This window comes from Jaculus jaculus, chromosome 6 (assembly GCF_020740685.1).
Source record: "Jaculus jaculus isolate mJacJac1 chromosome 6, mJacJac1.mat.Y.cur, whole genome shotgun sequence".
Taxonomy (NCBI): Eukaryota; Metazoa; Chordata; class Mammalia; order Rodentia; family Dipodidae; genus Jaculus; species Jaculus jaculus.
In genome coordinates this window covers 36800641-36871820 of record NC_059107.1, presented here as the reverse complement: position 1 = coordinate 36871820, position 71180 = coordinate 36800641, and the positions used below count along the sequence as shown (strand labels likewise).

General features: G+C 49.1%; 1 protein-coding gene and 1 long non-coding RNA gene across 2 annotated transcripts in view; one reads left to right on the top strand and one right to left on the bottom strand.

The window, feature by feature from the left end:
• Nucleotides 1–5031, bottom strand: part of Gata2 (GATA binding protein 2) — a 7622-nt gene extending 2591 nt beyond the window's left edge. Inside the window, exons 1-4 of the mRNA XM_004665111.2 lie at nt 4850–5031; nt 3954–4227; nt 2933–3574; nt 1224–1369 (exon numbers count right to left, since the gene is read on the bottom strand). Coding sequence (XP_004665168.1) covers nt 1224–1369; nt 2933–3574; nt 3954–4182 — 1017 coding nt within the window. The 5' untranslated portion in view covers nt 4183–4227; nt 4850–5031. The remainder of the gene's footprint in view (nt 1–1223; nt 1370–2932; nt 3575–3953; nt 4228–4849) is intronic.
• Nucleotides 5032–12967: 7936 nt separating this feature from the next.
• LOC123461404 lies at nt 12968–44929 on the top strand. Its single transcript, XR_006637674.1, has 2 exons — nt 12968–13057; nt 44283–44929. It is a non-coding gene; the product is annotated as an uncharacterized LOC123461404 (long non-coding RNA).
• Nucleotides 44930–71180: the final 26251 nt, after the last annotated feature.

The following is a 71180-nucleotide window of genomic DNA, read 5'->3' as shown; positions in this document are numbered from 1 at the left end:
GTTCCCTGTGCCCCAGAGTTCTCACCCATCACCTTTGCCAGCCCAAAGTCCCAGCCCTTGAGGAAATGCCAGGCAGAGGTGGGGTCTGGGGGTCTGGGCTGGTCCCACTGTGTAGAATCCCTTGGGCTATCCCTGCCAGCACCCCAGGGAAAACAGATATAGGGTCTCCCAGCACTTTCTTAAGCCAGAGCTGTGGAGACTAAGCCAGCCTAGGTCCCAAGTGGCCCCAGGCCCAAGCCCGCTCACCGAGGGGACGAGGGACATGCCGCGGGGGCAGGGAGGGGTGAGGGTGAATAAGCCGCCTGAAGCTGGAATTCTGACTCAGGGGCCAGGGCTGTATCCTCCTCCCCCCCCCCACTGGCCTGCACCCGCCCTCACCCCGCTCCAGGGGAAAAAAAAAAAAAAAAAAGAAAAGGGGCCCCAAAGCGGGTGAACGATTTAAGCTCATAAATCACTTCGCCCTGAAAAAATATATTTATTATTCTTAGCATTTTACACATTATTTGCAGAGTGGAGGGTATTAGAAATTTCAAAACAGCCCAGCGAGAGGCAGGCCTGAGCCGAGGTGGCTCTGAAAACTGGCCGGGTCCGGAAACAGATACGCGAAGTTTCCTTATCTACCGGCTGCAGATGTCCGGATAGGAAACTCCGGCAGGAGATCCGAAAGGGCATTTTTTTAAAAAATCACTCAAATGAAAATACACAGTATAGGTGACTCCATGGAAAAATAATAAAGGGCAGGTTTTTTTGGTGGCTGGTGTGTTATTTAAATAAGCCGAGGAGACTGTGAGCTGGGAGGCTAGGGAGGGCAGCGGGAGCCACCACAGGGAAAAGTACTTCATGGCCCTATTTTTAAAGAGTGAAGCAGAGGCCAGAGCATAAGGGTGGGTTGCTGGACACAGGGCTTTGGAGATCCCTAAGCGAGGGGCCTGAGAATGCCTGGTGGCTGTCGAACAGGAAATTTGGCAGGAAAGAATCCATCTAGAAAGAAGAGCAACCCGGACTGACCCCCAAGAGATTTTCCCGATAAGAGAATTTCAGGTGGTGAAGTGTCTGCGTTTGAAGATTTTGTTGCTGAGTTGTGTTTCTGGTTGGTTGGTTGGTTGGTTGGTTTTCTCCCTTAACTAGCAGCCAGCTCTGTCCACGCTGGCAGTCCCCTGTGGCCCAGAGGTCCCCTCCCTACCACTTGCACCCCCAGTCCCACGGAGCACCCAGCCTCCTACCAGCCTCCGCTTTGGCTTGATGAGTGGCCGGTTCTGCCCGTTCATCTTGTGGTAGAGCCCACAGGCATTGCACAGGTAGTGGCCGGTGCCATCCCGTCGCCAGAGAGGAGTGGCTGTAGCCCCACAGTTGACACACTCCCGACCTTCTAGAGGGGGACGGGGAGAGACATGAGGCCTGCTCAGCTGACAGAGGCAAATGGCTGGGGATGAGGTCCCACCCAGTCCACTGGCTGCATCATTTTAGTCCCAGGTCCCATGGAAAAGGGTCCCTGACTTCAAGTTCTGCAGCTAGCCCAGGATCCCAGGGGTCTTCCCAACCAGTAACAAGCAACTGGGGCAAAGAACTGAGGACCAGGAAAGGATGGTGGTGACCGTAGTTGCTCAGCTTCAGCCAGCTGGATCTGGGGTGCCTCTCACCTTCCCGATGTGGTCCCCTTTTCTCTTCCCCTCTCCTATTTCCTCTCGCTCCTGTCTCCTCCACAAAGCCTGCCATCTAGGCATCTATTCCCATCTATGGTCTCAGCACTCCCCCACCCCTCCGCAATTGACAAGTCTTTCTCCTCAGTCCTGGACCAGAGAGAAAACTTTTCCCTCCTGGCAACCTTTCTTTCTGTCAAAACCCTCCAATTCAGTGCTGAACACTGGTCATTGTTATTTTATTATTTTATTTAAAAAATTTAAAATAAAGTAATCAGCTCTTTCACTTTAGGCTAAATGGCCTTGTTTTTTGTTGTTGTTCAGTTTTTGTTGCTGTTGTTAAAAGACCATCTGGCATTTAAATGAAATGCAAAACAAACTCAGAAGGGCTACAAAGAAATCAAGCTGGTTGAGCACAGCTATGGACCCCAAGTTGAGCTGGGAGCTTGAGTCCAGCAGAGTTGGGTGTCTCAGTGACATGTTACCCAGGAAAAGCTTCCAGATTTAGCTGGAACTAAATTGTAAAAGTATCGCAACAAGAAAAGGTGTTTCCTGGACTTGGGAGTAAATGGTAAAGAAAAACTTCACTCTTCCTGGCTCAAAGCTAAGAGAAGGAGGCCCAGATACTGGCCACTGGTAATTGCCCTTTGCCCACAGTGCTGGACAAACCCAGCCCAGTCCAGCTACCCCTGGCAAAAGGATGTGGTGCAAGCACACGTGGTTCTAGCTACCACCTTCGGGGAGAGAGGGAGCCAAGTGAGGGACACCAGGACACAAACAGGCCCAGGGAATTTTGCTGGAGGGAAACCTCCTGAGGAGATCTGGAGTCACTGCAATCCCCAGACCAGACTGGCTGAGTTGGAGAACCAGATTCCTTAAGGGCCTGGACCTCTGGAGTGCCCGCAGCATGCACACACGCTCACAGACACACGTACACACATGTGTACGCTGACTCCTTCCTTCACCTACACCCTGCATTCTCTCCCACGCCCAGTCATGAGGCTGCTCTGGCTCCTCGGAAGATTCTGTGTGTGCTGGCCAGGCACTGGACAACTTTGGAGAAGGGTATGGGTGAGGAGCGAGAAGGAAACTGAACTTTGGGGGCTACAGAAACCCTCAAGTAGATGGTGGAAGTTTGAGAGTCTCTGTTCCCCACTCAGGTCCCAAACTCATGTGGGCTACCAGGTAGGATTGTCAGCTATCCTCAAACCTGGAGCACTAACAAAACCCCATCCCAGATAGAAGCTTCTCCCATGGAAGCACCCCTTCCCCCACACAGCACCCGCCTTTACCTGAACAGGAGCGAGCCTTGCTGCGTTGCTTAGGGGTGAAGCTGGAGGCCGGTCCACCCAGGAAGCCTCCCGGGTGGAAGAGTCCACTGCCGTAGTCGTGAGCAGCAGCGGGCACATAGGAGGGGTAGGTGGGGATGGGATGATGTGTGGCAGGCTGTGTGCCCATGGTGGCCAGGCCTGGACGCAGGGGACTGCCACCTTCCATCTTCATGCTCTCGGACAGTGACACTTGGTACTTGACACCATCCTTGTCCTCTCCTCGGGCCACGCTACCCCCTGCAGAAGATGAAGCAGGGGAGGGAGCCCCCGTGGTGCTGGGGTCTGGAGACACTTCTTTGGGTGGGGTAGGTGGGAAGCCGAAGAGGTGGGAGCCCGAGTGAGCTGCAGTGGGGGTGAGGGAGGCCACCGAGCTCCCGCTGCCTCCTCCGCTCCCACCTGCAGGCCCCGGGTACACCGAGAGTGGGCCTCCAGGTCCTCCAGCAGCCGACGGGTGCAGCGGCGTCTTGGAGAAGGGGCTCACAGTCCAGGGACTGTGGTGGTGGGCGGCAGCTGCAGAGAGCGCTGCTTTGCCCCCGTCCAGCCAGGGCAAGCCGGGGCTGTGCAACAAGTGCGGACGGCACATCTGGCCTCCAGTGAGTCGGGCTGTAGAAGGAGAGGGCATCAGGATCAGAGCTCAAAACAAACAAACAACAAATAAAACTGGAAGAAAAAAAAAAACACCCTACTTACAAAAAAAAACAAAAACAAAAAAAAACACCCAAACGGTATTAATCAGGAATGCCAATGCGAGGCTGAAGGACAAGCGACATAGACGGAACCTCTTGGGACAGGGCCCAGAGGAATCCCTCCCAAGCCGCTGGAACCTACCGGTCCTAGACCCTACCCAAGAGGTGGCTGCCTCTACCTTCCCCTGCGCAATTTCTCAGCTGCTTGGATTCCTGCGGATCCCACATCCGGGAAGCAGCAGCCGGCCATACTCCCCTCCCTCGCCTGGCCCAAGCGCCCTCCAACCGGGGCTCACCGTGCGCCGGGCTGTAGGAGACGCGCGCCCGTGCGTGGGCCGGGTTGGCGTAGTAGGGGTTGCCCTGCGAGTCTAGGTGATTGAAGAAGACGTCCACCTCGTCCGGAGGCAGCAGCTGCGTCGGCTCCATGTAGTTGTGCGCCAGGCCCGGGTGGTGCGAGTCGGGGTGCTGCGCATTCAGCACGGCGGGGTGCGCCATCCAGCGAGGCTGCTCCGGCGCCACCTCCATGGCCCGCGGCGGCGGCTCGGGATCTGGGCGGAGGCACGGGTGGCCCTGGGTGACAGAGGGAGATGTGAGGGGCGCTACTGGCCTCTTGACACCCATGAAGACCCACTACTCAGCGTTCTGCGAGCCAGGAAGCTCCAGCAGGGCACCACCGAAGGGGACATCACCGAGGACCAGTCCCGGATGGGAGGAAGGCGCAAGGCTCAAAACGAAAGGAAGGAGGGGGACGAAGGGGTTCGGCCACTCACACTCACATATAGACCCGCGGCCCCAGAGCCGCACAGCATGCACACGAGGTCACACAGAGGGATGGACCCTGACACCGTCGACCCCGACAAACGCACCAGAAACGCTCTTAAGTTGGGCGCTCACACCGAGCCCCCGCCCTCTGGGCACAGAAACATGAACTCGGACTAAAAGTTTAGACAGGAGCCGAAATTCCACTCGGGGGTTCACGACCCCAGCGACAGGCGTACACCGGCATTTGGCAGTAGATCCGCACATTGATCTTGTCTGCCCAAACACACGCGCGGCCCCCAAGCACCAGTGGCCATCGGGACTGTTCCTCAAGGCACACGAACGCGAACGCCCGCAGGAGGCCTGGGCCCTGAGCCCCACAGAAATCCTTCCAACCTAGGACGCCCCAGGCCCCTTGCACCCCAAAACTTACACTCGCACCACTGCAGGGACGGTAGGACGACGCAATTGTGGGGAAGCACCAGGACAGCCCTGGGGGACAACCGGGCCCAGCGACAGCGCGTCCCGAGGCTGGCTGGCTCAGGGGATAGGGGCGGGGGACAGCGCGCGCCTCGGCCTAGGGCCCGCCCGGGTCCGGCCCCTCGGCATCCTCTGGCCGCCCTGGCGCCAGCTGCCGACTCCTGCACAGACATGAAGCGGGGGCCGCGCACGCCTAAGAAGCCGACGCCAGCCAATCAGCGCAGCGCGCCGCCCAGCCTCCACCCCCCATTGGCTGCACCCTCCAGCTCCGGCCGCTGGACTCCGGGACTGACCCGCGGGTCGGGCCCCCTAGGCCGCCCGGCCCCCTCCCAGCTCCCTCCCGGCGGCCCCTGCAACCCATGCCCCCCTCGGGAGACCCTTGCTGGGGGGCCGAGCCCCTACACCCCTCCAGCGGATGCTCGGATCCTCCAACCTCTGGGCCCCTCCCCAGCACCTAGCCACTAACGGGCGGCGGGGGGCTGTCTTCCCAGAAGCCTAGGCACACACGCTCTGAGTATGTCTCCTCGGGACCCCAGCCCTCCACTCTCTTGGACGAAACCCCACCTCCTCTACCACTGACCGTGTGTCAGCCCAGGTCCAAATACCCCCCCAGGCCCGCCCTTCCCCGCTTGGAGCTGACTGATCCAGGGGCAAGGAGGGCAGCGGTGGGACAGCTCGAGTCCAGACACTGCAGGGACCCTCGAGAGTTTCCTGCTTGGGGCACGCGGAAACTCAGGGCTGTACTAGACCCATGGAGGTGTCCCCAGGGAGGGGAGGGGTTGTCCCCTGTCCAGGCGTGGCCTTCGCAGACCACCGGGCCAAACTGCCTGGGGCGAGGCCGTGGAGGCTGAGACTGGCGCCAGTACCGGCTTCAGAGAGACGCCCCCAGGCATTTAGGCATTTTTTTCCTTCGTAGGGGTCCCCAAGCGGCCCCTGAGGAGGGGCAGGCAGTGGTCTGAATACTCAACCCTAAGTCACCTGGAGTTGCTGTCCCCAATACCTCCGACCCGGACTGGCAAAGCTAGCTCCCTTCCAAGATACAGACTGGAGATCAAGGCTCCCAGGCCGAGAAGGGGGCTGTGACCCTAAGGCGTTTTGGGCAACGTAAACAGGTGCGGGAGAAGTGGGGGGGATTTCGATGTACCCCATCCAGCCCCTCTCCCCTCGCTGGGACCACGGTCGGGGGGGGGCACAAGCTCAGAGGGGTTCCAGGTGGTCCCGGGCAGAAGGAGGTCTGGGGTCCCGGCCGACCCCCGAGGTGGGGGAGGGGCGGCAGGATTGACAGTCGGTAATTGGGTAACTGGAGGCGGCTTCTCCGGCCGGGCGGCCCCGCCACCGCGACGCCGGGCCCCTGACGTCACTCGATTCTCCAGGAAATGAACTTTTTAATAATCCAAGGAGGGAGGAAAGCCCTCGGTCCCCTCGGCTCGGGGGGCGCCCAACCAGGCTTCTCTACACGGGCGCGCCCCCATTGCCCCCTCCCAAGCCCGCTGGGGTAGCGCCAAGGGGGCGCGCGCTCGGGCCCGAGGCCTCCTACGGCCTCTCTGGCTGACGTCCGTCCGTCCGTCCGTTTGTCCGTCCGAGGCTCTGGTACAGGTAAAAGCATGGGTCCGACGGATGCTGAGCTCTATCCACCGGGCCGGAAACCCGAGCGTCTCCCGCCCTGGGGGTCCCGCCGGGCTCCGCCGCCCGCGGCGTCCCCGGCGACTGTGCACTCCGGAGCAAGCCGGGTCTGGGCGGCTCCGGAGTCCGCTCCGCGCCGAGGCGGCGGCCAGGCCGGACGGCCACAGGGGCGCGAGGCCGCGGAGTCTCGGGGCCGGCGGGGCAGGTGGGTGGCCGTGCGCTCCCGCTGGGCGGTCGGGCCGGGACCTATTTCCTCTCCAGACGCGTCTCTGGACCTCTCCCTGCATTCAGCTCCCAACTCTTCGTCAACGGGCCAAGTGAGATCGCGGCCACGGAGCTTCCAGCCTGTTTGGAGTCCCTGGAGCCTAGCGGGAGCATTCTAAAGACCTCCGTGGCCCGCTCCAGGAGACAACCCTACGTTCGGCAAGGGCACCCCAAGGAGCTGGAGCCCAGGCCTTGGAAAGGGAGTAGTTGTCCGCCGCCGAGTGAAGGAGTCCCGCCGAGCGCAGCGGAAGCATCCTCGGCCGAGCCCGCGCCGGCGCCTCGGCTTGCAAAGCCGAGGGCCTCCCAGGACCCGCGGGAAAACAGGTAATTCGCACTCTTCTCTCAAAGGCACACTTTAAATTATCCCTACGTTGGGAGGAGGTAGGGAGCTGCACTATCCGCACAGTAGCACGGACGGAGCAGCTTCCTGTCTCTGGCGGGAGTGGAGGTGGTCAGCCAGGTTGGCTTGTCCCCCCCCCTCCAAACACACACCCCTCCAAACGCGAGCCCCAGTGCTGCCCACCCGCCTGGCCTTAAGCGGAGTACAGGCAGGGATTTAATTTCCCCGCCCGGCAGCTCAGAAAAATCGCTGCGCAGAGAGGTTTAGTGGGACAATTAAGCAATGCTCGTACGCGGGCCTCGGGAGACCCCCACGGACCTGTCTGCCCACTGTCTGGACATGGAGGGAGAGGGGGTCCTGCCAGGTCTCTTGAGGCCCTGGGCTTGCTTTTTGGAAACTGCAAGCAAGCCGCAGGCTAGAGACCAAAGGTCCTGCGTTGCATGCGGGACTGCAGGGCTCTCCAGCAGGAACGAACCCGCCTGGGAGAGAAAATCACCAGCCAGGTAGCAGGCGCTGAGTTGGCCCATCAAAGAGGGGGACTCCGCTAGTGAACATATGTAAACCAAACTGACCCAAGGACAACAGCCAGGAGCCCACCGCGAAGACCAAGAATGTCCTGACACTTCAGCGGGAACAAAACACCAGTTAGGGCAGCCCTCAGGATGTCTTGGGTTATGCCCCCACAATTGAGAGTCGATTTTTTTTTTCCAGTTTACAGCCTTGGATTATGGGATCCCCAGAACACCATCCGGTGTCCGGTGGATACATTTCCTTTTTTACAGTTTTCTGTTCATTCCTGTGCAAGGCTGGAAGTGCGGAAGCTGCCTTTGATCACAGTAAGACGCTATCGCTTTCCTTAGTGGGAAGAAGACGGAGGACTTCTAAAACCCCTTTTCCAAAAAAGCAGCGTAACTAACTAGAGTGCTTCTGCCTGGGTGCTGGAGGACTCAGGCCCTGTTCTAGATGTGCCCGGCTCCTGCAAAGCTGCTCTAAGGCCAAGACTGGGAGCCACTTACAGCCCTTCCCACAAGGCCTTTGTTTAAACTTTACTCATCTGAGGTGGGCCCTCTGGGACCCCAAGTTTGCCCTTTTCTTACAACCTAATTCTTCTTCCTACCCCCACCTTGCCCCCCTCCCTGTGGGCAGCTGACTGCCCCTCAGTGGTGAAGGGGACAGTTAAAGAAAACCCTTTAGTTTCCACGCAAACATCTAATTCACATGGAGTGACCTCACACCGGCGCTAAGGCTAGGAGGACACTGGGGATGAAGTGCAGGAGCTGCGGCCAGTAGGGCTTGGAGTCCCCTCTAGACATACCCAGGCCTGTAGCCATCCCTCCCGAGGGCCCTACAGCCCTGCTCCCACAGGCTCATTTCCATCAGCCCCTCCCTTCACCGATGCCCCAGCGGCTCTGCTATCCAATTCTGGGTATACAGAGACTGGAACCCAATGCCCTAGGTGCCTGGCCCTCTCCGCCCGGACGTCTGGGACTCTTTGCATCTCTTGAGCAGGTTCGGGGGCCGGAGGAGGCCCGAAGACAATCCAGCATGTGTATAACCTCTCTTGTCCGCCACCAGCTTTGGTCAGAGGCCTGGTGGCCGATGGCATGACAACTGCTAAATGCGATTCGTTAGAAGCAATTTGTTCGCAATTTGTCAACCCCGCTGCGTAACCGCTCTCCAGATTCCTGGCAGTCGCTTCGGCCCTACCTGGTTCTCAAATCCTGCCTGCTCACAGACGAATCCCAGTGCGGGGCGCCTGCGTAGACCCGGAGCTCAGCGCCAGATGTTCCTGACTTTGGGACGCGAGGCCTTTTCCAAAACAAACGAATTTCTTTCCCAGTTTTCCCGTAAAGGAGCGGACGCCGCACCCGGAAGCTCTGAACGTAAGGCCTTCCCCTTCGCGGCTGGGGCAAACTCGAGTTCAAGCCTGGCTGTCACCGAAAAGGTTCACCCCGCGCGGGGACAGGCCCAGAGCGCCGTCAACGCCTGCTCAGCCGCAGACACCCCCCTCCCCCCAAACTCTCTGCCCGCGGCGGCAAATCGTTCTTATAGAAACCCCACTGGAAAGGATTCTGGCTCCGGCTTGGGGCCCGGGGGAGACGTCAGACCCTGCGCTCTCCCACCTGCACGCCGGCCGCACCGGATAAAGGGCCGCGGGGCGCTGCGCTCGGGGGCGCAGGCTGGAGCGAGCCGGGTTAAGCCGCGCAAAGCCGGCGCACGGGACCAGCCGGCAGGTGCAGCCGGCGCTCTGCGGCCCGTGTCCCGCGCACCCGCCGCGGCGGCCCCGGGGTGGGGGACCGGGAGACAAAGGCTCCAGCTCGGGGGCTGGGCTGGGCGGGGGGGGGGGCGCATCGCGAAGCTCTGGGAACAGGGGCTCTCGAGGCTCAGGGTTGGGGGGGAGGAGGAGGAGGAAAGGGCAGGAGACAGGAAAAGGCCCCTGGAAGGCTATGACCTAGGTTCGAACCGCCGGAGAGGACGACTGGACCGTACGATCCGGGTACCTGGCGGGCCGAGTCGGGGACGGGGAGGCCCGGGACGGGACGAGCGCAGTGCGGGAACTTACCAAGTGCAGAGCGATGGGCGGCGCCCCCGGGCGGCAGAGGCCCGGGCGCAGCTGAGAACGGGGTGCGCGGCGTGGCTCGTCTGCCGGCGGGACCCGGAGCGGCGGCCGCGCTCACCTGCGGCGCGGGGCCGGGTGACCGCGTGGTACGTAGTGGGCCGCTTTGTCCGCCGGGTGGGCGGCGGGACGGCTAGGGTGGGGGTGAAGGCAGCCCTGGGAGACCCGTGCGTGAGTCTGGCGCGGGCCTCGCCGTCTCTCTCTCGTGTTCTCGTAGTGCCTCTCCCTCCCTCTCTCTCTCTCTCTCTCTCTCTCTCTCTCTCTCTCTCTCTCTCTCTCTCTCTCCCTGGCCGCAGCGCTTTTATTTCGACATCACTTCGAGGGGGGCGGGAGCACCGCAGGGGGGCGAAGGGTGCCCGGGCTCTGGGCCTGGTCCTCTGGGGACCGCCGTCTGGCCCGAGCTGCTAGGCACCGGAGACGAACACGCCCTGCTCATCCACACGCCAGGCCACCCCCACCTCTGGGCAACTCCTGCACCTCTCCTGTCAAGGCTGCGTGCTCAGAAAGCCCGGGATGTCTCTCTTCCGAACCCTCCCCAGGGACCACGAGGAACTGTGGGTACACACACTCACACGCAGGTACCTGCTTCTCCTTCCACTTGCACTCACATGTACACACCTGCATATGTGCATGAGCTGGGGCTGCCTGGACATCCCCAGACAGGTGACCTGGGTCACACTGACACACCCATGCACACACAAATGGAGTTCCACACGCGGACACATAGTCACACAATTCCCCCCCACCCCCAACTTCCTTCACCATAGTCAACCCTGATTCCAATTCAGGAACATTTGAAGAATGGAGTTTCTGGCCTCTTCTCTGCCCATTCCAGACAGACCTTCCCATCAGAGAAGGCGGCGGGAGCGGGGGGTGGGGGTGGGGAGCAGGAAGCTCTTAGAAGGGTGAGAGGGGTGGCAGTCTGCCCTCCAAGTAGACTCCCTGGGTTTCACAGCGATGGGAATCCATTCCTTGTACTAACTGAGTCCCTCCCGAGTAATTCAACCCCAGAGAAAGTGAAAAGTGGCTTTGTACCCCACAAAGTGCTCTGCGTGGAAAGATTGTGCTCTGATGTGTCCCAGGAAGGGAATGGGGCTACCCCTCCCATCTTTGTGTCCCCACAGTTGCACATCTTGTCGGTGGTGCTTGGTGCATTCCCTTTAGCTTCTGTGCCCTGTGCACCTGTGTGTGCTCGGTGGTGAGCACCCAGGACTGTTTATAAACCCCAGTGTATCAGTACATTCCTTTCCTGTGCATTGAGCTATAACTACACAGAGGAGTGTGCATCCCAGTGGCTTGGTGTCCAAAACTCTTGTGATAGGCAACAAATATTTCTTTTTCCTTTTCCTTTCGTTTTTTCTTTCTCTCTCTCTCTCTCTCTCTCTCTCTCTCTCTCTTTAAAGCAGGGTCTCTTTCCAGGTCTTTCACTCTGTAGCCCAGACTGGCCTCGAACTCACGGAGTTTTAACTGCCTCTTCTGGGATTAAAGGGGTGTGTGTACCTGGTTGCAATGGGTATTTCTAAGCATGTGCTTGCAATTCAGTGGGTGAATTTGTGTATTTCGTTATGTACTGGGACATGTAGTGTGTGTGTGTGTGTGTGTAACTTTTAATAGTGTGTGTCTGGTTATCCGTATATGTCTTTCAACTTTGTGTGTATGGTGTTTTGCAGTGTGTCTGGATAACCATGTACAATTCTGCCATTAATTGAGAGTGGGGGGGTTGGTATCTGTCTATCTGGACATACATTCATTGTATGTGTTTGACCATCTTTTACATCGTAAGTGTCGATGTGCAACTTTAAGCTATTGGCGGACAGGGGCAGATCCACCCAAGTCTGTCTCCACACGTGTGGCTCCCAATGGGAGCTGATGTACTGGGCTGGATGTTTGTGCCCTGGGCTCCTGGGACTGTGACTACATCCGTTTCTGTACCTGAGGCTACCTGTATCTGGTCTGGGGAGGATTGTGGAAACGCAGTATGTGTATCCTCCCTGCTTACTCAGTACCTTCACTAACCAGCAGGGCAGGCCGCCAGTGGAGCCCCGGGGTGCCATTTACTTGGGCACTTTCTGTCTGTCTGTGGGAGGGGGAGATGAGCTGATAAGCCTTATCTGCCTTTGCCAGCGCCACGCTGAATAACTGTTCTAATGAGGTGGCCTCATTGGGACCACCAGCTCCCAAGTCCCCCTCCATTGGGGAGGGGTAATGGCCAGCCGGTCTGGAGTACGGAACAAATCCCTCAGAGACCCTGTGTTCCTGGGACCTGTTTTAGATGGGTTTGGTATCAAGGTGGATTCTAGGTCCTGCAGTCCCTTCCCTGTCCTCTGCCCCTGGGCCAGGCTGGACTGACTGGAGCTGGCTGAGGCCTCAAAGGTTCTGGTCTTCAGAGGCCAGACAGTAGAAGGCCTGGGAAGTGGGGATCTTGAGAAGGAAGGAGCCTTGGAGTGACAGAAAGACCCAAAGAGAAAAGGAGGGAGCTGGGGGACCGAGGCAGATTTGTTTTGTTTTGAACAATAGTGACTGGGACCCCAGATTCTGACAGAGTGGAGCAAGAGGTTGGGGTACTCACGGAGGAACAACAAGTGGCAGAAACGATCAGAGAAATGGGAAGACAGAGAAAATGTCATAGAAAAGCATGAACGCAGAGACTGAAGGAAGAAAGACAAAACAAACCGAGATGCAGGGATGGAGAGAGAACAGGGTGTGTGTAGAGAGACAACAGAAACAGAGATGAGGAGCGGCCTCCGGGAAGCTGGGAGAGCGAGAGGGAGAAGGCCTGGAAGAAGAGGAGAGAGGAGTGGGAGAAGGAAGGCCGGGCTGGGTGGCCGGGACAGCACGAGATGGAGATCCGGGGCTGTCCTGGCCGCGCTGGCCGTGAGCACAGAGGCGCGGGCGGCGGCGGCGGGCAGGGGGGTCTGCGCCGCTGTCCGGGGTAATTTTTCATCTCGGCCGGCTAATCTTTGTTCCCGGCGAAGATAATGAATAGCCAATCGTTATCTGCCTGGCTCCCGGAGGCTGCCCGAGAATGGGGTTGTACAGGGCTGGGAATTGTTTCCAAAGTGCCGCGGAATAAATGGTGTTCCTTATCTCTGCCTTCCAGATTATCGCGGCCCTTTCAGAACGCGCACAACAAATGCGCCCGCCATCGAATGCACCATTTACCAGCGCAGATCCGCGCGCGATGGGCAGGCAGATAGCGTCCGCGGGGGGCGCGATGGCCGGCCGCCGTGCGCCCCTGCTCGGCCCGGCGTACGTGGAGGAACACGTGGGTGTGCCAGCGAGTGGACCCTCAGCGTCCCAAGGACGTAGGTGTGCTTGTAAGTGTGCGCGGCGAGGGAGTGCACGTGCGCGAGCCCCTGTGCACACGCGGGGTGGCTGGAAGTGGCCGCCGAGGCGCACACGCGGGAAGCGGCGCTGCACGTGAGCGCGTGGGAGGCCTGCCGCTCGCTCGCGTGTGCGGTGGACGTGCAAGCCGCGAGCACGAGTGGCGGATGGGTGTATTGTGAGTGGCTCCGTGTATCTGTCCCGGGAGGACGTTGTTTAGGGGTGCAAAGCACAGGGTGTTCTTAGCCACTCGTGAGTGGGTGTGTGACGCGCGTGCAGGGCGCGCTGCACCAGGTGAGTGTCCCTGCCGGCTGAGCGCAGCTGCCAAGGGCTGGCACGCGCCTTTGGAGCCGGAAGAGCCTGCGGGGTTTGTGCACAGGGTGTCCAGCAAGTGGGGCGAGGGGAGACGACCGTCTTCGGGCCATCATGCGTGGAAAGAGACCCGGCCGAGTGTGCGTGCGACAGGCACCGGAGAGGGCTGCGCGGTGCCACGTGAGCGCCGGAGGAGCGGGTGTGGGGTGCGGGGAGCGCGGACTTCGGGAGAGGGGGGTGCGCCCAAGGGTCCCGGGGCTTCTCCACCCGCCCAGGCGCTGCAGCCAGGGCGACAGAGCCGAGCGCGTCGAGCCCCGGGGTCCCCGCCGTGAGTGACACGCGCCGCCACAAAAGGCTGTATTTTTCCAGGCCCGCGCCCCGCCCGCGCGCGATGGTCCCCATGGCGACGCAGATAGCGCGCGGCCATTTTCCTATCTCTCCCGAGTCTATTATACGGCGGGATTAGCTCATCTCCAGGCAGGTCAAACCCAAAGTCACACAACCTGCGGCGCGGCCCCGCCCCCGCCGCCGCCGCCGCCGCGTGCCGGCGACCCCCGGTCCCAGCCCGAGCGCGTGTGCAGAGCGCCACCTGGCGGCCGTGCGGCCCCAGCGCGCTCTGCGGAGGTCTCGTCTGCTGGTGCTCAGGCGGTGGCTTTGTGTGGTGGCTGCTACGCCGGACCTGGCACAGGGGTCACCCACAAATGTTAGAAGGATGGGCAGGCAGGAGATTTGCAGCCAAAACCAGCCGCTGATTGTCAGCAAAATATTGGTTTTGTTTTTAGTAATTTTTATTTATTTTATTTGAGACAGACTCTGGAAGAAAAGAGGCAGATAGAGTGTATAAGAACGCCAGTCTTTCTGCCACTGTAAACTAACTTCAGACGCATGCGTCATTTTGTGCATTTGTCTTTACGTGGGTACTGAGGAATCGAACCCAGACCATCAGGCTTTGCAAGCAAGCGCCTTTAATCGCTGAGCCATCGTTCCAGCTCAAGATATTTTTTTTTCTGAGAATGCACCCACTGGATGTAGAGGAAAAGCGAACACCTTTTTACTGACCTCCCCTACCCTCAGACCTCAATCCCTTTCTGCTTTGTGTAGGGACAGTGGCTTTGGAGGCTCTCAGAACAGGACAGTGTCCCTCTGTGTCTACTTGTCCCTCCACCAGAAGTCGGCCTCTGCTTGCTCACATGTCGCCCTATAGACAGTAGCCCCTCTCCTGTGCCCTACTTTTCTCTGCTAGTGGGTCTCTTTTATAGCACTGAGTACTCTCTAATTGCTCTTCCCTCTCTGTGGTGTCCCCCAGTGGTGGCTGAGCAATAGAATCCTCTCTGACAATTGATTGACCCCTCGCAGCTGAGGGAAGCAACATCCACCAGGTTGCCTAGCTATCTCCTCGCTTTTCATCATGCCAGGGCAATGCTTCCCGTCCACAGTGGGTTACAAGTTAGGCAGCAACCATTCCTGCCCCTGGGCCACCTGCCCCAGCATTGGGCAGAGGGTAACAGCGAGGAGAGGGGAGGGGGGGGAGTTATATGCTCACCCAGGGCACAAGGGCTCTGTGGGGACATCTGCACCTCCTGAGACCTCACTCCATGCTAATAATTACACCAGAGCTGTCCTGGGGCTGTGGTGATTCACTGCTGGGCTTGGGGTGGGGCTGGGAGCACCGGGGAGCTCCACCTGCCTGTCTCTCGGGACTAGAAGGGGTTTTGCCTAGGGCCATCCTGGGAGAGGTCAGGAATTAGCTCCAGGGTCCCTGAAAATGCCACAGTGCCTTCCTGGAAGAGAAGCTGAGTGAGAATGCTCCGCCCTCCACAGGGGCCTCAACATGCCCCACCTGCCCACCTGCCGGACAGCCTTAGGCAAGTTGCTGCCCTACTCTGAGGCTCTTGGCAAGTTGGCACCTGTGCCGTGCTTGGTCTCTGCCACCACGCTGGAGTGGGAGACTTCACCTGAAGACCCTCACTACCCACTTCTGATGGAGCATTTGAAGATGGGCCACCTTGCACCTGATCCCCCACATGCACCCCGGGGCCCTGAGTCAGGAGATGTGGCCTTCACAGAGACACTGTGTACTGTGGCCATGTTGGCCTTCACTTTCTTTCCAAATTGGGAATTCTGACATATTTCTTCCTGCAGGTCCAGTAGACCCCTTAACAATCAATCAATGAGGTAATGTAACCTCTAGAAGATGTGCCAGGTAGGGCTGGCATGCGAAGCCTAAGGACCCATGTTCAATTCTCTAGGTCCCACAGAAGCCAGACACACAACTGATGCAAGCACACAAGGTCATACACGCGCACAAGGTGGTGCACGTGTCTGAAGTTTGATTACAATGGCTGGAGGCCCTGGAGTGCCAATTCTCTCTCTCTCTCTGTCTCGCTCTCTTGTATTAAAAAAAAAAAAAAAAAGGCCAATCTGTTGGGCTTGCCTCAATAAATAAAAAAAGTATTTTTAAAACAACTAAAGTATTGCATTCCTAATAGGGTGGAGGACAGGTTGGTAGATGTGTTAAGCAAAGCAGTACTGGAGTAAAGTTTTGATGGGTCACTGCCAGACCAACACATCCACCGGCCCTGCAGCCAGCAGAGCCATTTACAAGGCTCTATCTGTGACATGTGCTCCCAGCTTTGGAACGTATAAAGTAACTCAGTACAACTTTATATGCAATGGCAAAAAACTAATTTAAAATAAATAGATATTGGTCTGGAAGTGGGATATTCTACTGCTGTAAAAGGTGGGAGGGAGCTAGGAAAGAGGAAAGGGAGGAAGGGGGAGTAAAGGTAAGAGGGAAGGAAGGAGGCTGAGAATCAGTAAGCTTGGACACTGCTGATGCCCTTGGAGCACACATTGGACCAAGGGCAGCTATTCCTGGTGGGACCCACAGTGTTACACGGAAGGTCTGCAGGGATTAAATCTCAATTCACCCATGTTTTCTGTGGGCATTTAATGCCATTCTAATTAGGGTCCCAAAGCAGGATGAAAAAGACAGGATGAAGGCTGGAAAGATGACTGAATGGTGAAGGCACTTGCCTGCAAAGCCTAATGACCTGGGTTTGATTTCCCAGGACCCACATCAAGCCAAACGCACAAAGTGATGCATGCATCTGAAGTTGTTTGCAACAGCTAGTGGCCTTGGCACATTCCCTCTCTTTCTCTCTCTTCTTACAATAAATAAATTTTTAAAAAAGAACTAGCTGCACATGTCAGAGATGCGGCAAAACTGGAAGCCGTCCAACTCCTTCCTTAAAAAAAAAAAACAAAAACAAAAACCACCGGATAAAATGGCCCAAAGATTGCACAACAGGATAAATCCCCAAGGAAGAATGGAAAAGGCAAGGTGGGTCTGACTTGCTGGAATAAGAACAAGCTGTGGGATGGGGAGGTGGCAGTAGTTAGAGGTGCTTGAGCCTGCTGGCCCAAGTTCAGTTCCTACACAAATCCAGATGCACAAATAAATACAAAATTTTTTTAAAATTTAATTAAATATTGTGTTCTGGGGGTGGCGCGATGCATGTATATGGAATCCATCTTCAGTGACAGAGGCCCTGGCACAACCACACGCACTATTTCTCTCTTTCTCTTTCCTCTCTCTTCCTCTCAAGTAAATAAATAAAAATATTTTTTAAAACACACTGTAAGGCTGGAGAGATGGCTTAGTGGTTAAAGCGCTGTTGCAGTTAGGTTCGCATTGTTGGCAGAAATCACCTGACCAAGAGCAGCTTGTGGGAAAAAAAAAAAAAAAAAAAAGGTTTATTTTCGCTTACAGCCTCGAGGGGAAGCTCCATGATAGCAGGAGAAACAGCAGCATGAGCAGAGAGTGGGCATCACCTCCTGGCCAACATCAGGTGGACAACAGGAACAGGAGAGTGTGCTAAACACTGGCAAGGGGAAACTGGCTGTAATCCCCATAAGCCCACCCACAACAATATACTGCCTCCAAGACACATTAATTCCCAACCCTCCATCAGCTGGGAAACAGCATTCAGAACACCTAAGTTTATGGGGGCCACCTGAATCAAACCACCACAGGTACTTGCCTGCAAAGCCTAAGGACTCAGGTTTGATTCCCCAGATACACATGGTGGCACATGGTGTCTGGACTTGTTTACAGTGACAAGAGGCCCTGGTGTGCCAATTCTCTCTCAGTCTCTTTTTATCTTTCTCCTTGCAAATAAGCAAAAATTAAAAAATAAATACTGTATGCTATGGCCTCAGCAGAGAATGCACCATAGTAAAGACTGATTCAATGCTATCTGCCCAGCACGAGGGCAGAAGTGAACAGTGGGCATAGATTCCAGAAGGGAACAGTGAGGGCATGGTTTCTGCTTCATGGGGCAAAGGGCTCTGGCACTAAACGGTTCACCCAGGATAATAGAAACAAGCCTGTCATCTGACGAGACAGTCCGACACAGAGGAAAAAGTTTTAATGTGAAAAATCAATACCTTGCAAAAAAAAAAAAAAAAGTGCCTTCCAGGAAAAAGCATGTGCAAAGACTAGAGGGTAAGGAATGTCCCAGAAAAGGCAGACGCTCGCTGTCCTGGGATAGGTATGGACATTCAGGTGGAGTGGAGGCCCAGTGGGTGGCACCTCTGGCTAGGCTAAAACTCCTAGACTTGCCAAGTAAAGGCTCACCCCCAGCCTCAGAACCAAATCATTTCACAAGGTAAATTACTGTGACTTCTGAGAGTCCACAGTTCATGGGCAGATGTGTATCTCTTGACTCACGTGGAAATAAATGAGTTAAGAAAGAATGCTGTCTGGAATGACTGGCCTCGGCATGATGGCTCCTTCCTCACTTTGGAAGTTGCTGGGATGCCTTGAGGGCAGGAGAGACTGGATATGGGGGAGGGGAGGCACCCAGAGGAGTGATTTAGGGGAAGACAGTGAGGTGAGACCAGGTTGGGGGCCATTCCCTCCTGCCCAAACCCTGACTACAGTCTGTCCTTCCAAAAGCTGGACTTCCCCCCATGGGCCCAGCTGCCATCCCGTCCTGCAATCCCAGGACATCTGGAGCCCGGAGCCTGTGGGAACCTTGACTCTCAGTCCTGCTATAAGTCTGGTCTGGCTCCCTTGTCCCTTGTCTCCCTCTAGTCACCCGGCTTCCGTACTGTTTCTCAGACACAGCTGGCTGGAGTCCACCCCAAGACATTGCCCTTTCTGTCCATCCCCTTTGCCCAGCTGCCCATGTGAGTCCTTTACATGCTCCAAGGCCTTCCTGCCCACGTGTTATCTCCTTGGGCCACCTCCCAGGTGGGGGTGGTGCCAGGGAGTACAGTCCAGGCAGCCTCTGGGCAGACCTGCTGGGCCCTGGTCGTCCCAGAGCCTTGCAGCCTGAGGCTGTGATGGGACTGTCCAGAGTCAGGTCTGGGGATGAGAGAGGAGAGGAGCTCAGGCCTCAGCACAGGCCAGAGGTCAGCCCTGGTGGGTCCAGGCCACCTGTAGGGGAGACTGGGGTCAGACTAGATGTCACATGGGTACCCTGATTTTTCTCTCCAGGAACTGTGTATCTATCTTCTCAATCCACACGCTGGCTTAGCCAACCAGCCTTCCTGGCATGGGAAGCATTGGCTCAGGATGGGCCTGTGAGTCACAGCCTGCACACTTGTGGTGAGTCCTTGGGACTCATCCTCCTGCTGGAGTCACCAAGCTGGTCAGACAGAGCTTGGAGCTGCTGGTGTCTATATAGCTTCAACGTGAGAGCCTGCCTGAGAGTGAAGCCACACAAGGAAGCAGAGCTGAGAAGAGCCGGGGCGGGAAGGAACCAGAGGGACCAAAACAGAGAGGGACTGGGGAGATGGCTTAGTGGGTAAAGCATTCACTATGCCAGCATGAGGATCTGAGTTTGGATCCCTGGCGTCCACATAGAATGTCTGGTGCTATCACACATCTGTAACCCCAGAGCTGGGGAGGAAGAGTCAGAGGAACCCCAGGGTCCTCCGGCCAGCCAGTCTTGCTGAATCGGTGAGCCGTCTGTTCCGTGAAAGACCCTGTCTCAAAGAAACACATGGAGGGTGTGGTGGTTTGATTCAGGTGTCCCCCATAACCTTAGGTGTTCTGAATGCTAGGTTCCCAACTGATGGAGATTTGGGAATTAACACCTCCTGGAGGGAGTGTATTGTTGGGGGCGGGCTTATGGGTATTAAAGCCAGTTTCCCCATGCCAGTGTTTGGCACACTCTCCTGTTGCTGTGGTCCACCTTATGTTGACCAGGGGGTAATGTCCACCCTCTGCTCATGCCATCATTTCCCCTGCCATCACGGAGCTTCCCCTCAAGTCTGTAAGCCAATATAAACCTCTTTTTCCCAGAAGCTGCTCTTGGTTGGGTGATTTCTACCAGCAATGCAAACCAGACTGCAACAGAGGGCAACTGAGAAAAGTACCTAATGTTCACTCTTGCCTTCCACATGCATCTGCCCACAGATGCCCATGCATGAACATGCCTGTGCATACACACCACATACATACATATGTGAAAAGGACACTGAGATACAGAGACACGAAGCAAGGCAGAGACAAAGAAGGCAAGAGAAATGGAGAGAGGCAGAGGGACACAGAGGTGGACAGACACGGACACAGGCAGAAACAAAGAGATGGATTCCTACAATGCTGCCTACACCCCAGGGTTTGAAGTTGGTGGATCCCTGGGTGATGACCTGAAATAACAGGGTGGCTCCACATTTTCTCCTTACATGGGCCTGAGGTAGTGTTTTACTTCTTAAAACTGAACAAACCTGGGTGCTCACCGCTGTGGTTTTGGTTAAAGCAAGCCACAGGCTCTGCCGTTCAGAGGGTGTCCCTCCCAGGCTCTTATTCTGGGCCTCCTGCAGGACAACAAGGAAGGGCAGGGAGTGAGTTCTGCCTGTGTTCTGCCAAGCTGTTGGCCCAGTGTTGTGGCATGTAATAATAGGAATCCATTCAAACCACTAGGTTTTGGGTTTTTTCCTGGGTAGTAATGGGATAAATGTGACAGTAGAAATGAGCGGCCAACACTATGGGGCCAGTGACTGTTTCTATCTTATTTCTATCATACTCCAAGATAGCTGCCAGTCTCGCCTTTGCTTCCACATTCCAGGGAGCAGGAAGGAGGCAACAATTAGAAAGGACAAAAGGAACACGTCCACTAACTCTTAAGGAAGGCTCCTGAAAACTGGCACATCCACATATGTCCCATTAGCTAGAACACAGCCACATGACCATATCTAGCTGCAAGGAAGGCTGGACAATGTAGTATTCCCCTGGGAAGTGTGGTCAGCCTTCACTCTCGTGGTGGCTTATCTTGCATGTCTCCTCAGTAGTCTCCGGGGCTGGAGAGGTGGTCAGTGGTTAAAGGAACTTGCTTGCTTCCTCAGTAGCCTCACTTTGCTCTGTCCTCCAAGGATGAGCTACACCCCCAGGAAGATCACACCTATCTCCTTAGCTTTGTAGCGTCTACCATATGAGCAATTTCTTCATTGATTTGTTTTCTATTTTCAGTATAAACAGAATGAAGAGAAGGTCAAGCTCTCCAGGGTCCCTCCTGTATAAACCAAACCACTTGAAAAGTTGAGAGCTTCACTTAAAATTGTTAAGCTTGGGGCTGGAGAGATTGCTAAGTGGTTAAGGACCTTGCTGGAAAACCAGATGCACAAGGTGGAACATGCCTCTGGAGTTTGTTTACAGTGGTTAAGAGACACTGGCACGCCCATTCCCTCCCTCTCTCTCTCTCTCTCTCTCTCTCTATTTCTCTCCCTCTTTCTCTCTCTTTTTTCCTCTCTCAAATAAATAAAAAATATATATTTTTTAATTTGAACTTGGAACCATGACCATGCGGCAGTCAGAAAGTATGGAGTGAGTTTCAGGGAATCAGAGCTCAGCTTAGTGTGAGGAATGTCTTCCACCCAGTCAGAGCTGAGGAGGGTGTTGTTAGAAGGAGTACACGCCTTGTTAAGGGACGTAGACTAGCAGAATTGATGGTGACTGTGGCAGCTACCTTCTTGTTGCTAAGACAAAATGCCTAACCAGAAGCAGCCCATGGAAGGAAAGAGTTTGTTTCTGCTTATATTTCTGAAGAAAAGCTTCATCGTGGCCGGGAAAGCATGGCAGAGCAGACAGTCAGAGCATCACATCTTGTCACAGTGGTGGGAAGGAAGTAGTCTGAGTAAGCCAGTTCTGAACACCCAGTAGACTGGACTAATAACCTCAAGACCCGCCCCCCAGTGACACACCTCCTCCAACAAGGCTCCATAACTTCCCAAATTGTCACCAGGTAGGGATCAACACATGACCCTATGGGGGACATTTTACTCATACCACTACAGACTCCTTTAAGGATGCATCCCCAGTGACAAAGACTTATAACTAGGTTCCACTTATCAATAGAGAATGATAGAACAAATTGGGCATGGGTATATGAAAGTCAAAGATCTTGGCCCCACAGAGCCTTAAAACAGAGAACCAGGGCTGAGGTGGAAGAGAAAATTAGAAGTGGGGAGGAAATTATTGTGTAGCTGTTTCTTCAGAATTGAAACATTCCCTTCTGGAGGAAAGAAAGAAGCTTATGAGATTCTGGAAACTGATAAGGTTCAGGAAGATCATGAAAGTTACAAAGTCCACAGGGCCCCACCCCAAGATAAAGCAGTGAACAATTTTGGGGCAGACAGACAGAGAGCTCCAGGCTTTTGTGACAGTTTCCTTGACTTATCCCCCATGCTGAGGTAGGCTTTTTGGTGGTGCAGCTGCCTTTGAGTCACCCATAGCTCCTTAAGAAACCCTCCTTTCATGCTCCTTTTTGCTTTTTAAAATATATTTTATTTATTTGAGAGCGAGAAAGAGAGAGGGAGAGAATGAGCACGCCAGGGCCTCCAGCCACGGCAAACGAACTCCAGATGCATGTGCCCCCGTGTGCATGTGGCTTACATGGGACCTAGAGAATCTAACCGGTATCCTTTGGCATTGCAGGCAAGTTAAGTACCTTAACCACTAAGCCATCTCTCCAGCTCCTCATGATCTTTTTTAAACACTCACATGCCAGGCGTGGTGGCACACGCCTTTAATCCCAGCACTCGGGAGGTAGAGGTAGGAGGATCACCAGGAGTTCGAGGCTGCCCTGAGACTACATTGTGAATTCCAGGTCAGCCTGCGCTAGAGTGAGACCCTACCTTGAAAACACACACACACACACACACACACACACACACACACACACACACACACACAGCCAGCCTTCTGGCACCTTGACATCACTTCTTGAGACCCTAAGCAGAAAACCCAGTGATCACATGCTTCCCAGATTCTGAGGCACGAGGCACATGTGTTTTAAGCCACTAAGTTAACAGTTCAAGTTGAATATCCTTTATCTGAAATGCTCGGAACCAGAAATGTCTCAAATTGCAGAGGTTAGCCAGGCGTGGTGGCATACGCCTTTAATCCCAGCGCTCGGGAGGCAGAGGTAGGAGGATCGCATTGAGTTCGAGGCCACCCTGAGACTACGTAGTGAGTTCCATCCAGGTCAGCCTGGGCTAGAGTGAGACCATACCTTGAAAAACAAGAAAAACAAAAACAAAAAAAATCAAATTGCAGAGGTTTTTACTTTTTATTCTTTTGGATTTTGGAATATTTGCCCAGATATTATTGTTTGGATTCCTTAATCCCCAAATCCAAAATACTCTGAAATAAAAATCTTTTTTAAAAGCTGTATTCATTTACTTGCAAGGAGAGAGAATGGGCAACGAGCACAGCAAGGTCCTTTGCCACTGCAAACAACCTGCAGACACATACCCCACTTAGTGCATCTGGCTTTACATGGGTACTAGGGAATTGAACCCAGGCCATCAGGCTGTATAAGGAAGTACCTTTAGCCACTGAACCATCTGTCCAGCCCAGAAACAAAGCTTTTTGAGCGTCAACATGACATTCAAAATGTTCTGAGACTCTAGATAAAAGATGTCCAACCTCAACTTTGTCCACTACAGCTAATACCGTCTCTCCCAGCTACATGCAGGACCCCAGTGACTGGGTGTCAAAGTCCAAAGTGATCTCAACCGTCGGTCTCAACATCACCTGCACAGAGAAGAAATAAAAGCCGTGTAAATCCCTGTGTGGGGAGGGTGGGAGGCCAGCACAGTGAGCTCTGCTTTGTAGCATATCCAGGGACATGGATACATGACCCAGTCACTCTGAGAGAAATGCAAACACATCCCCAGTAAAACTTGCACGCAGCCGGGCATGGTGGCGCACGCCTTTAATCCCAGCACTCAGGAGGCAGAGGTAGGAGGTTCACCATGAGCTCAAGGCCAACTTGGGACTATAGAGCAAGTTCCAGGTCAGCCTAGACTAGAGTGAGATTCTACCTTGAAAAAAGAAACCAACTTATACACAGTGGTCACGACAGTACTAGACAGGATGTCCATCAGCTATTGAGTGGATCAGAAGATGTTTCTCAGCCATGGAAAGGAATGAACTGACACGCGGTATGGATGGACCTGGACCGTGTGCTGTTACGTGAAAGAGCCAGACACAGAGAACTTGCTATGATTTCGTTTATGTCAACGATTTGCAATACAGAAAGTAGCACTGGTTACCAGAGGGCAGGCAGAGGAGGGACTAAGGAGTATGAATAGGTACAGATGATGGCCATACAGCTGTGCAATTCACTTCAAATAGTCAAGGTCTGTTGTAGTTACACATTAGTTACTGATGAGGACACATGCTGCGTCATTAGGTGATTTCCCCGTGTGCAAAGGAGTGTATTTGCATGAGCCTAGGTGGGCCAGCCTCCTGCACATAGCGGGATAGCATGTGCTACACTGTGAATCTGGGTAGAACCCAAGGGTCCACGTGCTAAGCTTGCTTCCCAGCTTGGCACTGCTGGTGGTGGCATAACCGTCCATAGGTAAGGCCTCGTGGCAGGCCTTCCTGTCCATGGGGGTTTGAGTGTAAAATGACCCCCACCCCCAAGCCTCATGGTAGAAGGCTGTGGAGCTTTAGGAGGAGGCTCTATACTGGAAGAGGTGTGTCACTGGGGGGGGGGGTCCAGCCTACTGCGCCAACTGCTTACTTCTGTTGATGTGGCGATGTGACACCCTGGCGGCCTTCTCTGCCATGCTTTCCCCACCGTGATGAAACTTCCCCTTGAGATTATAAACCAAAATAAACCTTCCACAAACTGCTTTTTGTTTTGTCCCAGTGACAAGAAGGTAACTGTTGGACTGGAGAGATGGCTCAGCAGTTAAAGGCACTTGCTTGTGAAGCCTGATGGCCCAGGTTTGATGCCCCAGAACCCACCTAATGCTACATGCATAAAATAGCACAAGTATGTGGAGTTTGTTTGCAGTGGCAAGAGGCCCTGGAGCACTCATTCTCATTCATTCATTCATTCTCTCCCTGCTTTCAAATGAATAACTGTGACACTGTCACTGGGGATGTGTCCTTGAAGGGACCCAGCTGGGCGCCCAGGTCCTGAAGTAAGTAGATTCACTCCACCATACACGCCTGCCATGATGTGCTGCCTCGTCATAAGCCCACAAGGAACAGAGCCAAACCACCATGACTGGAACCTCCTGCCCTGCAAGCCAAATGAACCTTCTCTCTTTTTAAGTTGATCCTCTCAGGTATGTGTTACAGTGAAGGGAGACCAACTAGATGGGTGTGGTATGGTCAGCAGCTCCCAAGGGCTGCAATGCAAGACTGAATAAAACACAGGAGAAAACAACACCATCATCAGGCAGGTGAACATAGTTGCAGGAGGTCACTGTGATAACATGGCTACAGTTCACGGTGAACGTGTTTATTTTGAGATAGGGTCTCCCTATGTAGCCCAGGCTGGCTTTGAACTCATAATCTTCCTGCTGCTTCCTGCTCAGTGCTGACATCATGCACCATTCGCAGCTTACAGTAAACATTTTTTTTTTTTTACAAGAAAAGGGAACACACTTGAAAATAACAAACAGGTTATACATAAACAGTTGTTTGGGGGTTGATGAGATGGCTTAGTGGTTAAGGTGCTTGCTGGCAAAGCCAAAGGACCAGGTTCTATTCCCCAGTATTCATGCAAAGCTGAATGCACAGGGTGGTGCATACATCTGGAGTTTGTTTGCAGTAGCAAGAGGCCCTAGCACACCTATTCTCTCTCTCTCTCTATCTGACTCTTTCTTTTCTTTTCTTTTATTTCCTTTCCTCTTTCTATCTATCTATCTTTCTTTCTTTCTTTCTTTCTTTCTTTCTTTCTTTCTTTCTTCCTTTCTTTCTTTCTTTCTTTCTTTCTTTGAGATAGAGTCTCACTCTAGCTCAGGCTTACCTGGAATTCACTTTGTAGTCTCAGGGTGGCCTCGAACTCATGGTGATCCTCTTACCTCTGCCTCTCAAGTGCAGAGATTAAAGGTATGCACCACCATACCTGGCTTAAATATTTTATTTATTTAAAAGAGGGGGGAAGAGAATGGGACAGATAGAAAGCTGGGCATAGTGGTGCACGCCTTTAATCTCAGCACTTGGGAGGCAGAGGTAGGAGGATCTCTGTGAGTTTGAGGCCACCCTGAGACTACATAGTGGTCATTCTGGGCTAAAGTGAGATCCTACCTTGAAAAACAAAAACAAAAATTAAAAACTAGAGCTGGAGAGATGGCTTAGCAGTTATGGCACTTGCCTGCAAAGTCTAAGGCAGCGGTTTAATTCTCCAGTACCCATGTAAGCCAGATGCAAATGGTAGCACATGCATCTGTAGTTTGTTGTCAATGGCTAAAGACCCTGGCCTGTCCATTCTTTCCCTTCCTTCCTTCCTTTCTCTCTTCCTTTGTTTGTTTGTTTCTTTCTTCTTTTTGTCTCTCTTTCATAAATAAATAAATGAAATTTAAAGAGAGAATTTAAAAATAGTAGTGTGCTAGCTGGATCAGGTATTGGGCAGTGAACACATGCCTTGCACTCACAGCATTCACCACCATCACAAGTACGTGAAAATGCACTGCACATGAAATTAGGATGCTATGGCGTCACTAGGCACCAGGAATTTTTCAGGGCTATTTCAATCATACGGGACCACTGTTGACCATGCCACCCATCAGTGGTCAATACATTGCTCTACACACTGCACAGAACTGCAAAAGCCCCTTATTCATATAGTACAGCACAAATACAGAGTAAAACATCTTTGTTGGCATGAGGGATGCTGGGATTGTGTCTGGGCAGGCTGTCAGTTTCTTGTGCATCCAGTTGCCCAGTGCATTTGGGCTCCCTCTCATGTCCACATCTACATCTCCAGATTATCCTGACCACAAAGATCCAGGCCTAGAGGTGATGTCAGAGAGTCTCCCCGCAACACTTGTTTTTTTGAGGTAGGGTCTCACTAAAACCCAGACTGACCTGGAATTTACTACGTAGTCTCAGGCTAGCCTCCAACTCATAGCAATCCGCCTACCTCTGCCCCCACCTCCCAGTGCTAGAATTAAATGACATGCTTTTAAATGGAATTAAAGAGTTGCCTAACAACTCTCCCCCTTTTAAATTATTTATTTATTTATTTATTTATTTATTTATTTATTTATTTACTTGAGACAAACAGAGAGAGAAAGAAAGAATGGGCATGCCAGGGTCTCCAGCCAATGCAAACAAACTCCAGATGTATGCCCTACCATGGGCATTTGGCTCATGTGGAGCCTGGAGAATTGAACCTGGGTCCTTAGGCTTCACAAGAAAGCGCCTTAACTGCTAAGCCACTTCTCCAGAGCTGCCCCCCACCCTTGCTTTTTTCTTTTCTTTTCTTTTCTTTTTTTGGCTTTTTGAGGTAGGGTCTCACTCTGGCTCAGGCTCACCCGGAATTAACTATGTAGTTTCAGGGTGGCTTCAAATTCACGGCAACCCTCCTACCTCTGCCTCTCAAGTGCTGGGATTAAAGGCGTGCACCATCACGCCCAGCTAGAGCCCCCCTCTTTTTTTTTTCAAGGTAGGGTCTCACTCTAGCCCAGGCTGACCTGGAATTCACTATGGAGTCTAAGATGGCCTCTAAATCACAGCGATCCTCCTACCTCTGCCTCCTGAGTGCTGGGATTAAAGGCATGTTCCATCATGCCCAGCCTAAACTCTCCCCTTTTTAATGTTTGTTTTGTTTTCTGCAGACTTGTAAATTTTTTGGTGGTACAACCTTATCAAAAACATACTTGCTTTTTTTTTTTTTTCTATTTCTTTAGAAATAAAGTGTAAGTATGGTTCCATGATGTAACAGTTAGCATTGTGGACTCTCAAATAAAATGTAAAATATTTTTGGCACACAAAAAATTAAATAGCAGCTGGGCGTGGTGGCGCACGCCTTTAATCCCAGCACTCGGGAGGCAGAGGTAGGAGGATCACCATGAGTTCAAGGCCACCCTGAGACTCCATAGTGAATTCCAGGTCAGCCTGAATTAGAGTGAGACCCTGCCTCAAAAAAAAAAAAAAATTAATTAAATAGGGCACAAAGTAGCTGTGATATTCAAGACACCTGCATAATAGGAGGGAAAAAAATGATGACATCAAAATAGAAGAGAGACTAGTTGGGAAGAAGAAGGGATTCTGTGAAGGGGGTATTTGGGTGGGGAAAGAGTGGTGGGAAGGGATTATGATCATAGTATATTGTCTATCTTTATGAAAGTTATCTAAAATTTGTTTTAAAATATTAAATAAGAGATTGGGGAGATGGCTTAGGGGGTAAAAGCACTTGTTGAACAAGCATGAGGGACTAAATTGTATGCCAGCCCCCAAGTAAAAACTGGGCATGGGAGCTGGGTGTGGTGGTGCACACCTTTAATCCCAGCACTCAGGAGGCAGAGGTGGAGAATCACCATGAGTTCGAGGCCACCCTGAGACTACATAGTGAATTCCAGGTCAGCCTGGGCTACAGTGAGACCGTACCTTGAAAAACCAAAACAAACAAACAAAAAAACTGGGCATGGCCACACACTACTGTAATTCCAGTGTTGAGGGAAGGGGATGGAGACTGAAGGATTTCTGAGACTTGTTAGTCAGCCAATCTAACCAAAAAGTGGCAGCTCCAAAGTCCCGTGAGACAGTCTCTAAGTCCAGGGAGAAAATAAGGTGGAAACACGATAGAAGTAGACACTTGACATCCTCCTCTGGCCTCTGCAAGCATGAACCCTGGTATGCACATCTGCACATACATGTCCACATGCATACATGCATCAAAAATTAAATAGAGGGCTGGAGAGATGGCTTAGCGGTTAAGCGCTCGCCTGTGAAGCCTAAGGACCCCGGTTCGAGGCTCGGTTCCCCAGGTCCCACGTTAGCCAGATGCCCAAGGGGGCGCACGCGTCTGGAGTTCGTTTGCAGAGGCTGGAAGCCCTGGCGCGCCCATTCTCTCTCTCTCCCTCTATCTGTCTTTCTCTCTGTGTCTGTCACTCTCAAATAAATAAATAAAATATTAAAAAAAAAATTAAATAGAGCAATGTAAAAACCACCTGTGTGCCCAATGGCTAGCCTTAAGTCTTGAAACACAGTCAATACCTATGAAGAAGATGACTTAGCTATATCTGGGGCAAATTGGATGGCTTTTTGTGACTTTGGGCTGGGAATGGACTTTGTAAGTATTGCCGAGAGAGCAGAAGCTATAAAGGAAAAGATTTATCTGCTGGACTGCTCAACACGTCCCAACTTCTGCATAGTGAAAAATGCTGCAAACAAATTTAAGAGATGAACAATAGGTGGAGAGGGAATGTGTGTGCATGTCATGAAGCAGCAGTTGTTATCTATAATATGCAAAATGTTTTCTTTAAAAAAAAAAACAATGAGAAAGAGACAAGCAGCCCAGTAGAAAAGCCGGCCATTCACAGAGCTCCTTCAATAAGGATATGAAAAGAAAGCATGTCCTTCTCCTTGCTCAAACAAACAATCCCCCCACCAGAAAACAAGAAGACACCATTCTTCATTTAGCAGACTGAAGAAATGTTGCCCAGATAGCCAAACAAAAACATCTGTCCAATGGCAAGTCTGCTGCAAAGTGGAGCTTCCCCTACATGGTGGGTGGACCTATAAAGGTGACACTTTTTTGTTTTGTTTTTTTTGTTTTTCGAGGTAGGGTCTTGCTCTAGCCCAGGCTGACCTGGAATTCACTGTGTAGTCTCAGGGTGGCCTCGAACTCACAGCAATCCTTTAACCTCTGCTTCTGAAGTGCTAGGATTAAAGGCCTGTGCCACCACGCCTGGCTGGTGACAGCTTTTTAAAAAATATTTCATTTATTTATTTATTTGAGAGAGAGAGAGAATGGGTGTGCCAGGAACACTAGCCACTGAAAACAAACACCAGACACATACACTTCTGGGTACTGGGGAATTGAACCTAGGTTCTTAGGCTTTGCAGGCGAGTGCTTTAACCACTAAACCCATCTCTACAGCCCAAAGCTAGCTTGTTTATTTGTTTTTTCGAGGTAGGGTCTCACTCTAGCTCAGGCTGACCTGGAATTCACTACGTAGTCTCAGGGTAGCCTCGAACTCACAGCAATCCTCCTACCTCTGCCTCCCCAGTGCTGGGATTAAAGGTGTGTGCCACCACACCCAGCCAAAGCTAGCTTTAAAAAACAAAATATTTTATTTTTATTTATTTATTTGAGAGAGGGAAAGAGGGAGAGAGGGGGGGGGGAATGGGCCCGTCAGGGCTTCCAGCCACTGCAAACAAACCTGGCGATACCTTTTTGAAGAATGACCGGCTAGAATCTACCACACAGAGTTCATATAGAAATGCTAGTACACAGAAGCCAGGCATAGTGGCACACACCTTTAATCCCAGCACTGGGGGCAGGGAGAGGCTGAGGTAGGAGGATCACTGTGAGTTCAAGGCCACCCTGAGACTACATAGTGAATTCCAGGTCAGCCTGGGCTAGAGGAGACCCTACCTTGCAAAAACAAAACAAAACAAGAAATGTTAGGACATGAGGAAAAGGTACAAACATCATTTGCAAAAGCAAAACATTAGCAACAGCTATAATGCCCATAAATATGGGCTAAGTAGAGACTTCAAGAGAACTATGGCTTGGTTTATCATGCAGCTGGTTTTGTGTTTGTTAGTTTTTTGAGATAATGTCTCACTCTGTAGCCTAGGCTGTCCTGAACTCACCATGTACCCTAGTCTGGCCTTGAACTCTTGGCTATCCACCTACCTCAGCCTCCATATATAATGGGATGCTAGGAGTTCAGGAAGATTCTTGAACCCCAGACCCTGGGTACATGCCTACCTTTAATCGAAGAATTGAATGAGACTGAGACAGATAATTATTAAATTATTATTTTTATTTAGGGAAGTACAAAGCCAAGGGAAAGACACTTATGTGGCTTGAAAACCCATGTGAAGGGCCTGGAAAAAATGTGGAAAGTACAGAAAAGAAAGTTCAAAGAGTGCCTGCCATGTGGGGACAGAGGAGGTAAAGAGCCCATGTGGAAAGTAATGGCTGGGGGCGCTCCCTGGCTCTGCCCAGCTAGGCCACACCAAGGAGAAACTAACCAGAAGCTAGAGGTTCACGAGTGGTTAGCCAGCCCTGAGACCTTGCCCTCCCTTCACAAATGTATTCATAATATTATGGTGGTGAGCCAGAGGGACAGCTGATTGGTTTGGACTCGGAGCTGGTTCAGGAAGAGGCCAGCCATGATGCCAAGTTTTGGGGTCTAAGTTTGACCAACCACAATGTTAACATTAGATTTTTAAAAAATACTTTATTTATTTATTTCTAAGCAGGCAGATAGATAGATAGATGATAGATAGATAGCAGGAGTGAGGGAGGGAAAGAGAGAGAATGGGCACACCAGGGCCTCTAGCCAGTGCAAAGGAATTCCAGACACATGTGCCACTCTGCGCATCAGGCTTACCTGGGCAATGGGAAATTGAACTTGGGTCATTAGGCTTGGCCGGCAAGTGCCTTAACCACTGAGTCATCTCTCCAGCCCAGGATTAGATTTAAATCCTAGGAGAGACCTCCCTCCCAGGAGGGGCCCAGGTGTTTTGTGGAAAAACAGATCTAGGGAAGAGTTAAGAAATCAGATCATACTTTGATCTCTAGCAAAGTGGAGACCTTCCTGCCTTTTTACTTTCAGGGGCCCAGTCACCCTAACTTCCTAACAAAGCTACCTAACTCCTTTTCATTGAGTGCTGAGATTATAGGTGTGACCCATCACCTGGCTCATGCAGTCATGTATTTATTTATTTATTTATTTATTTTTATTTTCAAGGAGACAGACAGAATAGGGTGCTCCAGGACCTTTAGCCACTGCAAATGAACTCCAGATGCATGCATCACTTTATGCATCTGGCTTTATGTGGGTTCTGGGGAATTGAACCTGAGTCCTTAAGCTTTGCAGGCTAACTTAACTGCTAAGCCATCTTTCCAGCCCCTCATGCAGTTATTTTTTTTTAATATTTTTTAAAATTATTTATTTATTTATTTGAGAGCGACAGACACAGAGAGAAAGACAGATAGAGGGAGAGAGAAAGAATGGGCATGCCAGGGCTTCCAGCCTCTGCAAACGAACTCCAGACGCGTGCGCCCCCTTGTGCATCTGGCTAACGTGGGACCTGGGGAACCGAGCCTCGAACCGGGCTCCTTAGGCTTCACAGGCAAGCGCTTAGCCGCTAAGCCATCTCTCCAGCCCTCATGCAGTTATTTTTTAAAAAAATATTTTTAGTTATTTATTTTTGAGAGAGAGAGAGAAAGAGGCGGGGGTGGGGGTGGGGAGAGGGAGAGAATGGTTGGGCCAGGACCTTCAGCTGCTGCAAACGAACTTCAGATGTGTGTGCACCCTTGTAACGCATGTGTGACATCGCATGCTTCACGTCACTGTGTGTCTAGCTACATGGGACCTGGAGATTTGAACATGAGTTCTTAGGCTTTGTAGGTAAGTGCCTTAACTGCTAAGCCATCTCTCCAGCCCTAAAATATTTTTTTTAAATTTTTATTTATTTATTTATTTGAGAGCGACAGACACAGAGAGAAAGACAGATAGAGGAAGAGAGAGAGAATGGGCGCGCCAGGGCTTCCAGCCACTGCAAACGAACTCCAGACGCGTGCGCCCCCTTGTGCATCTGGCTAACGTGGGACCTGGGGAACCGAGCCTCGAACCGGGGTCCTTAGGCTTCACAGGCAAGCGCTTAACTGCTAAGCCATCTCTCTAGCCCCCTAAAATATTTTTATTTACTTATTAGACAGACGGGGAGGGGGAGAATGAGTATGCCAGGGTCTCTTGCTGCTGCAAACAAACTCCAGATGCATCATGCATGTGGCTTTATGTGGGTACTGGGGAATCAAACCAAAACTGACAGGCTTTTCAAGGAAGTGCCTTCAACCGTTGAGCCACTTTCACAGCCCCTCATGCAGCTGTCTTAATGAATGATATGGACAGGTGAGTGCTGATGGGAAATGGTTTCCAGTTTCTTTTCAAATCATTGTGGAGGGGGATGTTGACAGGAAGTGAGGGAGAGGTCCTGTGGGGAATCTCTGTGCCTTGTGGAGAACCTAAAACTTAATTTAAAAGTCTTTAAGGGGCTGGAAAGATAGCTTAACAGTTAAGGCACTTGCCTGTGAAGCCTAAGGACCCAGGATCGATACTCCAGGTTCCACGTAAGCCAGATGCACAAGATGATGCATGGGTCTGGAGTTCATTTGCAGTGGTTACAGGCTCTGGCACACCCATTCTCTCTCTCTCTCTCTCTCTCTCCCTCCCTCCCCCTCTCTCTCTCTCTCTCTCCCTTTCTGTCTCAAATAAAAATAAATAAATAAATAAATAAATAAACAAAAAGTCTTTAAAAACCAAGTTATAGTACAACTTGAGTCAGGTATAGTGGTTTATGCCTTTAATCCTGGCACTTGGGAGGCTGAGATAGAAGGATTACTGTGAACTTGAGGCCAGCCTGAGACTAGAGTGAGTTCCAAGTCAGCCTGGGTTAGAGGGACACCCTGCCTCAAACAAACAAACAAACCTTAAGCTTCCATTAAAATGTCCTCCATGATAATGTGTTCTTTTTTTTTTTTTTTTTGGCCAAGGTAGGATCTCACTCTAGCCCAGGCTGACCTGGAATTCTCTATGTCGTCTCGGGGTGGCCTTGAACTCATGGTGACCCTCCTACCTCTGCCTCCCTAGTGCTGGGATTAAAGGCATGCACCACCACGCCCGGCTAATGTGTTCATTCTTTAGGGTTCATGAGTAGCAATATCTGCAGTGTGATGACATATCTTTTGTAATCTGAAAAACAGTAAAGACCCTTTAAAATAAAAATAAATGTTAAGAGTGTGATTTTAAAATAATAAGGGGGCTGGAGAGATTGCTCATGGTTAAAGGCATTTCCTAACAAAGCCTGATGGCCAGGGTTTGATTCCCCAGTAACCTCATAAAGGCAGACACACAAAGAGGCATATGTGACTGGAGTTTGTCTGTAGAGGCAGGAGGCTCTGGTGTTCCCATACTCACTCTCACTTTCTCTTTCAAATAAATAAATTAAAATATATACTAAAAATATAAAAGCCAGGCGTGGTGGTGCATGCCTTTAGTCCCAGCACTCAGGAGGCAGAGGTAGGAGGATCTCCAAGAGTTCGAGGCCACCCCGAGACTACACAGTGAATTCCAGGTCAACCTGGGCTAGAGTGAGACCCTACCTCAATTATATGTGTGTGTGTGTGTGTGTGTGTGTGTGTGTGTGTGTGTGTATGTATATGTATATGTATATGAATGATATATTTTTATTATTTTCCATTTATAGATTTGACTTTTAGATCACACTTTACCTAACCCATGTTATAAAGACAGTTTTCTATTTTCTAGTTAAAGTTTGAGAATTCAAGCTCTAATGTTCAGATATATGATTTTTTGGTTAGTTGTAAAGTATAGAGGGAAAGATCAAATTTATTTGTACAGGATAATATTTTATTGTTGGAACATGAAAGCAGCAGTATTTGGGTCCTGGGGATGTGGCTCAGCAATTAAAGGCACTTGTTTGCAAAGCCTGCAGGCCAGGTTCAATTCCTCAGTACCACATAAAGCCAGATGCACAATTTGATGCATGTGTCTAGAATGTATTTGCAGTGGCAAGAGGCCCTTTTGTGCCATTCTCTCTCTCTCTCTCTCATAAATAAATAATTTTTAAAAATAATACAAAGCAAGCTGGGTATGGTGGCACATGCCTTTAATCCCAGCACTCAGGAGACAGAGGTTGGAGATGCTGGGAGTTCAAGACCAGCCTTGGACTACAGAGTGAGTTCCAGATCAGCCTGGGCTAGAATGAGACCCTACCTCAAAACAAACAAAACAGGAATAATACAAAGCAGTATTTCCCCCTACTAACTCACTTGGGTATCTTTGTTAAAAAAAAAAAAAATCAGAGTTGGAGAGATGGTTTAGCGGTTAGGCACTTGCCTGTGAAGCCTAAGGACCCCGGTTCTAGGCTCTATTCCCCAGGACGCACGTTAGCCAGATGCACAAAGGGGCGCACGCGTCTGGAGTTCATTTGCAGTGGCTGGAAGCCCTGGCGCGCCCATTCTCTGTCTCTTTCTCTGTCTCTCTCTGTCACTCTCAAATAAATAAATAAGAATGAACAAAAAATTTTTAAAAAATCAGTTGGCCGTGTATGATTTTGTTTTTGGACTCCGTTATCGTTAAATTTATCTCTACATTAATACCATATTAGCTTGATTAGTATAGCTTCTGAGAGCATCTTAGGATCTACAAATCTTCCCTGATTCTGTTTTACTCAGCTTACTGTTTTTTCAAAATAATTTTGGCTCGTCTAGGACTTCTGCCTACACCTATAAAGTTTTAAAATAATTTTATTTATTTATTTGAAAGCAGGGAGAGAAGGGAGGGGAAGAGAGACATACATAGAGAATGGGCACTCCAGGGCCTCCAGCCACTGCAAACAAACTCCAGATGAATGTGCCACTTTGTGCATCTGGCCTCACGTGAGTACTGGAGACTCAAATCCAGGTCGTTAGGTTTGCAGGCAAGGGCCTTAACCACCCTCGGCCCTCACGAGTTGCAAGTCCTCCTGAGAACTCGGCCCTCTACATTCTGCAAATCCTGCCTCAAGGCAGCTGCCCAAATTGAACTTCAGGTCCATAGTGCCAGGTGAAAGACAGGCCAGGGCTTGTGGGAGATTAACAGGCAACCCATGCACTTCCTGGGACCTGTGAGGCCCATGTTTATGAAGTGGAATGTTTATGAGTCATTGAGCTAGTGTCTGTCTCCCCTGGCGGGAGACTGAGCTGAGACCCCCAGCAGGAAGGATGAGAAAGGCCCTAGCTGACCTTTTCAAGGACAGCATCTCAAAAGCCAGATTTCGGAGGACTAATTAATTACATTACCAATTTGCCTGTTAACTATTGCGTTATAAGGGCTCTGTGGGCCATGGTCTCCTTGTGACTGGACCTGGCATACACCAGTAGAAACCTGGCCATTAGCAAGTCTACCTTGGGCCACTGGAAGACTTAGCTTTTCCTGGAAGACAGGGGTAGGTTGGCCAGCACCTTCTGGGAAACTGAAAGCTGTGCCCACATCCTAATGTCCCCAGCCTTCCTCCCAAAGGTTGGGCCCTGTCTCCCAGCCTGGGTGACATCTGTGTGCTAAGCATAGACCCTTTGATTCCAATTCCCAGAATCCAGGTTCTGGAAGCTGCGGAGTGTTTCTGTTCCACAGCAATTCTGACTGAAAATGTGGAGGGTTTGAATCAGAGACTCGCAGACTCTGGCTGGAGGGTCGACCAGGTCATGAGGACAACCCGTCATAAAGTCAGGAAGACTCTCCTGACCCCTCTACAAGGTGGCCAGCAATTGTGCTGACCCACCTCCCTTGTTGAGGGGCTCCTTCCTCCCAAGAACCCCCTCCTCAGTTCTGACTGTGTGGAAGATATTCCTCACACTGAGGTGGGCTCTGATTCCCTGAAACTCACTTCCTGCCATCTGCTGTCTTCAGAAAAGGCAGACCCCATTCTCCACGAGGACAGTTAACATCTACTATCAACTCCATCAGATCAGGAATCAAGTGACAGACATTCCCATTGGCCAGATCTGTGAGGGAGTTTCCAGGAGGAGGATTAACTGCAGAAGGAAGTTCTTCCCTCGGAGTGGGCTGCCCTTCCAAGGGAAGCCTATATAGATAAAGAGGTTCCAGGGAAAAGCAGTGCCCTTCTGCCAGGCTGCCCTCACTCCCTAATGCCAAGTGCATCGACCCTGTTGCTGCCATCCTGTGCTGACATCAGAACCCAGCTTCTTGGACCTTCTAATGTACACCAAAGACCAGTAGCTCTCCAGGAATCCTCCGGGCCTTCAGCATCAAATTGTGACTGCTGATCTCCAGCCTCGTGGACTGAGCAGTTTCAGGTTCTCTGACTCTGTGGCGTGTAGACCCTCATTGTCAGGCTGCTTGGTCTGTATTGTGTAAACCAGTCTGATCAATCCCCTTTATGATAGAGGCTCATTCTGATGGTTCTGTTCTCTAGAGAATTTATCTGTATTTGTTCCCTTGTTTCTATTTCTCTGGTGAAGCCTAACTAACACATCCACTTTGCTCAAACATGCCCTTACAGAGTCATGGGAATAAGGACCTGGTGGAACCAAGAAAGCTAAATGTTTTTCTTTTATTATTATTATTGTTATTATTATTAACATATTTTGTGTGGATACATCATGTGTTGATACCCTCCTTCCCTCTCCTCAGTAGGGTTGCAGGTATTCCCCATGGGGTTGTACTTTGTGCATTGTGGGAGCAGTAGTCAGTTATTTTGGAGGAGTGGGAATGCCTCTGGATATGATCTCTCAACCTGTGGCTCTTACAGTCTTTCTGCCCCCTCTTCTGCAAAATTCCCTGAGCTGTGGTGGGTGAGTTGTAAGTTTACTTCAGTGATCAGCTCTTAGGAGCCTCTGGATTTCTGCTTTGGTGTTGAGTATCCTCAGGGTCTGTCTCCTTCACCCTGGTACAGCTTATCAGGTTCAGCATGGAAGCAGCACTCTTGCTCGTCTCCCCAATTCCTCTGTGGTTTCAGCTGTGGCTTGGCTAAAGTGCAAGGGGTAGTTTATCTCCTCGGGTCTCACTACCTTCTGAAAAAGAACAGATTCTCAAACAGAGAGTGAAGTCAGCATAGTTTAAATGGGATACACGTTATTAATTTAGGGAGAATTTGATGTCTATAACCTGTCTTTTAGCCAAAGACTAGTGAGGGCTTGATACTGGAGAGCATAATCTTTGTCTGCATAGGATTCTGATCTGATTCCCAAATCCAGATTGGGTTCCTTTACACTGAGAGGATCTCTTAGCCAATCAGAAAGCTATTGGTTACCCACCAAGGCTGAGTGCCACTATTGCAATAGCATGCACATCCTGTCAGGGTGTTTGCTTCTGAGTAGCTTAGACCTCTGGTTGCTCAGACCATTGTTGTGGCCACTTTCCCCCAGTAGCTCATGTAGTGCTTTCTAGCACTAGGTGGGCTGTCTGGGGACTGGCTGTCTTCCAGATTCCAGCCAGGTCTCTCCAGGTTCTATGTTGGCAGCATATGGTGTCTTTGGCAGTAGAGTCTTCCCTTTTGTCTTGGGCAGATAATCAAGTGCTTTGACAGAAACCTGTCTTGACTTGGGGACCTCGTAGGTTTCTCTGATCAACAGCTCATTTTGTGTAGCAACTGATTTCTGGTACTGGGAGTTACAGGCCAGAGACAAAAAAAAAAAAAATTTTTTTTTCTTTTAAGCTTAGGCTTCATCCCACCCTCTCCAGGTCTCTTCTTTTCAGGTGCTCCCCCCCTTACTCCTTTTGAGGGTTATATCTTTTAGTCTATCTCCAAGGATAAAGGTTTCTATAGTACCAATTCATTCTGGATTTAGTTTTAGTTTGTTTTTCCCTACCCCACCCTCTCCCTTCCCCCCCAAACCCTCCTATCCCTATTGTCTGGGTCTTGAGTTGCCTATCAGGTATGTCAGCAATTCAAGCTGGTCCAGGTTAAGAACCACAGATAAGTGAGATCATGTGGTGTTTGCCTTTCTGTGATTGTATGAGTTCGCTGAGTATCATCAGTTCCAAGTCTGTCCATTTTCCACAGATTTCTTTTCTTTATTTGGGGGGGGGGTTCAAGGTAGGGTTTCACTCTAGTCCAGGTTGACCTGGAATTCACTATGTAGTCTCAGGGTGGCCTTGAATTCATGGTGATCCTCCTACCTCTGCCTCCTGAGTGCTGGGATTAATGGCGTGCACCACCACACCTGCCCTTTTCTACAGATTTCATTGTAGTAATTTTTTTCTTACTGCTGAATAGAATTCCATTGTGTAAATATACCACAACTTCATTATCTATTCCTCCAATGATGGGCACCTGGGTTGATTCCAGTTCTTAACTATAATTGAGCAGATATAAACATGGTTGAGCAAATATCTCTGTAGTGAAGCATGGAACATTTAGGATAAATGACCAGTAAGGGAATAACTGGATCTGTTGGTAGCTCTATATTCATCCTTTTCAGGAATCTCCATACTTATTTCCATAGTGGTTATACAAGTTTACATTCCCACCAACAGAAGATGAGGGTTCCTTGTTAGATTTTTTTTTCTCTTTTTTTATTAGATTTTTTTTTTTAATGATTGTCATTCTTACTGGGGTAAGGTGAAATCTCATAGTTGTTTTAATTTGCATTTCCCTAATGGTTAGGGATGTTGAACATTTTTTTAAGCGTGTGTTAACCATTTGTATTTCTTCTTATTCAGAACTTCTTATTCATTTCTCTGCCCCATTTTTGGAGTGGGTTGTTTGATTTTTTTTTTTTTTTTGGTTTTTCGAAGTAGGGTCTCAGGTTGTTTGATTTTTTATTGTTTAGTTTTTTTGAATTCTTTGTAGATTCTGGATATTAGACTTCTGTCAATGGCATAGCTGGTGAAGACTTTCTCCCATTCAGTGGATAATCTGTTGGCTCTGCTTATGGTATGTTTGTGTAAAAGCTTTTTAGCTTCATGAGATCTCATTGATTGAGTGATTGTTTAATTTCCTGGGCTACTAGGGTTTTGTTCAGAACATCTTTCCCCACTTCTATATCATGGAGAGTTTCACCTATTTTTTCTTCCAGTAGGAGAAGGGTTTCAGGTAGTATATTGAGGTCTTTAATCCATTTGGACTTGATTTTTGTGTATGGTGAGATGAGTGGATCTAGTTTTATTTTTCTATATATACTTATCCAACTTGTTCAGTACTATTTGTTAAAGATGCTGTCTTTTCTCTAATCTACTTTATTGACTCCTTTGTCAAAGATCAAGTAGCTGTAGTTACTTGACCTAAGGTGCAAGTCTTCAATTCTGTTCCATTGGTCTATGTTTCCATTTTTATGCCAGTACCATGCTGTTTTTGTTACTATGGCTTTGTAATATAGCTTTCAATCAGATATGGTGATGCCTTCAGAGGTGTTTCTTTTGCTGAGGATATGTTTGGATAGCCAAGGCTTCTGCTGTTAGGAGCCGCGCAGACGCTATTACAAGCTGGCGCCGGTTTCTGGCCTCTTATTGGTCACAGCTGGTGTAAATTTAGCACAGTGCGCATGCTCCAACCCGTTGCGGGCCGATGCTAATGAGGCATCCAGAAAGTAACCAATCACTGGTGGCCACATATCCACAGTTGACCAATCATTTGTGGGTAAGCAGCCTAAAACCCTATATAAACAGTTGCCTTTCGTGGTTCTGGGTCTTCGCGTCTTAGCATCAAGCAGTTTGGCAGTCCCTAATAAAGTGTGTTCAGAAGAATCCTGATTGTGGCGTCTTCCTTGCTGGCGAGGCGGGCGTGACAAGTGGTGCTGAAACCCCGGGAATTGAAGAACATCTTGCACCAGCGAAGACCCCTGTTTTAAGGAGGATTCAGAACTGACACACTGGACGGACGGATCCGGACTTTTTTCTGAGAGGTATGCTGCCCTGGGAGGTTGATGCTATTGTTGTGATTTTCTTCTTGCCCTGTGTGCTCATTAAAGTGAAAGAGGGCCAGAGGACTTTAGCGGAACATCAGGACAGTATGTCAGAAACAGAAAAAAGGGAACAAAAAGGAAAACAGAATAAAAGGAAGGAACAAAATGTAATGAAGGGTAATGATAAAAAGGAAAGAAAGAAAGAAGGAAAGAAAGAAAGAAAGAAGGAAAGAAAGAAAGAAAGAAAGAAGGAAAGAAAGAAAGAAAGAAAGAAGGAAAGAAAGAAAGAAAGAAGGAAAGAAAGAAAGAAAGAAGGAAAGAAAGAAAGAAGGAAAGAAAGAAAGAAAGAAATAAAGAAAGAAAGAATGAAAGAAAGAAAGAAAGAAGTAAAGAAAGAAAGAAAGAACGAAAGAAAGAAAGAAGGAAAGAAAGAAAGAAAGAATGAAAGAAAGAAAGAAGGAAAGAAAGAAAGAAAGAAGGAAAGAAAGAAAGAAAGAAGGAAAGAAGGAAGGAAAGAAGGAAAGAAAGAAGGAAGGAAAGAAGGAAAGAAGGAAGGAAGGAAAGAAGGAAAGAAGGAAAGAAAGAAGGAAAGAAGGAAAGAAAGAAGGAAAGAAAGAAGGAAAGAAAGAAGGAAAGAAAGAAAGAAGGAGAGAAAGAAAGAAAGAAGGAGAGAAAGAAAGAAAGAAGGAGAGAAAGAAAGAAAGAAAGAGAGAAAGAAGTACTGAGATACATGGAGGGAACTTCTTTCTGCAAGCCAAAAGAAATATTTTAAAGGACCCCTGCCCTCTGATACAGTAGGCTTGGTGCTAGGACGCTCATCTTCAGCTCTGAAAGGCTTAATTGTTCACCCTGGAGTTATAGATGAGGATTATGAAGGACAAGTAAAAATTCTGTGCTCTTCCCCTAGAGGGATATCTTCTATTTCCTGTGGGGATCGTATTGCTCAGCTTTTAGTATTGCCTAGCCTACATGGCTTGTTCCCTTATAAAAAGGATATTAGAGGAACAAAAGGTCTTGGATCCTCCAGAGGAGGATGTGCCTATGTCTCACTGGATCTGGATGAAAGACCAACCTTGGAGTTAATTATTCAAGGAAAAATTTTCTCTGGTATTTTAGATACGGGAGCAGATACTAGTATTATCTCCACCAAATGGTGGCCTTCTAATTGGCCTGTCAATCAGTCTTCACAAACTCTACAAGGGTTGGGATATGAGTCTTCTCCTAGTATAAGTGCTCAGGCTTTAAGATTATGAAGGACGTGCGGGAGAATTCATACCATATGTACTCCCTTTACCAGTAAATTTGTGGGGACGAGATATTTTACATCAGATGAAGTTTAAATTGACTAATGATTACTCTAATCAGAGTCAACAAATTATGAGAGATATGGGGTGTGTTCCAGAAAAAGGATTAGGAAAAATGTCACAAGGAAGTCCAGAGCCTGTGACTGGTACTCAAAAATTAGATCGAAAAGGACTGGGTTTTTCCTAGGGGCCATTGAGGATGCTTTGCCCATACCCTGGGTGACGGAGGCACCTGTGTGGGTACCCCAATGGCCTCTCACCTCCGAGAAATTAAGAGCAGCAAAAGAACTTGTGCAGGAACAATTAGAGCAGGGACATTTAGAATCCTCACAATCAAGCTGCTGTAGATTTTCATAAACTGTATCATGTTCCTGCTCAAACCTTAAGATATAAATTTCAGCTAACTAGAGCTGAAGCTAGAAATATTGTACTCCAATGTCCTAATTGCGCAGAGTTCAGACATACTCCTTGTCTGGGCATTAATCCTCGAGGCTTGCGCCCCTTACATTTGTGGCAAATGGATGTAACTCATATTCCTGCTTTTGGAAAAATGAAATATCTTCATGTCTCTGTGGAACTATTTCCCTAGCTCTTTTTACATTTAATTTTTTAAATTTGGACGTGATGGGTAGGTCAGCAGCAGACAGGCATTGTCTGCCACCATCACCAGTTTCAGAAAAAATAAAATGGAAAGATGTTATATCTAACCAATGGAAGGGCCCGGATCTTGTTTTAATAAGATCCAGGGGAGCTGTTTGTGTTTTTCCACAGGATCAAGACAATCCCATTTGGGTTCCTGCCAGACTGACGCGAGTGGTCAAAGAGAGTCCAGAAAAGGATGAAGATCGTGATTGCTGTGCTGATGATATTACCCCTGTTCAACCTGCTGGGGATATGGACAGAACCCCGTTGGGGAATACTCTCAGTATTCCCAAAACCTCTACCTGTAATTCATGATGCTGTTCTCCTAGTTCTATGACTTTGTTTAGAACCAAAAGAGATTTTGGGATTACTACAGCCATTGTGGCTGCTATTACTATATGCTGTTCTCCTAGTTCTATGACATTGTTTAGAATCAAAAGAGATTTTGGGATTACTACAGCCATTGTGGCTGCTATTACTATACAAATTGCGGCGACTTTGAATAATTTATCAGCTAATGTAGCTAATACTTTGGATGTTCAAACTTCTATTAATTGGACTGGATATAGAAAGCTACCCTTTATTTGAAGGAATGGGCTGGAATGGGTTCCATGATGCTGTTTACGATTGCTGCTGCAATCGGATGTTTTTGGTGTTTTTGTAAAATGCGAAGTCAAAGACTCAGAGACAATGCTATGCTAGTGCAAGCATTTGCTGCACTGGAAACAGGACATTCACCTAATGCTTGATTGATAACTCTGAAACAATAGGGAGCTGAAACCAGTGATTGGTGCTTACTCTGGGCCTCGTTGGTACTTGCATGATGTGCCTGTGTGTAATTTTGCTATTGCTTGACCTGGACGTTTTCTCCCTTCGTTTGAGCTGTCTTGTGGCCTTTGCACCCTGAGAGCTTATTCTCATTGCACCAGGTTAGGCATAAGACTTTTAGTTTTATTTCACACTCAGCCTTTGCACATCCTTGAGGAATAACTCATTGCACAGGATAAGGTGAGTTGTGAGTTTTCCAAGGCCTTATAACCTTGATCGCCTGTTGCCAGAAGTGGGAAAGGCTAGATCGGTGATTTGGTCCCTTGGTGTCTAAATAATAAAAAAAAGAAGGGGGATATGTTAGGAGCCGCGCAGACGCTATTACAAGCTGGCGCCGGTTTCTGGCCTCTTATTGGTCACAGCTGGTGTAAATTTAGCACAGTGCGCATGCTCCAACCCGTTGCGGGCCGATGCTAATGAGGCATCCAGAAAGTAACCAATCACTGGTGGCCACATATCCACAGTTGACCAATCATTTGTGGGTAAGCAGACTAAACCCTATATAAACAGTTGCCTTTCGTGGTTCTGGGTCTTCGCGTCTTAGCATCAAGCAGTTTGGCAGTCCCTAATAAAGTGTGTTCAGAAGAATCCTGATTGTGGCGTCTTCCTTGCTGGCGAGGCGGGCGTGACATTCTGCCATTCCATATAAATTTTGAGATCATTTTTACTATCTCTGTGAAGAATGATGCTGGAATTTTTATTGATATTGTATTAAGTCTGTATATTACTTTGGGTAGAATTGCCTATTTTCACAATGTTAATTCTACCTATCCAGGAGCATGGAAGCCCTCTCCATCTTCTCAAGTTTTCCTTGATTTCCTTCTTGAGTTTTTTATGTTTTCATTATATAGATATTTCACATCCTTAGTTAGTGTTATTCCAAGGTATTTCATTTTATTTTGTTGCTATTGAAAAAGGGACAGCCTTACTGATTTCTTTCTCTGTATATTTGTTCTTTGCATATAGAAAGACTGATTTTTTTGTTTATTTTTATTTATTTGTTTGAGAGCAACAGACAGAGAGAAGGAGGGAGGGAGGGAGGGGGGAGGCAGAGAGAGAGAGAAAGAATGGGCACACCAGGGCTTCCAGCCACTGCAAATGAACTCCAGATGTGTGCATCCCCTTGTGCATCTGGATAACGTGGGTCCTGGGGAATCAAGCCTCGAACCAGGGTCCTTAGGCTTTACAAGCAAGCGCTTAACCACTAAGCCATCTCTCCAGCCCAGAAAGACTGATTTTTGTGCATTAATTTTCTATCCTGCCAGAAAGCTGAATCTTGAACTAGCAATGAAAGAAGATGAAGGCTCACCCAACTGATGATAATGGAGGATCCTCGGGGCACATGAAGCAGCTGCCAGCCATTTCTGGAATTTGCCCGAGAGGACAAGAAATTTAAGGAATGCAGTTTCCTGCCTCAATGTATATACCCAACTAAACTAGCCACCAAACCCAGTAAAGACATTTTTCAGACATGCACAGTCTCAAGAAAGTTATCTTCCATGGTCCCCTTTCCAGAAACTCCTGTGGAATATATGTCACCACACTGAGGGAAAAAGCCAGAAGGAGGCCTGATATTCCCATTTCCAGCCTGAGAGTTTAATCTTCATTTTCAACTTAACTTGATTTAGAAGCAATCATGAAAACACATCTCCAGGGGTCCCTATGAGGGTGTTTCCCTAAAGGTTTAACTGACCAGGAAAAACCCATCCCAAATGTGGGCAGCACCATCCCATGGGCTCGGGTCTCAGACTGAATGAAAAGAAGAAAAGTTGCTGAGCTCCAGCATATCCTCTCTCTCTTTCTGAATATGGATGCAATGTGATTAGCCACCTACTCTCCTGTGGCCATGCCTTCCCCACCATGATGGACTGCACCCTCAAATATGAACCAAAATAAATCTTTCCTCCCCAAGCTGCTATTGTCAGATATTTAATCACTGCCATAGAAAAGGTAACTAACACATGGAGATCTTGGGCCCAAGGTGTTGACTACACAGGGGACTACGGCCAGTGGGGGACACTCCAGGGCTGCAAGGGGTTGCTGCCAAGAGGCCACAGCTGAGGGCATGTGCGATGCCTCTGAGCTTCAGATACCTGTCTCCACACCCTTCTGAACTCCTCAGTTGTAAGCACAGAGAGAAGCCTTATCAGAGTGCAAACCCAAAAACTAAGGTCAGTTCCAAGGGGACAGCACTGTGAAAGCAAGGAAAAACAAGCCATTTATTTGTGGACGCATTGTGATGACCTAACAAAGATGCACATGGTAGACTGGAAGGATGTAAGTGGGGACAGTTGGGGGAGAGACATCCCATTCCTAAGTCACAGCTGGAAGCTGAAATTCAAGCAGTGGCTTTGCAATTCTCCAGCAGTATGGAGGTCAGTATTGGGTGACCATGCCAAGGAATTTGAGAGACAGTCTGGAAGGGACAGAGAGATACTCATTCACAAAAGTAGAGAATTCTGCTCTGAAATGGCAGGGTTGTGGGAATCTTCAGAATCTACACATGTAAGTTTGGCGGGTCTTTAGGGGGAGGGGTTTTAAGGTAGGGTCTCATTGTAGCCCAGGCTGACCTGGAATTCCCTATGTAATCTCATGGTGGCCTTGAACTTGGCAGCGATCCTCCTGCCTCTGCCTCCCAAGATCTGGGATTAAAGGTGTGTGTCATCGCACATATGGCTTCACATATAAGTCTTGGATGGGATTTACAAATTTAGTATGGGCTGGAAAGATTGTTCAGTGGTCAAAGGTGCTTGCTTGCAGTTGTGAGAAGATGTGTGGTGTGTGACGAACAGGTGAGATGGGTATACACAGACCTAGGTTCGAATCCTAACTGTATCACTTGAGTAATTTTGAGTGGGTAGTTCACACGATGCCTGCTCCCTGCCATGTGGTGATAACTGAAATTGAAACCATCATGGCAGTGCCCTGTGACGTCACAGACTGGATCTGCTCCTCATCCCCAGGTGTGACTCTCCATTGGTCTACTCTGGGTTCATCGTAACCCTATCTCCATCAGGGTCAGAGACTGTGTCTTGCTCCTCAATATCCACTTTCCTCTCAGACCCTTAGAACTATCTGGAATGAAGCTTACATCTCCCAGGCTCCTTTGGGTTTGGAGTGAACATGGGATTAAGCTGGACCAAAGAAAAATCAGTTTGCTCATTTATGTGTTGACATCAACTGTATTTCTTCAGATGAAAGTAGGGTGTCCCTAGCATTTTCCCCTCCTTTCCAGCCAGCTGGAATGAAGATGTGATATGTGAGTCAGACCAGCTATCTTGGGGTACAAAGTGAAAGTTTCAAAATGAAGATGGCAAAGACACAAGACAGAAAGAATCTGGGTCCATGTTCCACTTGGGCACACAAAAATCAGCCCAGGATAGCCATCTCGAACTCTTCTTATGGTGAAGACCAGCATGGCTCTCATTTGAGCCACCGCCATTTTTTTGTCTGCCCAGTGCACCTGAGTTCTGTGTTGGCCACTCACAGTGACTGTGGTCAACTGCACATGGGAGAAGCTTCTGGATGCTTCTTCCTCCTAAGGGTAAAACTGGAAGGGACCATCTCCCCTTCTGCTGTTCCTGCTATGAGTCCTGGTATGGACACAGCCATGTTCTGACATGGGGGAGCTCTCCTAGGGATAAAAGCCCAGTAGTCATGCTGGCTGAGGGGAGAGGGGAAAGACAGGCAGCCAGGGGCCCAGATGCTATCCCTGAATCACAGCATAAACCCGTCCACATTCTGTGTCATAGGACAGTATACCCCTTAGCGTTTCAGCCATCTGCAGCCAAAGGAAATCTGTGACAGATCTCCTGCCTCTTGCAGCCACACAGGTCCAACAATTTGGGAAGCCCTGCTAAGAACATGGCCTCAGCAAAGCCATGCTGGGCCCCCAAGCTGCAGGGAGCCCTGGCAGAGCTTGGCTTCCTCCCAGCTGGGTGCAGGCCTGAGGCTCCTCTGGGTGCACCTCCAGCCAGGTCACCTGAGGGCTGTGAAGAATCCCCTTCTGCTCAGGATTTATCAGGCATCTGCCCTCCATGTATCATGTTCTATCAAACCCTTATCTACAGATAAACTAATGTCTGTTTTAACAGTCTCTGTTCAAGATCTCTGTGTGAATCAAATCAGATAATGGATTATTTAAAAACATGCTGGGGCTGGAGAAATTGCTCAGCAGTTAAAGGTAAAGATGCTTGCCTACAAAGCCTGATGGCCAGGGTTCAATTCCCCAGTACCCACATAAAGCCAGATGCACAAAGTGTTGGATGCATCTGGAGTTCACTTGCAGTGGCTAGAGGCCCTGGTGTGCCCAATATCTATCTATTTATCTTTCTATCCTCTATGTATATCCATGCAAATAAATACAATAACATTTTAAAAACATAAAATAGTGGCTTAGAGGTTAAGGTGCTTGCCTGTAAAGCCAAAGGACCTAGATTTGATTTCCTAGGACCCATGTAAGCCAAATGCACAAGGTGGTAAATGCATCTGGAACTCATGTGCAGTGGCTGGAGACTGCTGCCCATTCTCTCTCTCTTTCTCTCTCTCTCTTTCAAATAAATAAAAATTAAAATATTTAAAAAATATATAAAATACCAGATGTGGTGTGGTGGCACATGCCTTTAATCCCAGCATTCAGGAGGCAGAGGTAGGAGAATTGCCATTAATTCAAGGCCAGCCTGAGACTACATAGTGAATTCCAGGTAAGCCTGGGCTAAAGTGAGATCCTACCTCAAAAAAATAAAAACAAATATATATATAATAAAATATGAAATAAAATAAAACAAGCTGTATGTCAGTTTACCCAACTAGAAAATGAGTGTGTATGGATGAATAAAGAAGCACAGTGTCTGCATAATTCTGGGCTGGAGAGATGGCTCAGCAGTTAAAGGCACTTGCCTGAAAAGCCTGATGGCCTAGGTTCAGTACCCCAGTACCCACGTAAAGTTAGATGCACAAAATGGCACATGCATCTGAAGTTTATTTGCAGTGGTGAGAGACCATGGAACAGCCATTCTCTCCCTCTCTCTCTCACTCCTTGCAAATAAATAAAGATTATTTTTAATTACAAAATAAAAATAAAGGACCTACAACAGGGCCTAACACCAGCCATCAGATATTCAGGAAACACAGATGAGAGTTAGGCATGACCAATCAGGGCACTGCAATTTCCTCAAGGCACAGTGATTGGTTGAAGGACAGGATGGGAAAGTCAAAGTTCTCAGTGGAGATGGGTTGTCCTGGGCAAGGGGCCAGCCTTATAGACAGCGCTCTTTCTTGAGTGTCATTTCAAAAGTGGGTTTCATCTGAAAACAGAAGCAGCAGACTCTCCCGGTGGTGAGGGGGTGAAATGAGGATCTGAGACACACCACAGTGTCCCCAACAACCCCTGACCATCCAACCAAGAAGTGTGTGTGTTCCTAATCCTCCTTCTTTGACTGGCTCCATTTCCCCAGTGACTCCTGGCTGGATTTTGGGAGCAGTTCAAAGCATTGGGGGGGCATCCTTAAGTCTGGAAACTTGAGATCCAAATAACCTGTAGATAAGTGACCCTCAGGTTTTGGCCACCTGTGGAGAAGATAGACAAGCTCTAAGCCAGCTTGTTCACCCACTTACACTGTCCTTGGTGGTGAGTGCTCAGGCTGGTGAGACACCCTCTTTTCCTTTACCAGCGGGGGGATCCTCTTGTTCTCTTCGCATAACCATGGTCCATCCTATCCTGAGAATCTGCTGTGAATGCTCTCCTGTCTCCTTTGACACAGTTGAGTTTCACTCCCTGGCAACATGACCTGGTGGGGGTCTCCCTCAATGGGACATTAAAGGCATATCTCACTTGAACCACAAGAGAAGCTCACAGTGCACAATGGTGGCTTCCCAAAAATCCACACCTCCTCTGATTGGCCTGTGGCCATCTCCCCTCTGTGATAAGAGGACAGTGAACCCAGCATCTTTGGCTTTGCCTTCCAGGGTCCAAGTGTGGCATGCACAGGGAGGGGCAGCCTGGGACTCCCAGGAGGCGTGGCCGGTGGCATCTCACTCTCAGACTTCCTCCGGCCTCTGCGGGAAACCTGGCCATGCCAGCCAACACATGTGGCATGGCGGGCAGGTTGCAAAATATATCCGGCATGGCAGTTGGTGAAAGTTATGCAATCGCCACCAACTTACGGAAACCACTATGAGACGGTGCTCCGGAGTAGAGGTGGCTGGCTTTGCCACCCGGCCGCAGGTTTGGGTTCCATGTCCTTGGTCTAAAGCATGGTCCAGGCTGAGGGGGCGGGGTATCAGGAAAGGGAAGACACAGCTTCCCTGAAGTCACCGTGGAGCATAGCTAGAGGGAATTTCTGCAAACCCCAGAGGACAGCCTAACCTGGTTGTTGCTCCCCCCCACCCCTGATCCCTGGTCCCAATTCCAGCCTTCAGGCCACCCATCAGAGTCCCATTTCAGCAGGGGGACAGACCAACCTGGGAGAGGTCCTGAGAGTATCTTACAGGGAGCTGTAGTGAAGGCCCAGTCAAGCATCTGTCACCCATTGTCTTTGTAGGCAGGAAAGCAAGCAGCATGCAGGGTCCAGGTGACAAAGTGGGAACAATGTCTGGATCCTGTCCCATACAGCCCTATCTACTGAGTAACGGGCTGTCATCAGCCATCCCCAAGAAGGCGGCTCAGGACAGCCAGAGGGTTTTGGAGACCAAGTGGGACCAGGTGAGGGTACCCCAGTCCTTCCTTCCGCCTTGAGCCTCCTCCACATCTCCCCATCAGGGAAGAGCAGCCCAGCTCTGCCTCCTCCACTGCACAACTTGAGCGTCACTGCCTTCTCAGCCCTGCTAACTCCTCGGAGGGTGACGTGAGAAGAGGGACGGGAGAGCCCTTGGCTGGTAGTCTCCTCAAGAGAAGGAAAGCTGGGCTGGAGAGATGGCTTAGTGGTTAAGTGCTTGCCTGTGAAGCCTAAGGATCCCGGTTCGCGGTTCGACTCCCCAGGACCCACGTTAGCCAAATGCACGAGGGGGCGCACGTGTCTGGAGTTCATTTGCAGTGGCTGGAGGCCCTAGCACATCCATTCTCTCTCTCTCTCTCTCTCTCTCTCTCTCTGCCTCTTGCTCTCAAATAAATAAACAAAAATAAATTTTTTTTAAAAAGAGAAGGAAAGCTGACCTAAGCTTCCTCCACCCATAAGGCCAGGTTCCCCACCCAAGGTTGGTGAATGCGCCCTCTGCCTGGAGCGTAGCCATCACCACACTCTCAGATGCACCGTGTATTTCGCATGCCCGTGGAGGGCCTGATTTTGTGTGATTTCTATTATGTTTCACACAACATCCTGCACCTTGCTCTGTCATGTTTCATGTTCCTTAGAGACTGAGTCTTGTTAACAAGCTTGGGCTGCAGCATTGTTCAGCAGGCAGTTATGCAGGTTGACTTAGCTCTTCCCCCCGGACTGGGCACTGAGGTTACTTCCGATGTTTCTCTCTCACAGACAATGAGCACATGTTCTCAAGGCTTCCTTAGAGAATCCAAAGGCACAGAGTCCCTCTGTTAGGTATTGTCATAGGTACAGGAAGGTGAAAATTTATTGAGAGATAAATATAGTTTCAATTCACTTACCCTAACACAGGTATTGTGATTTCATTCTTAAATGTCCAAGGTGCAAAAGGCAAGCATCCTCACTTGTGGGGTTTTTTAAATATTTTATTTATTGGAGAGAGAGAGAGGGATAGGAAGAGAGAGAGAGAACATGGGCATGCCAGGGTCTTCAGCCACTGCAAATTAACTCCAGATTCATACCTCACCTTGTGCATCTGGCTTATGCACAGTCTGGGTCCTTAAGCTTTACAGGCAAGCATCTTAACCACTAAGCCAGCTCTCCAGCCCACCTGTGTTTTTTTTTCGAGGTAGGGTCTCACTCTAGCCCAGGCTGACCTGGAATTCACTATGGAGTCTCAGGGTGGCCTCAAACTCACGGCGATCCTTGAACCTCTGCCTCCTGAGTGCTGGGATTAAAGGCGTGCGCCACCACGCCCAGCGCACTTTTTTGTTTTGTTTGTTTTTTTTTTTTTAGGTGCAAATCTGGTCTCAATTTGTTCTGTCCTTCCAACTGTGAACCATTGCCATACATTATTTTTATTTATTTATTTGTATGCAAGAGAGTATGGGTGCACCAGGGCCTCCTGCCACTGCAAATGTGCTCCAGACATATGGGCCACTTTGTGCATCCGACTTTATGTAGGTTCTGGGGAATTGAAACTGGGCCAGTAGGCTTTGCAAGCAAGTGCCTTTAACCACTTAGCCATCTCCCCAGCCTCCATTGACATAATTGTTCTACACCACACAAATAAATACAGGCATTTTACATAATTGAAATGGGCAGGTAGATACAAAATTTGCTTTTCTGGTGTACTTCAGATGTCTTTCCATGTTATTGTATTGATATCTAGATCTTGTTTTATTTATTAGGTATTTATTTATTACAAGATCTCACTGTGTAGTCCAGACTGGCTTCAAATTCACAATCCTCCTGCCTCTGCTTCCCTAGTGCTGGGATTACAGGTGTAAGCCATCATGCCTGGCTTTGGAGCTTTATTTTGTTTTATTTTATTTTATTTGGTTTTGTCAAGGTAGGGTCTCAGTATAAACCAGGGTGACTTGGAATTCACTCTGTAGTCCCAGGCTGGCCTCAAACTCACATTCATTCTCCTACCTCCTGCCTGCTGAGTGCTGGGACTAAAGGTGTGTGCCATCACACCTGGCTCATTGCTTTTATTGTTTTTTTAATTTCTGTTTCTGTTTTATGTTTATTTATTTATTTGAAAGTGAAAGACAGAGAAAGAGGCAGAGAGGGAAAGAGAGAAAATGGGCACCCCAGGGGCACCCCAGGGCCTCCAGCCACTGCAAAAGAACTCCAGACGCCTGTGCTCCCTTGTGCATCTGGCTAACGTGGGTCCTGGGGAATCGAGCCTTGAACCAGGGTCCTTAGGCTTCACAGGCAAGCACTTAACTGCTAAGACATCTCTCCAGCCCTATCTTTTTTAAAAAATGTTTTTATTTATTTATTTGAGAGGGAGAGAGAGCATGGGTGGGCCAGGGTCTCTTGCCACCACAAACAAACTCCAGATGTATGTCCCACTACTTTGTGTCTCTGGCTTTACATGGGTACTGGTGATTGAACTCTGGTTGGCAGGTGTAGTGGTTACATTCTTTTTGCTGGGACAAAATACCTGACCAAAAAGTCAGTTTAAGAGAGGAAGGGTGGGCTGGAGAGATGGCTTAGCGGTTAAGCACTTGCCTGTGAAGCCTAAGGACCCTGGTTCGAGGCTCGGTTCCCCAGGTCCCATGTTAGCCAGATGCACAAGAGGGCGCACGTGTCTGGAGTTCGTTTGCAGAAGCTGGAAGCCCTGGCGCGCCCATTCTCTCTCTCTTCCTCTATCTGTCTTTCTCTCTGTGTCTGTCGCTCTCAAATAAATAAATATTTTAAAAAAAAAGAGAGGAAGGGTTTCCTTCAGGTAATGGTTCCAGGTCACAGTCCACCATGGCTAGGGAGTTGTGGCGGCAGGAGCCTGGGGAAGCTGGTCACATTCAGCCCCCGTCAGGAAGCAGAGAGTGATGAATGCTCTTGCTCAGCCAGCTCTTTCCTTTTCACTCAGTCCAGGACCCCAGCCCAGGGAATAGTGCTGCCCACAGTTAAGGTGGGTCTTCCTACTCCAATTAACCTAACTGAGACAATTCCTTATAAGTTTACCCAGAGCCAACCTAATCTAGATGATTCCTCACAGGTGAGTCTAGGTCCTGCCAAGTTGACAATAATTATGTCCCATCACAGCAGGCTTGCAGAGCAAGCACCTTTAGACACTAAGCCATCTTCCTGGCCCTACAAATGACTGGTTCTTGTTTTTACTGTATTATATTTTTCATCAATTTTTTTTTAAAATAAATTCCTTCTAGGGCAGGAGAGATGGCTTAATGGTTAGGGCACTTGCCTGCAAAGCATAAGGACCCATATTCGACTCTCCAGATCCTACATAAGTCAGACACACAAAGGTGAGGTAAGTGCAAGTTTGCACATGCACACTAGCATCTGGAGTTCAATTTTAGTGGCTGAGGTCCTGCTGCACCAATTCTCTTCTCAAAAAAAATTTCAAGCTGGGCATGGTGGCACACGCCTTTAATCCCGGCACGTGGGAGGCAGAGGTAGGAGGATCACCATGAGTTCAAGGCCACCCTGAGACTACCAAGTGAATTCCAGGTCAGCCTGGGCAAGAGTGAGAGCCTACCTTGAAAAACAAACAAACAAGCTGGGCTTGGTGGCATACGCCATTAATCCCAGCACTCAGGAGGCAGAGGTAGGAGGATCGCCATGAGTTCAAGGCCACCCTGAGACTCCATAGTGAATTCCAGGTCAGCCTGGGCTAGAGTGAAACCCTAATTCAAAAAACCAAAAAAATAAAAGGAAAACAAACAAACAAACAAAAAAGAAGAAATTCCTTCTACTTATGAGAAAAAGTTGGCTGTATCACAGTCTTGGGTAGGTCCTTCAGGAGGGATTCCAGCTGAAGGCGCTGACGTAGATGACAACATCAACACAGATGACAGCTCTATGTGTGTTTCTGCTTCTGAAGACTTCTGGAGGAAGCTGAAGATGGTGACCCTCAAATTCCTTTCTAAATCCAGTAACCTGGGGCTGGAGAGATGGCTTAGCGGGTAAGGCAATTGCCTGCAAAGCCAGAGATTTCCAGTTCGACCCTCCAGGATCCATGTAAGCCAGACGCACAAGGGGCGCACGCATCTGGAGTTCATTTGCAGTGTCTGGAGGCCCTGGTGCACTCATATCCTCTCTCTCTCTCTCTCTCCCTCCCTCTTTCTCTCTCTCAAATAAATAAACAAAATATAAATCCAGTAGCCTCATTCTTCAGCTTATTTTCAATCTTGCTAAAACTTACTCATTTACTCGTTTATTGCAGCGCCAGGCAAGGAGGCGACCGCTGAGCTGAGTCCACACCTGCACTCATCCCTTACTGCCTTCCTCGTGGTTTCCCTTGGCTCTGAGGATGTCTTTGCATCAGCAACACCAAGGTCTCATCTGTCTAGTCCCAAGGCTCTGGAAACACTCTGTGATGCTGTTGTCTTTCCTGTGCGTGGATCACACCTTCCAATTTCTTTCCATGTCTTACTATTTTCTGTTTGAAACTGGACATTCTATTTATTCATTTACTTTGGTTTTTTTTTTTAATTTATTTATTTGAGAGCGACAGACACAGAGAGAAAGACAGATAGAGGAAGAGAGAGAATGGGCGCGCCAGGGCTTCCAGCCTCTGCAAACAAACTCCAGACGCGTGCGCCCCCTTGTGCATCTGGCTAACGTGGGACCTGGGGAACCGAGCCTCGAACCGGGGTCCTTAGGCTTCACAGGCAAGCGCTTAACCGCTAAGCCATCTCTCCAGCCCTTACTTTGGTTTTTATTTGTCTGTATGCGTGCATGGAGGGGGCATGTATATGCAATGGCATGTTAAAGTCAGAAGACAAACTCAAGATGTCTGCGCTCTTTTCCCACCTTTTCTTTTCTTTTTATTTTTTATTATTTATGTATGTATTTATTTTCCATGAACATTAGAATTTTATTTTATATATATTTGTATTAATTACTTTTGTACTCAGTGAATACAGTCAAGTTGGTACCATTGTTAGCTTCCTCCATGTCCTACGCCTTCCCCCAGCCCCTCCTTGTTGAGGTATATGGGTCACGCATTGTGGGGTTAGCCCACAGCTATGGGTGGGAGGAAATGTCTCTGCATATCTTCTCCCACCTTTTCTGAGGCAGGGTCTCTTGCCACTGCAAATGAACACCAGTTTAGCTCGCCCAGGAGCTTCGGTTTCTCCTGGATCTACCTCCCATTGTGTTAGGCACATGGAAATCACAGATGCATGCACCACTTTGCATCTGGCTTCACACATGAGTGCAGGGAAAATTGAATTTGGGATGGCAGGCTTGGCAAGCAGATGCCTTTAACTGCTGAACCAACTCTCCAGGCCCAACACTGGACAATACACTGGGATGACTGCTCCTCTGCCCCCTCCCCCAGTTTGATATCAGCATTCATTTACTACTGGGTGAGACAGCAGGTTGTTAGTGATGTCTCCTCCCCCATGGTTAGGATGGAGGTCTATACAGGTCTTATGAGTACTTGTTCCTTCTGTCTCCTTTTCTCCCCAGCAAGATGTAGCCCCCTGTTTGGCCCCTTCTCCCACAGCTCCAGCCACCCGCCTCCCGCTGCCCCTCCATCCACCACTGCTCCTGTGATGGTCCAGGCTGGAACTGCTCCTTGGCACTGCTGAAGATAACATCATTTCCTCTGGGGTGGGGTTCAGGGCTTCCTGTCTTAAGGCCTGATTCTCTGGGTGGGAGGGCAGGGAATCTCTAAGCAGGAACTATGATTCTGGGATGGGGGCAGTGGTGTGCCCCTCTCTCAGTGCCACCTTGCTTTAGGAGCAGAGCACTCAGTGAAGGGGGGGTTGCAGAAACCCCGGGTCTCCTAGGCGTGCCCCTCCAATTGTGGACTTCCACAAGCCAGAGGAAAGCCACAAGGGTCAGGGTGTCCTCAGCAGGGGCTAGACAGAAGGGAGGCCCGCTTCTCAATCACACTGGACAAAACTGAACTTCAGCAACAGTAGCTGGAGCAGGAAGGGAAAATTGATGGGAAGGCAGCCTTCTACCAGGTACTGGAGGGAGGGATTTGCACCCTGTAGGTGAAACAGGGTCTTGGTTCAAAGGTCACAGACTGTCACTGAGTGTTAGGTTTTCTTGAATAAATATGTCATCACTTCCTATGGGCTCTTAGCATCACTTATAGTCCGTTTAAGCAGTTTAACCTATCTGTCCACTAAGCATCATCTAACACCATTAGCAGCTGCCTCTGTCATGGGTCCAAGATTCCACTTGTGGAGGGAGGTTGGGGCTGTTCGTTACTGTTGTGCAGTGCTGGGGATGAACCAGGCCTTGTACATGGTACACAAATATTCTGCCAAGGTTGCATAAACATGACTGAAACTCCTTCAGCTTTCTCTCCCCTTGGCCTGTCCCCTTGAGTCCAGACAGGTTTTTGGCCAGTTTGATCACTCTAGTGTAGTGGGGATTGGACCATGAAATGCTCAAGGATGGGCCATAAAAGGTTGTGCCCCTTCTTCCTGGCATAATGCTTCCAGAATCATCCCCACAGTTGCAGACATCAATAACTCAGGCCATTTCACTGCTGTGTAATACTCCATTGCGTGGACATACCCACAGTACACTTATCTATTTGCCAACTGGACAGACACTTGTCTTCAGTGTGCGTAGTTGGAAAGAAACTTCTCTGACTTTGCTCCAGTAGGTCTTTATGTGAACATGCATTTTCATCCATCTTGGGTAAATACCTAGGAGTGACATTTGCTCTCTTCTATATCCTCTTCATCTTGCCATCTGATGCCCTAGCTGCCACCATGGGCCATGGGGTGAAGGCCTGGCTGGAGAGCAGAGTGCTGAGTTGAAGGGAGCCTGGGTCCTCAACACCACGGAGAACATGTCAACCACGAGCTGCTCACTAATGGGCTTCTCAAGTCTAAGGTATCTGTTAAAAGAATTTACCAGGGCTGGAGAGATGGCTTAGTGGTTAAGGCATTTGCCTGAGAAGCCTAAGGACCCAGGTTCAATTCCCTGATACCCACATAAGCCAGACGCACACGGTGGTGCATGTATCTGGAGTTCATTTGCAGTGACTAGAGGCCTTGGCCTGCCCATTCTCTCTCCTGCCTCTCCCCTCTTTCAGTCATGTAAACAAACAAATTAATTATAATACATTTCAAATTGTATCTTATTTATTTGAGAGAAAGAGAGAGGATGGGCATGTCAAGGCCTTCAGCCACTGCAAATGAACTCCAGACACATGCACCGCCTTGTGCATCTGGCTTACATGGATCCTGGGGAATTGAACCTGGGTCCTTTGGCTTTGCAGGCAAGTGCCTTAACTTTAAAAATACATTTTTAAAGGCAATTACTATATAGGAATTTCCTATTGCTTGCAGAAAATCTCATTTTAACTAATACAGCACCCAAACCATTCCTTGTGGGGTAGTGTAAGCTAGAGTCAGGAGGACTGATATAGAACTCTCCCGCCATGGTGGAGAAGGGCACAAACTTCCTTCTCAGACACAGCCTCGCCTGCACCTGGCACCTGAAGCTGCCACGGGAACTCGTGGCCATGAGCTTAGGACATGCTTGTCCTCATGGGACACTGCCCCCTCCTCTGGCTTCATGTCATAGGAGAAAAATGAACTCCTTCTTGGCAGACTGATGGGAGCATCTGCCCCTTGCAAATGGACACAATCCAGCTGACACATTTCTTCAAATAACATCTGCTTAGAGCATTCAAGAATGTTACAGCTGGATCTGGTGGCCCCCACCTGTAATCCCAGCACCCAGGAGGCTGTGGCAGGAGGATCATAAGTTCAAGGCAAACCTAGGGTGCATGAGAACCTCTCTCAAAATAAGAAAAGTAGTCAGGCATAGTGATGTGTGCCTGTAATCCCAGCACTTGAGAGGCAAAGGTAGAAAGGTTGCTGTGAGTTCAAGGCCAGCCTGGGACCACAGAGTGAGTTCTAGATCATGCTGGGCTACAGTGAGACTGTACCTTGAAATAATAAATAAATAAAAAGTTTCCAGCCTGACTTCCTGTCCCTTTCCCTCTCCACATAGTTTTCATCTCTGTCCACTGTCCTGATGACACAGCTCTCCCATCTCCTTCTCACAAAGGCCTCACAAGGTCCTTGTCACTTAGGAATTTTATTTCCTCTCTTTACAATTGACTCAGCCTTGAGTGCAGGACAGCCTCTGCCCAGTCTACCAGACCTGCATTCTCATCTCCACCCACATCATGTCCAGGACATTTTTTTTGGTCCCTATTCCCACCTCACCATACATGGACTCAGATATGGCTAGGGGGGCCCCTCCATTCTCCTCACCAAATCTCCATCCCAGGCCGGGTTCAGTCACCACTCCAAGGATAAGGCTACCAGATGCCCTGACCTTGGTGACTGGATCATGGTGATCACGTGGCACGCACTGCTGGGCTAGTCTTCTGCTGGAACACGGGAAATGAAGCCTTTTTCTGTTCCCACAATGGATGGACCAAGAGGCCAAGAACCAGGGCTGGGCGGCCCTTTATGCAGCCTGTGGAGGGAGAGCAGAGAGGGATAGGAAGAGACAACCTTGCAATATGGTCTCTGTCCAGCATCTGAGCCTCTCCGTTCTGCGGGCCACCACCACCTTGCTGGGGTTAGCATTGGAGTGTCAGTTCTATCACTTAAATCAACATTTCTCACTAACAGGCTGGGGAGATGCTCAGAGGATAAATTCCTTGCCATGCAAGTGTGAATGCCTGAGTTAGGGTCCCTAGAACCTACATAGAGCACATGTCTGTAACCCCAGTGTGCCAACAGCAAGATGGGAAGTGGAGACAGAAGAATCAAGCTCACTTACTAGTTAGCCTGGGGAACACTGGCGAACAAGAGACCCTTCCTTAAACAAGGAGGAAGGTGAGGACCGACACCTGAGGCTGTCCCCTGACTTCCACACACACCATCATAGCACATATGCATCCACAGTCTCCCTCTCTCCCTCTCTCTCTCTCTCTCTCTCTCTCTCTCTCTCTCTCTCTCTCTCACACACACACACACACACACAGAGTTCAGACTAATAAATCTCTACTGAATAACCTCTCATCCACTTACTTTTTTTCACAAATGAATACAATTTTTATGTACCAAGTGTGCTGATGGGGCCTGTTAAACCATCATGGGCTCCACTTTCCTGGACATCAGCCAAAAAGAAACAGTCTATTGAGGGGAAAAGGACAGACTAGTGGGAGAGTAGCTGGAGCTGAGAACTGGTCTGGATGGAAGCAGTGGTGGGGCCATGTCCCGGCCTTGATCCAGGGTCAGGCCAGAGGCAGGGGATCCAGGAGATGCAATCTTCTTCATCTCCAGAGCCATGCGGACTCAGGGCTTTGGGCTGATGTGTTTTAAATGACTGGTTTTCAGGTCAAGGCCTCTCTCACCTTCTCACCCATTTAGGTCACTGGGTCACCTCTGGTCTCATTGCTTCAGGAACAGACATGTCAAAGCAGGAAGCAGAGGGGAAAATAAAAATCTCTTCATGCTTTCTGCTGAAATAAGATTAAGACTTCTTGTCTCTGAAGAAACAGCCCAGCAGGAAACTCAGGGTGGCAGAGGAACCTTTCCTCAGGTCCTTTGGAAAGTCAGGCTCCACCTCTGTGTCACTTCCACTTGCATTCCAGCCCCCAGGAAGGAGAAGGAGGAACACCAGGGTCCTACTCCTCACTCCTCCCAGAGTCTGGTTGGTATGAGCTCAGCCAGGTGCCTGTGGATGGCTGCAAGGAAGGCTGGGAAATGTAGTTCCTAGATGGGCAACTGCTGTAGAAGGTACATCCACCAAAATTCCTAAATTGGAACTTAACCTTGAGGTAATGATAATAAGAGATGGGGCTTCTGAAAGGGATCAAGGAAGTAATCCCACTGTGGGAGGACTTTGTGACAGGCACCAATTTTGAGATAGCGACCTGGCACCTGGTGCCTGCATCTCAGACCTCTTGGCCTTATAAGACATAAAATTATTGTTTCTTTATAAGTTATTTAGTCTAAGGTATATAAGATTCATGAACACAGGGATTATACACCTAAATAAAATGTGGGTTATTTTATGACTTTTTAGAACTTTTAAATTGGGATCTAATTCATATGCAATGAGTTGTATTTTTAAAATGTAAATTCAGTAGGGCTTTGGGGGGGTAGTTTAATTTTATTTTCTTTATTTATTTGAGAGAGACAGAAATAGGCAGGGGGAGACAGAGCGAGAATGGACACTCCAGGGCCTCCAGCCACTGCAAACCAACTCCAGATGCATGCCCCCCTTGTGTATCTGGCTTACGTGAGTGTTGGGGAATCAAACCTAGGTCCCTTGACTTTGTAGGCAAGTACTTAACCAGTAAGCCATTTCTCCACCCCCCCCCCTTTTTTTTGTGAAGTAGGGTCTTGCTCTAGCCCAGGCTGACCTGGAAATACACACACACACACACACACACACACACACACACACACACACACACACAGAGAGAGAGAGAGAGAGAGAGAGAGAGACAGAGAAGAAAAGAAAATAGGTGTATCAGGGCTTCTTCCCAATGTCAACAACTTCAGACACATGCACTACTTTGTATGTCTGGCTTTATGTGGGTACTAAAAATAGAACCCTGACCAGCAAGGCTCTGCAAGCAAGCGCTTCTAACTGCTGAGCCATCACCCCAGCTCATTTTTAACTTTTCAGGAAGTTACCTGTTTCACATTCCCAGCAATAGTGTGAGGGTCCTAGCTTTCCAGCACACTCACCAGCCATTACTGTCCACCTTTCCCAGTGTGTGAGATGAGTCTCACTGTGGCATTGCTGTGCAGTTCCCTGACTGGTCAATGATGCTGAGTGTTGCTTTTAAGTGTTTCTTTCCAGTTGCATATTTATTTTTCTTTAGAAATGTCCACTTAAGGGGCTGGGGAGATGGCTCAGTGGTTAAGGTGTTTGCCTGAAAAGCCTAAAGATCTGGGTTCAATTCCTCAGAACCCACGTAAAGCCAGATACAAAGTGGCACATGCATCTGGAGTTCATTTGCAGCAGCTGGAGGCCCTGGTACACCCATTTTCATTCTCCCTCCCTTTCTCTCTCTCTCTTCCTCCTTGCTTGCAATAAATTTATTTTATTTATTTATTTATATGGTTTTTTTTTTTTGAGGTAGGGTCTCACTCTAGCTCAGGTTGACCTGGAATTCTCTATGTAGTCTCAGGGTGGCCTTGAACTCATGGCAATCCTCCTACCTCTGCCTCCCAGAGTGTTGGGATTAAAGGCATGTGCCCGGCTCATAAATAAATGCAAAAGAAATGTTTGCTTAAGTCCTTTGTCCATTTTATTTTATTTTAATTTTTTTTCAATTTGTTTTTTTTTAATTTTTATTAACATTTTCCATGATTATAAAAAAATATCCCATGTTAATTCCCTCCCCATTTTATTTTTTAATTTAGTTTGATTTTTTTGAGATAGGGTCTCATATTACCCAGATTAGCCTGGAATTCACTTTGTAGCCAAAGATGACCCTAACCTGAATCTCTGGCCTTCACCTCCCTAGTTCTGGGATGATGGTATGCCCCACCACACCTGGCCCTTTGTCCCTTGGAAAATTGGGTTGTCTTTTATTGTTAAATTATAAGATTTCTCCCTGTATTCTCAATACTCAATCCTTGTCACAGATGTGGTTTGCCAATGCCTTTCATTCTGTAAGTTTTCTTTGCATTTTAGCCATTTATGAAACACAGGTGTTTTGCATTTTAATGAATGCAAATTATTTTTCCCTTTCATTGCTTATGCTTTTGATGATGTCATATCTAAGAGTCCTGCCCAATCTCAGGCCCCAGAGATTGATGCTTGCATTTTCTTCTAGGTGTTTTTTAAAAACAATTTTTTTTTTTTTTTTTTTGGTCATTTTTTTTATTTATTTATTTGAGAGCGGCAGACACAGAGAGAAAGACAGATAGAGAGGGAGAGAGAGAGAATGGGCGCGCCAGGGCTTCCAGCCTCTGCAAACGAACTCCAGACGCGTGCGCCCCCTTGTGCATCTGGCTAACGTGGGACCTGGAGAACCGAGCCTTGAACCGGGGTCCTTAGGCTTCACAGGCAAGCGCTTAACCGCTGAGCCATCTCTCCAGCCCTTTTTTTGTTTTTTTGAGGTAGGGTTTCACTCTAGCCCAGGCTGACCTGGAATTTACTATGTAGTCTCAGGGTGGCCTCGAACTCATGGCAATCCTCCTACCTCTGCCTCCCGAGTGCTGGGATTAAGGGCACATGCCACCATGCACAGCTTTATTTGTTTTTGCAAGTGAGAGAGACAGAGAGAAAAAAAGACAGAGGGAGAATGGGCAGGCCAGAGCCTCTAGCCACTGCAAAAAACTTCCAGACACATGCTTCACTTTGTGCATCTGGCTTTACATGTGTACTGGGGAGTTGAACCTGATCATTACTCTTTGCAAGCAAACGCCTTAACTTCTGAGATCTCTCTCCAGCCCTTCTTCTAGGTGTTTATTTCTAGGTTATTATAACTTCAGGGCTCATCTTTAGATCTTTGATTCACTTTTACAAAAGTAGTTGATGCAGGGGCTGGAGAGATGGCTTGGCAGTTAAGGCATTTGCCTGCAAAGCCAAAGGACCCTGGTTCTATTCTCCAGGACCCACGTAAGCCAGATGCACAAGGTGGCACATGCGTCTGGAGTTTGATTGCAGTGGCTGGATGTACTGGCGTGCCCGTTCTCTCTTTCTCTCTGCCTCTTTCTCTCTCAAATAAATAAAATATTTTTTTAAAAAATATTTTAATCTAATAACTCTAGACTTATTAAAAAAAAGGAAAAAAATAGGGGGTTTGGAGGGTATTACCATGGGATACTTTTTATAATCATGGAAAATGTTAATAAAAATTGAGAAAAAAAAGAAAGTATATATTCATTTATCCATTTGTTGGAAAGGTTATTCTTTTTTAATTTTAATATTTTATTTATTTAGTTATTTATTTATTTGAGAGAGACTGGGCACATCAGCACATCTAACCACTGCAAATAAACTCCAGATGCATGGGCCATCTTGTGCATCTGGCTTATGTGGGTACTGGGGAATCAAACCTGGGTCTTTAGGCTTTGCAACCAAACATCTTAAATGCTAAGCCATCTCTCTAGCCCCAAAAAGACTATTCTTGTTGTGTGTTTGTGTCAGAGGATTACAGATGTGTGCCACCACACCCAATTCAAAGGTTGATCTTTCTTTAAGGAATCATCTAGTAGAACCAGGAAAAGGAAGAACACAGGAAAACTGGCACCGCTCAGCCCATAGGTCCTCAGGAGAATGGAACACTCGGCAGTCAAGACAGAATGCTCAGTGGATACATTCTAAGAGCAGGTTCCTCCTGCCCAGTTCTGCAGCTCAAGGACAAATGAGGGGGCCAGAGGGACAGTATAGAAGAGAGTACAGAGGTTGGTTGTGTGTGTGGTGGGGCAGGAAGGCTTTGCAAAGCCCACCCCAGGGGAGGTTCCTGGGAATCAGGAGTCCAGAGAAGGAAGTCAGCTGGGAGATGACTGAGCTAACCAACTTCAGACAGGCACACCCGAGCTCTGGTCTGTAGAGAAGCAGACAGCAGCCGGAGGAAGGAGTCTTGTTAAAGGTAGAGGAATGTCACTGGGCATAATTCCAGGGAAAGGGTGAATGAGCATCTCTGAGAATTTTCAAAATGTCTCTAAACATATTTCTGCCACTTTGTACTAGGAATTTATGTTCTCAGCATTGACAATCACAAAACCAAAACACTGATCAACTCCGAAAACTCCGAAAGTAGTCTATACCCTGTCATATCAAATATTCAGCCAAGACTTAATTCTTTATATAAAAATAAGCACACCAAGCTCATTACTATGTAAATTCACTCTTGTCTTTAGTAAAATTACATGTATACCAAAGAACTGTTTAAAATAGTTTTCTTAAGCCAGGCATGGTTATCCACACTTTTAGTTCCAGCATTTAGGAGGCTGAAAAAGGAGAGTTCAAGGCCAGTCTGGTGCTATAGAGTGAGTTTCAGGTCAGCCTGGGCTTTTATTTATATATATATATATATATTTCTTTTCACGGGGGGGAGTTCGAGGTAGGGTCTCACTTGAGCTCAGGCTGACCGGGAATTCGCTCTGTAGTCTCAGGGTGGCCTTGAACTCACGATGTTCCTCCTACCTCTGCCTCCCGAGTGCTGAGATTAAAGGCATGTATCACCATGCCTGGCTATATTTATTTATTTGCAAGGAGAGAGGAAGAGAGAAATAGGAGAGAATGGGTGCACCAGGGCCTCTAGCCACTGCAAATGAATTCCAGGCACATGTGCCACTTTGTGCATCTGGTTTTGTTTGGGTACTGGGGAACTGAACCCAGCTCTTTTGGTTTTTCAGGCAAGTGCTTTAACAGATGGGCTATCTCTCTAGCCCCCTCAGCCTGGGCTGTGCCTCAGAAAATAAACAAATAAGTAAATTTCATTATGATTTATTGTCAATAAATGTTGGATTGTATATCTATTTTATTTACCTATATACCCAAGCTTGCATAAAATATTTCTCAGGGAAAATGGGATAAAGAATGGAAACCCTTTTTCTTTTCTCTTCTTTTTGTCTATATAAAGTTCCACATTCTGCTCCTCTGTGCACAGACGCAACTGGTTGAAATGAGATTTGCTCGAAGAAGGAGGAGCATGGAGACTTCCCGCGAATTTCCGCACCTGCTTGGAAACAGACAGCCACTAAGACCCTGGGACTAGGATGGCCCCTACCTCGACACCCAATATGGTCTGCACCCTTCCTTTGGGACTATGGAGTGCCTGCCCCAGGTTTGTACCCCACTCTCCAGGAGGTCCTTCCCAGATCCCATTCTGGGTCCCACAAATCCGTCAGTATAGGGTGTGTCTTGAGCATGTGCCCTGAATGTTTGTGGAATCTTGGACCTAGTGGTGATGTTGAGCCTGGTGGACCTTTAAGAAGTATGATCTGATGCAAGGTGAACAGGTCACAGACATGGACTTCATAGGGGACTGATGCTGGTCTCGGAGATTTTCTTCTTATGAATGAGTTGGGGAGGCGGGGCTTAGTGGTTAAGGTGTTTGCCTGCAAAGCCAAAGGAGCCAGGTTGGATTCTTCAGGACCCATGTAAGCCAGACGCACAAGGGGGTACATGCATCTGGAGTTCATTTGCAGTGGCTAGAGGCCCTCTTTCTCCCCGCCCTCTTTCTCTCTCTTAAATAAATAAGTAAATTAAAAAAAAAAATTTAAGCCGGGTGTGGTGGCACACGCCTTTAATCCCAGCACTTGGGAGGCAAAGGTAGGAGGATTGCAATGAGTTCGAGGCCACCCTGAGACCCCATAGCGAATTCCAGGTCAGCCTGGGCTAGAGTGAGACCCTACCTCGAAAAACCAAAAAAAAAAAAAAAAATTAAAAAGAATGAGTTGTCAGGCTGGAGAGATAGCTTAGCAATTAAGGCTCTTGCCTGCAAACCCTAAGGACCCAGGTTTTATTCCCCAGATTGCAGATAAGCTAGATACATATGATGGCACATGTGTCTGGAGTGTGTTTGCAATGGCTAGAGGCCCTGGTACACCCATTTTTTTCTCTCTTTCTCTAAATATATAAATAACAATTAAAAATAAGTTTATTAAATAAATTTTTTAAAAAGAATGAGTTGTCACTGGGTGTGATGGCACATGCCTTTAACCCTAGCACTGGGGAGGCAGAGGTGGGAGGATCACTGTGAGTTTGAGGCCAACCTGGGACTAGAGTGAGACCCTACCTCTAAAACAAACAAACAAAACAAAACAATGGGGCTGGAGAGATGCCTTAGCGGTTAAGGCACTTGCCAGCAAAACCAAAGGACCTTGGTTCCATTCCCCAGGACCCATGTAAGCCAGATGCACAAGGTGGCACATGCATCTGCAGTTCATGTGCAGTGGCTGGAAGCCCTGGCGGGCCCATTCTCTGTCTCTCTCTTCCTCCCTCCCTTCCTCTTTCCCTCTCTCAAATAAACAAATAAAAATAATTTAAAAAAGAAAAGAATGGGTTGTTAGAGAAACAATCTCCCTAGGTGCTTCTGTCTCCAAGACTGTGAACAAAATAGACATCTTTTCATGGAGACCTCAGCTTCAGGTATTTTGATAACAGAAAATGGATGGACTAGGACATTGGGTAAGGATAAATATCTTACAGGGGGAAAATGTGTCATTGTTGGAAAGGTATCTTCCAGATGTCTCAAATCAGCCACGTAAATGTGGTGGACACAGGCTGCCCAGTTCTACTTCTTCTTCCTCAGACAACAGACACTTCCCAAGTGGAATTTCTTAGGATGTTTCAGGAATACCACCATCAGATATCTCTCTCTCTCTCAATCTCTCTCTCTCTCTCTCTCTCTCTCTCTCTCTCTCTTTCTCTCTCTCTCTCTCTCTCTCTGTCTCACATACACACACACACACACACACCACTGCCCCATGACCACCCCTATCCAGTCACGGTCACTATGGTGAGTTCAGGGCTAGAACATGACAGTGTAAGCCAACAGTCAACTTGCATGGTGATTTTTTTTTTTTTCCTTCTGGAACTAATGAGAAAGGGAAGTCGTCTTTCCACGGGAATTGCTGGTCAGGTTATCTAACATGAAACTGAAACCCCCAGAGAAGCCAATACAGAGGCCCTGGAGCCAGCCATTCCTGAAGCTACTGGTATTCAATAACATAAACCAATCATTTTTCCTGAGCATCTGTCTCGGGCAATCAACACAGTAAACTGTAAAAAGCCAGGTGCCTCAGTGACCAGTGACAGCCCTTCCTCCTTCCCTAATGTCCGCTGTCTGGTTCACTCTCCCTGTAAGGAAGTCCAGGTCCCAGAGACAGAAGCAGCCCATGTGAAATCTTAACAAGAAAACCGGAGCAGACATCCCAAACCCACAGTTTGAAATACTCTTTTAAATTAATTAATTAAATTGAGAGAGAGAAAATGGCAGGTAGAGAGACAGAATGGGCCAGGACCTATAGCCACTGCATACAAATGCACCTCTTTATGCATCTGGCTTTACGTGCTGGGGAATTGAACCTGGGTCCTTTGGCTCTGCCTACAAGTGCCTTAACCCCTAAGCCATTTCTCCAGCCCTGCAATACTCTCTTATCAATACTACTAATAAAACTTGATTTGCCTCATACTCTTAGGTGGATGTTTAAATAGGAAACATTTTCTTGGTTTGTCTTTTCTTGGGTGGGATTGTTGGGGGTGGTACCATAGGTTAGATTCTCCTTCCCACCCCCAAGTTGTTTTTCAAACTTTCAATATCATGAGGGAAAGGATGAGCCCTGCCTGGGGTGCCAGCCCATGGAAACATTGGCCCCAGGCTGGGTGGACCTAGTTTCCAGGAAAGATTTGGGCAGGAAGCCAGACAGGAAGGGGCTGGGAGTTTCTGGAAAGGCGGCCTAGAGGCCTGGGGAGCCCGCCCAAGCACAGGGCAACTGGACTGGCCTGCCCTGCCGGACCCCGGGGGGAACCCTGCATGCTTCCTGGCAAAGCTGGTCAGGGGGCAAGGGGTGGTGGTGAGGCCGGGCAGGAGGCTGCAGCCTGTTGAGGCTAGCCTCCAAGAGGTGGCCCTAGACAAAGTGGATGAGGTGGGACAGGGTTGGGAGGGGAGACTGTCACCAGTGAACTGGCTGGGCTCTTCTGCTTTATAGAGACCACAGTTGAAGAAGGGAAGCATCTCATAGGATGGTCAGGGATCCACAGTGACAAAAAGGCTCACGGCTGGGCTGAGACTCAGAGCTGGAGCCAGGGCTTGGGGCTGGCTAGAAGGCTCTGAAATTGGATTGCCAGTGCCCTGGTCCACAGCAAGCCCTCTACTCTTGGTAACATTGGTCAGCATGCTAAGCCAGGTTTGGGTGTTAGGACCCATAGCTCCAAGACCTGTAAAAACCCTGTGGCCTCAGGTAACATCCTGGGCACTTGTGTTAAAGCTCCATAGCCTTGGACCCCCAAAAGCCCTTATGCTACAGTGCCACAGCCTTGGGCAGATTCTCTGGGACTTGCTGTTACAGCTCCAGTCTTAGGCATGGAGCCCCTCAGCCCTTGTGTTACAGCTCTGGGGACTCCAGGTGACCTTCAGAAACAAACTCCTGCGGTGGCTCCGTCCTCAGGTCTTCCAGCCTTCTTCCTGGAACCCCAGGGCTGTCACAGGTCTTCAGCACGCTGCTGTGGTACTGCACCAGTTGAGGAGCCCTCAGCTGGGCACCGGGGAAAATCTCGCCTAGCCCAAGCTCAGCACAGCCTGGTTATATAGCCAGGATCCAGGGTGCAGCGTGTGTTACATGCAAATGAGGTGCTCATAATGCACCAATCACAGCGTAACTTCCAGCTCCACCTATCACAGGCCTTCCCTCCACACAAGCTTCCTGTCCTCTAGGGGGCTACAGGGAGGTAGGGTCATCTAGAGTGCAGGGTTGTGTAGAGTTCATGACCCTCAAGCCCCCCTGCCACCGAGGGGAGTGCAGCCCACCTCTAAGGCAGGGGTTGGGCTCCCGGGCAGGCTTGGTGCTCCTTGGAGGGGCCTTGAGGACTTGACAGGAGTGCTTGACAAGTGCTTGGAGATCACTTATCCAGGGCTGCTTAGCTGGCAACTCTGCCCAGAAAGGAAGGATCTCTTGCTGCCAATCAAAGGCCTGAGTGCCCCCTCCCCGTATTCCCTCATTCACAGAAGAAAAGCCATAGGGCAAGCTCAACACAAAACTCAGTGTGTGAGGGAGGCTGAGGAAGGAGGAGCACCCCACATGTCTGAGGCGGTCCTAGATTACACAGTGAGACACATTCTCCAAAACCAAAACAAAAACAACTAAACTAATACTCTCAGAGCCGGGTGTGGAGGCGCATGCCTTTAATCCCAGCACTCTGGAAGCAGGGGTAGGAGGCAGAGGTAGAGGAGGATCGCCATGAGTTCAAGGCCACCCTGAGACTACATAGTGAATTCCAGGTTGGCCTAGGCCAGAGTGAGACCCTACCTCAGAAAAAAAAAAAAAAAAAAAAAAAACAATTCTCAACAGCATTAACAGCTCTAACCTGTTCCCAGTCTGTTGCAGTCAGGTTTGCATTGCTGGTAGAAATCACCCAACCAAGAGCAGCTTCTGGGAAAAAGAGGTTTATTTTGGATTACAGGCTTGAGGGGAAGCTCCACGATGGCAGGGGGAAACGATGGCATGAGCAGAGGGTGGACATCACCCCCTGACCAACATAAGGTGGACCATAGCAACAGGAGAGTGTGCCAAACACTGGCATGGGGAAACTGGCTATAACACCCATAAGCCCGCCCCCAACAGTACACTGCCTCCAGGAGGTGTTAATTCCCAAATCTCCATCAGCTGGAAACCTAGCATTCAGAGGACCTAAGTTTATGGGGGACCCCTGACTCAAACCACCACACAGTCCCACACAAAGCCCAGGAGGGGTCCCACGGTGGAGAGCAGCTGAAGCTTGGCCTGGCCTGGGTCCATGCACTCCCCAAGTTTCTCTTCATGTCAGGAAAGTGCTCCAGGAAAGAATGGACAGAGAAGAGGGGATGTGGGGGTGCAACTGCCACAAAAGTTTTTTGGGCAGACAAGGGATGGAGAGATGACTCAGTGGTTAAAGGTGCTTGCTTGCAAATCCTATCAGCCCAGGTTCAAATCACCAGTACCTACCTAAAACCAGATGCACAAAGTGGCTCATGCATCTGAAGTTTATTATTTATTTGGCCCTCAGTAGTATGGGTATGGTGTGACTGTGTCCACGCAGGGGTGGTGAGGCTCGGGCCCCCATCGGGATATTGGTAGGTGCTGAGGGACCTTGGGGAGGTGGGCCTATGGAGGACGCTACATCCCTCGTAACTTGAAGTTATGCTCACATAACCCCTGTGGAACCATTACAATTGAGTTATAGGAAGGTGCCCAGCCCCACCCAGTGCCTCTGTGGGTCTTCCTGTGAGTCCCTGCTGACTCCACTGCTTTCCTGTGCATGAGAGCTTGGAGTGGGTGGCTATTGCCACCAAGCCTGTACAGCACTATGCACTGAACTTCCAGCGCTATCAGCTAAACACGGCCCCCTTCCTCCTACATAACCGTGTCGGGTAATTTGTTACAGCAACAAAAACCGAGTAGTCCATGACCTCAGGCCTCTCGTCCCTTGGCTTATCCGAGGCCAGCCTTAGGCACAGGGACCTGACAGTTACTCTTCACACAGTTTTCACACAGGGGTCCTGCCTGGCCACCTTCAAGTTCTGTGCTACCTGTCTCCCAACTTTCAAGACATAAATGCCTCCCTAGCTTGCTTCATGGGGTAAATGTCAAGGCTTTGACAGTTACTGCCCTCACAAAGAGAAAGAGGACCCTGGACAAATGAACCACTAAACACATTGCCTGAAGACTTCCAGTAAGAATGGATTCAGCTATGAAGACAGATGCGAGAGATGAGGAGGGGCTGGCACCAAAGATGCTATGTAAGTCCCAGAAGAGGTGGGACCTTTTCCTGGTTTCCTGTCTCCCCCAAGTCCAAGTACGACAGAGAACAGTGCAAGCGGGCCCGGGGATGACCTGGGCCAAGAGGAAAAGTGCCCAAGCAAGCCCCAGCTTGACGTCATCGCAGGGCAGTGTCCAGAAGGAAAGAGGGACTTCTCAGCCAGAGATTCACCTGCCTGAATCATCAGACTGTGGAACGGTCAGAGGCAGGTAGAGGGCCAGACCTGTTCCAACCACTTCAGGAAGAGAGCATGGGCGTGGGTTCATACTAAACCTCCACAGCATCCAACGCTGAGGTGCCATGCGGGCCCACAGCCATGGCCGTGGGTCACTGCGTCCCATCCAGATGAAAAGCAGGGTGTCTGTTGCTTCAGCCATTGCCCGGCCTGCACTGACTGGTGCTCTGAGCAGTCTCCCCACAGTGAGCTCTTCCCCTGGTGCCCAAGCCAGCTCGCTGCAGAGGCTGGCCTCCCTCCCAGCTGCACAGAAGATTAGGCATTTATGTAGTGTCTTGTATTTCTTTTGTTTTGTTTTGGTTTTGGTTTTGGTTTTTCGAGGTAGGATCTCGCACTAGCTCGGGTTGACCTGGAATTCACTATGTAATCTCAGGGTGGCCTCGAACTCACAGTGATCCTCCTACCTTTGCCTCCCAAGTGCTGGGATTAAAGGCATGCACCACCACACCCGGCTCTTGTCTTGTATTTCTTTCTGTTCATGAGTGTAGGGCACACAGAGTGAGGGAGATGGCCTATTATGGCCTCCTAGGCTGTCCTCCAGAAAGGAGACAGCTAAACAAGTGGACCAAATCCTTCCCAAAATGACACCAGCTACAAAAAGGAGCAATTGGAATAAAAAGAGATGGTGGCCAGGTGACAAGGAGGTAGGCATAACAATCGGGGGGAGGGGACAGACTGTTGACATGAAGGAATCGCCTTATCTAACCAGCAGGAATCTGGTGTCTGGGTCAGCCTTAGCTGTGTGTTTGTATGCATTCCCTGGGGCAGTA